We start from the raw sequence: 72,089 nt of genomic DNA, 5'->3' as shown, positions 1-72,089 counted from the left end.
TTTACCTTAAAATTTGGAACTTCTTAATCTTACATGCTCCTAATTTGTTTGACATGTTACACTTAGGAAAAAGCTTGCATCGAAGTTACAAATGTAGAAAGAGGGAAGGATAGGCCTTTTCTTACAGCTGAGGAGGAAAACTTAGTTTTCCAACTCAACTACTCAAAAACTCTTGGAACAAAATCATACAAGTCTCATGGACGTGGCTACATGGCGAAATATCCAACACGAAGAGCTCTACTGAAACAAAAAGAAGAAGATGCAGCTCGTGCTGAATTGGATGCCCAAGAAGAAAGAATGCAGCACCAAGAAGAGGTTCGAGAACTAAAAGAACAGCTTGCAAATGAAGTTTCAGCAAGGCAAAAAGATAAGGAAGAAAGTAAGAAACAAATGGATGAAATGAGGGTAGAATTCCGTCAGCTTTTGCAACAGGTATCCCCTTTGAAACATGTTTCAACTATTGTTTTAGCTCCGTATTCCTCTAATTTCCCTTGCCTTCTGTCCTGCACAGGCTATGTCTGGAACCATGATCCCCACACAGGTTTCAAATGGACCTACTAACCAGAACTTCATCACACCACCACGCTTAGAGGCTGATGCTGTACAGGTAATCTGTTGTATGATCCCGACACATGCTTCCAAATGAAATGCATTTTGTTTACACCAAAGTTTCTTTGTGGCAGACTGCTGAACCACAAAGCGTAATGACTACAGAAAAGGAAGTTGTTGCACCTCACACCATAAAAGCAAAGAGTACTTCAGCTAGGAATATTTTTACAAAAACTAATGCTGCTGCTGGATCAACGATGAGTTTTGTTAGTTCCGATCAGCTATTGAGGACTCGTAATCAGTTAAAGAATCAGCAGGTATGAATAATGTTTTGATTTGAATCCTCATAACTTGATCTGCACGTGATGTTTACCATGTCATTGCTAGATTTTTTCCTATGCCTTCTGTTGTGTATGCCCTCTAGTAAAGAAACAAGTGATGTTTACCATGTCTATTTAATAAACTTTGCCATTCCAATTTCTTTACTGACTACAGTTGTTTTGCACTTGACATTTAAGATGATTCAGTAACTGATCGCTATTGCTTTTGTTTAACATGTGGGGATAAATAAACTACATTTGACAACTCTAGTGTCCCATTGGATTCTCACAGAATTTATTTATAGATTGAATTGTTAAACATTTTTTCCTAGCAGTGACAAGACACAGTTGTTCTCCTTCTAGGGTTGATCTCAATTTCTCTTGTTCTATGATTGCTAATTACTCCTTTAATTTAATCATATATGTTTTCATGAATCGCAGAGAAACTCGGACAGCCAAAACAATTAGAGAAAGCTTCTATGGCTTAATGTTGATGGCCGGCCACAACAAGAATGACAAGTTACAAAGATGCTTATTTGTGGTTGTGTAGCTGATTGTCGATGGAGCAACCAGCGAACTCATTATTAGATCGATTTATTATATGCTAAACAATGTTGTGAACTAAGTTAAATATGGTTTCTTTATTTTGTTAGTTGTAGTCATGTTCTTTAAAGCACAATTCTGGTCATTGTGTGTTACTTTGGTTTGAGACAAAATTTGAATTAATGAATGTATCAGTTGGTTATATGTGATGTGCATGCTGAGAAAATAATCTAAAAACTGCTATTCAAATTCCCCTCGTTGCGATAGAATAATAGGCAACCATTGATTTTGGTTGCAATATGCATTATTGCGACGAACTTTATGTGTTGCATTACCATATCATCTATTGACACCAACAATTGTTTGTTGCATGTGCCCTCTATTACCACCAACACAAATTTGTTGCAACTTCCATATATTACCTCGAATACTAGTTTGTTGCATTATCATATCATCTATCGCCACCAACAATTGTTTGTTGCATGTGGCCTCTATTACCACCAACACAAATTCGTTGCAACTTCCATATATTACCTCGAATACTAGTTTGTTGCATTATGATATCATCTATCGCCACCAACAATTGTTTGTTGCATGTGGCCTCTATTACCACCAACACAAATTCGTTGCAACCTACATATATTACCTCGAAGACTAGTTCGTTGCATTACCATATCATCTATCGCAACCATATCTGATACGTTGCAAAAGCACTTTGATGCAATGGATCACACTTTGCAGTAATATGACCATATGGCCACGTAATTTTGGAGTGGCAATACTTTTCTATTGCAACACTTTCGTTCGTGGCAATCATGAAATATTGCAGCCAAGTGTTTCGTGGCTATAGAACCTTAGGCAACCAATCTAATCGTTGCAATATTTGTTCTTGCAACCAAGTATTGGTTGCAGTAGGCTTTTTTTTACATTGCAATAGCAAAATCTGTTGCAACACCACATCTTCAGTGGTTGCCTGAGGCTATTGCACCGTTCCAACTGCAACCATCTATCGACCACCAGACTTAGATGCAATTGATTCCAGTTGCAACCAAAATAGCCATATTGCAACCAAATATAGGCGTTGGCCAAGGCCTGATTCCTAGTAGTGTTACTTACTTTTTTGTCTCTGGCCACCCCTTAGGAGTAGGAGTAGAGTAGATCTCGGCGAGTTCTTTAGCGAGCAGGGCTGCATCGGTCCGGCCAACCTCCGGCTTGTCTGTAAGTACCGTCATGGCTCATACTTCTATTCGTACGGCTGCATTGATCCGGTCGACCTCCACTGCGGCTCTGGTATAAGCTAGTTATTGACTCTTGTTTAGTTCAAGTACGGTTGCATCGATCCGATCGACCTCCACTGCTCAAACTAGATTAAGGTCAAGTTATTGGTTCTATATAAGGGCGGCGTTCCTTCGGATAGATTCATTAAGTTACCGATATTGCTTATTGCTTCCATTATCTATTTAATTACAGCAATATCACTTTGTCCGATTGGGATTGATCTAGATCGGCCTTATATCCTATTTAACCCATTGTTTGTTAATCTAAACTGATCTAATTTGTACCTTAAACGATAAGTTATGTTTTATCGGCTATTTTATATCAATAGTGTGTGGTTAAGGCATGTTTTGTCTTGAATAGATCTGTTGGCTAATGAAAACCGTTCCATGGCCCGTTATCACGGCCTGTGAGATTCTGCCTCACACTCCACTATTAGCACCGTGGAGTGGGGATCGTTATTTGGTAGATCTATTCCTGATAGGGCATGACCTTAACTGTGCGCTATGCCTAAATTGACAGTTTTAGCCGATATCGAGTGCTTTCACATACGAAGTTAGCATCACGCGACTGTTGAAGTAGAGATAGGTTGAAAGATTTGTTAGCCCCATGATGTTATTATTGTATTACGGCCTGCATGATTCTGCCTCATACCCCACTGATATTAGTAATAAGTTAGGGTTGTCAAATCTATTGTTGTTTCTATGGCCTACATGATTCTGCCTCATGCCCCACTGGTCATAGTAGTAGATAAGATATAATATGTTCATTAGATTTATCTTTATTAAATGGTTAAATGATGATGAGCTGCTTCTTTTATATAAAAAGGGATTCGGTTACATGCAGTCATTGGCTCAGCATAAACTAATTATTGTTGACATCTTATTGCCATTGATTAATATTTGTCTAAATAACGATATTCATTCTGAATGATAACCAATTTTCCTTCCATAACCCTATGAGCTTTAACTGATTTATTCTTATGAGTATGCTGGAGTCGACTATTTAGTCGATTTCCTTCCATATCGGCTCTCAAAGCCGCACATTCGGTACTGTCTGGCAACACCGGCATGTTTCGCCTTAAATTACTGATTAGCTTTCTCTCCTTGTCAATTGTAGGGTCAAATTGACTGGCACATCTTGGGAGGATTGCGCAGGATCGACCATCCCTGTGTTGAAGCCAGGCGGATCTACAACTCCATCGAGCAGACCCATCCGGCTTGCTCGTGTGCCCTCGGCACGGGACAAAATTTCTGTGTCAACACACGTTCTTAGCACGCCCGGTGGGACCCCACAATCGTCATGGCAGTTTACAACAACAATGACATCCTTATGGTACACTACGAAGACTTACCTGATGGAGATAGAGATGTCATCGGCAAAGCTATAGAAGAATTTCAGAACAAGTGTTTGTTGTCCTACACCAAAACACGTGACAATGTAATTGTTTAGAAATATCCACTACCAAGAGTTCTACTACATGGATAGACAGATGTAGATGAAGCTGGAGACAGACGTTTCTTCACGAAAGCGGTAAACAAATCTGTTCGTGATGCCATATCAAGCCATAATTAAGCTTTCTTGGACACATTCTACAACGCCATGAAAGAGGTGTTTCATGGGTTTCTAGTTGATTAGGATGGGCCGGCTTATTATAACATTCTACATCCGTCGACCCAAGGGACTAATCAAGTCAGTACCAGCCATCAAGAAGCAGTGCCAGCTAGTAATGATGATGTCTAGGCAGTTCAAAGTTCATCTGAACAAGCTCAAGGTGTTACTACAAATCAGATATAGTATAATCCTAGACCTTCAGTGTAGCATGTGCAATAGCCGGTAGGACAAGGTTAGAACCAGGTGATTAATTTTGGTATATCAGGCCACATACCATCGTCGGCTCAAAAAAATAGCACCATCAATACAAAGGATCCGTAGAGATATAGATCCTCATGTCTATAATCAGAGACTTCAAGCAGCAAACCAACAAAGGACCCAACAGATAGAGATTCCACAAGGGTATCATTATGGCACAGATCATAACACCCTTCACATGATTCCAAATCTAGGGTATCAAGGCACACAGGATTTTAATCCACAGATAGGTCAACACATGCAGAGAAATCCAAATTCACATGCTAACGAGTTGTTGCTAAAGGTGACCGAGATATTGAAGAATCAATTCTGTCTAAAGCCAAAAGGGCTAACCTTCTCGTACAAACGCCCATATCTAGAATGGTATCATTTGGTCACTCTTCCTACAAATTACAGGCTCCTAGAGTTTGCTAAGTTCACTGGCTAAGATAGCACAAGCACAATAGAGCATGTCCGTCGGTATCTTACATAGTTAGGCGAAGCATCCATTGAAGAGGCCCATCAAGTTCATTTCTGCTCCTTGTCCTTGTCAGGGCCAGCCTTCACTTGGTTTTCATCACTGCCAGTCAACTCCATTGCCAACTAGGCTGACCTAGAAAAGAAATTTCATATATATTTTATACTAGGACTGGAGAAAAGAAGATTACCGATTTGATAACTATAAGACAGAAGACTAACGAATCGGGCACTAAGTTTCTTCAGAGGTTCCAAGAGACTAGGAATTTGTGCTTCTCATTAAACTTGGTTGATGATCAGCTAGCTGCTTTGGCCATTCAAGGAATGCTGCCAACATGGAAAGAAAAGCTGCTAGGACAAGAATTTGACAACTTGGGTCAATTGGCTCAATGAGTGGCAGCGCTCAATAGCCAATTTCAGAGTATGCGCAGAGATACTCGATTCCAGAAGAGTACCACAATGGCCAAAGCTTATAATCCATATTCAGTCGATGATGGCTGTGAAGATGAGGAAGAAGAGGTTGTCGTGGCTGAATGGAATTGGGACAAAAAGACTGTAATGGTACCAAATCCTTGGGGAAGAGGAGTCGAGGAGAGCTATGACTTTGATGTCACAAAATTAGACAAGCTCTTTGATTTCTTGCTTGAGAAGGGACAAATCAAGTTGCCCGATAATCATGTTATGTTGCCCCCTGATCAGTTGAAGAATAAGAAGTTCTGCAAGTTCCATAACGCTACTTCTCATTCCACTAATGAATGTAGAATTTTCCGGAAGCATATACAGAGGGCTATTCAGCAAGGAAGACTCAAATTTTATACACCTCAAAAAATGAAAGTTGATGATAATCCTTTCCCAGGAGATCAAAACATGGTCGATGCTAGGCTGCTCAGAGGAAAGTCTAAGGTCCTAACATAAACCAAATCAAGAGAAGCTGGAATAGTCAATCCTGAGAGGCAAATATCGGCCGACGAATACAGGGAAATTAAAAGACGTCACGACAAGCAAAAGAACCGATATGAGCAGGGAGAAACGTCAAAAGAAGGAGCGACAAAGCCATGAGTTACATCTCGAATTCTGTTGAATAAATGGCAGTGGCAGAAGGAAAAGGATTATCAACGTTGGTTAGAAGAGCAAGAATACCAGCATCAATAGGAAAAAGAGAGGTATGAAAGAAAGCAAGCTAAATTGCATTGGAATTCTCCTTTCTTCAGACATTGCTGGAACAAAGATTTGAAGTTGCCTACTAGGAATAGCTATCTAGAGTGTAGTGATCAGTATTGGGAGTTTAGGCAATCTTAAGCCAACCAGCGGTCTGTCCATACTCAAGATGCATATCATCATAGTAACATGGATCGGCACTTAAAAAATAGAAGTATTCATAATTGGCTTGGAAAAAGAGTTGTTGATCAAGACTGGGCTGATTATGAAGAATAAGGCAACGAGAGAAAATATGTTTGGTAGGAAGGCCAATGGTGTTCAGGAGGTTTGACAAGAAGCTAGAAGAGAAGGGTGCAACGCCTAAGGAATAGAGAGTTGGAACAGGCTCAGGCATCTAGTAAACCTCAAGCATGGTGTGCTAAGCAAACAGCCGATAAAGGGCAACCATTGGCTAATAATCAAATGGTTTTCCTGTTGCCATCAGAGTTTAGAGCTTCGGTAGATCAAGAAGTTTACCTAGATTTTGATAAATTGGAGTATGAAGAGATAGTTGCCAAGCTGATAGTTATACAACAGGCTATATTAGATAAACCAGTCGAGCCTCGGTACTTAAAGGCTTTATATATGAAATGTTTTGTTGATGGGAAGCCGATGAACAAGATGTTGGTGGACGGAGGTGCTTCTATCAATCTCATGCCTTACACCACTTTTTGCAAACTTGGTAAGGGACCAGGAGATCTGATTAAGACTAACATAATGCTTAAGGACTTTGGGGGTAATATGTCTAAGACCCAGGGGGCAATGAACGCCGAACTAACAATCGGGAGTAAGACTCTGCTCACCACATTCTTCGTCATCGATGGAAAAGGGTCGTACAGTTTGCTCCTCTATCGTGATTGGATTCATGCGAGCTGTTGTGTACCATCGACCATGCATCTGTGTTTGATTCAATGGCATGGAGATGATATCGAGCTAGTTCACGCTGATGAGTTTGTAAATATCGCAACAGTCGATCTAGTCTTTTGGGAGGTAGCAGACTTCGAATGCTTCTCTGGCAAGTTATGGGAAGGAGGCTTCATTAGAATCAACAATGAAAGCCAACAGCCGATGCAAGTAATCAGCTCTAAGAGTTTGTTTTAGTTAGTAATCATGGCTTCGCATTGGCCGTTGGATTAAGGGAAATAAACATTGGTTCTGAGTATAGGTTGAGGCCGACGTATATGAACGCTAAATGGAATCCTAAGTGCGAGTCAGAATTGATAGATTTCTTAAAGAAAGTTTTGTTTCGCTTAATGAGATGCTTGGCCTAGATTGATCGATCGTTTAACCTTTGGTCTGAAAAAGTTCTGGCACAACTTGTCAATAGCGATTGATGAAAATATTTGAAGGGATATTATGCTAGCATTTGATCAACACTTAATAGCCGATTCATTTAGTCATTGGCCTTAATAGCCGGTACCAGAGAAGGTATCGTCTCTAGTTTAAAAAATCTTTGAAGACATAAAAGCCGATACAATATGTATCGCCTCCAGAGCAAAAAATAAAAACAAAGACATTCATGACACATACAGGGGCGTTGCACTAAGACAATCATGGAAAAGCAAAAGATTTCATTCATTTGTTCACCCTAAATACAATCTAATCGAAGACCTTGTTCACCACATCCTAAACGGATGTGATGTCCACTATAGCCTCCGCTGCAATGATGAATTCTTCGAGCAGGTCCTCATGTTCCTCAGGGCCATCGTCCATTGGGAAACCGGTCTCCATGGCGTTGAGCTCGTACCCGGTCTAGACTTGCACCGTGGTCAGCGCCACTGATGCGCCATGACGAATGCCGTGGAGGGTGATCTTCTGAACGTTTGCCAGTATATCTTGGAGACAAGCATTGATGAGGGAACCCCGAGCATTGGCGGCATTCGTGGCTGCATTCGCCGCCAGTTAGAGAGACTCCAACTGCACTATCAAGGCTAGCAATCATAGGAATAGAAACACTATCAAGATAAAGGCAGTAGAAATCAGAGTGGAGGCGTTTCTGGAATTCATCTTACCCACCACTGAAAGGTCCTTGTTTGGTTTTGGTAATTGAATGACAACTTAGGTGGACTAATTGTGTTTATGTGAGATACACAGGTGATTAGTCCACAGGTACATGTGTGTGAGCAACATATGCCATGAAGGTGAAAATGGCTTGGAGATGTTGCAAAGCTCACACATGTGATGATGAAGGAGCTTAAATGCACATGAGACATGACATTGAGTCATGTGATCAAGGTGGAGAAGATCAAGACAAGACTTGGCTTGATGGACCGGTTGCAAGCGCGAAGGGCAAGTCGAAGGCTTTGGAGTGATGGACCGCGTGGCGGTGAAGCTTGAGCAAGACTTGGCGCCGATGGACGATGGCAACGGTGAAGAGCAAGTAGAGTCAAGATCGATGAACCAATATGATCATGTGATGATATGAAGTGGATCATATCATTGTTGATCATGTTGGTGCATGTGTTGCATCGACATTGAAGGAGATGGAATGGAATGCGCAAGGCAAAGGTATAACCTAGGGCATTTCATTTCACCGGTCATAGGTGTGTAGAGAAGTTTATGACCGGGTTTAGGATAGATGGCCGTACTATCAAGAGGGGCAAACTTGTTTGCATATCGGTCATCTAGTGCCACTCGAGTGATCTAACTTTGCATTGTCGCTAGGATCGAGTGGCGTGGCAAGTTGAGTGGCTAACATCCTTTGGGAAATGATTGTGAAAATGCTAACACACATACACATGGTGGTGTACACTTGGTGGTGTTGGCACATTTACAAAGGAGGTGGTGTTTGCAGGGGTGAGATGGGTTTGGGAAATGATTGTGAAAATGCTAACACACATACACATCGGCGCTTTCGGGAAAATGGAATGTCTATTTTCTATTGTGCCGGATGCAAATTCTTGTGGTTAGCACACTTGGAGCAAGGGTGAAGAAGTTAGAAGTGAAAACGAGTTGGTCGCGAAGATGCCAGCATCGGTCAACTGACCGGACGCTGGATCTGAATGCACCGGATGCTGGAAGGCTGCGTCCGGTCAGGCTGACGTACGGTGACGCAGTAGCTGGAGAGTGACCGGACGCTGGCTGTGTCCGATCGCGTTCGACCGGACGCGTCCGGTCATGCTCGGGAGCTTACTGGAAACGACCGGATGCTGGGGGTTCAGCGTCCAGTCAGTTGAGTGCTGCTGCGTCCGGTCAGGTCAAGTGACCGTTGGAACCGGGACACGTGGTCGTCTGTGGGCGACCGGACGCTGAGGTCCAGCGTCCGGTCAACACGACCGGAGCGTCCGGTCGTCCCGACCGTTGCCCAGTGAAGGGGTAACGGCTAGTTTAGCCCCTGGGGCTATAAATAGAAGTGGCCTTCGGCCATGGCTGGTGCTGAGCACCTTGGGGGACTTTGTGTCCATGCTTGTGAGTGCTTGGGAGCCCTCCATCACACATATACTTGATAGTGATCATTCGATTGTGTGAGTGAGCGATTCTAGTGCGATTGCATCGTGAGGTTGCATCGAGTGGCACTAGGTGATCGAGTTGCAAGCCGGTGGTGCTTGTTACTCTTGGAGGTTGCCACCTCCTAGACGGCTTGGTGGTGGTCTCCGTCGAAGCGCGCAAGAAGCTTGTGTGGCGCTCCGGAGAAGTGCTTGTGAGGGGCATTGTGCTCGCCCCGTGGGAGCCGTGAAGAGCAACTCTAGTAAAGCGTGTCATTGAGCTACCCTCACTCAAGGGGTAGGTTCTTGCGGCGCCCGACGTGCGGGCTTAGCGGGTGATGCTAATTAGCCGCCGAACCACCAAGTGAGCGGTCAACACAACGGGGACTAGCGTGTTGGCAAACACGTGAACCTCGGGAGAAAAATCATCGTGTCAACTTTGTTCTTCTCGTTGGTTTGCATCCCCATTACACAAGCTTGCAATTACTTTTATACATATTAAGCTTGTGTAGTTGCTCTTGTAATTAGATAGCTTGTGTAGCTTGCTAATTACCTTCTTGCTTGTGTAGCATAGAAGTAGCTCCCTTGCGTGGCTAATTTGGTTTTAGTAACCTTGTTAGTCACATTGCTTAGTTTGTGTAACTAAGTATTTGCGCTCTCTAATTAGGCATTGGTTGCCTTGTTATTGAGCATTGCTAGTGAGCTTAGTTAGCTTTGTGCTTTTGCTTACTAGCATGTGTAGGAGCTCCCTTGTTGTTTAAAGTACTAGTGGCATAGGTTTGTATGACCTTGCTCCTAGAATTGTTTAGGAGAGCTCTAGCTAGCCCGGCACCTTAGTTGCATAATTAGTATCTTTGCAAGGTGCTAGTGAACATATATAATGGGGTATAGTCTTGGCTACACCGATAGTTTTAATTCCGCATTTATATCGGTTAGCCGACGCGATTAAGTTTTAGAAAAGACTATTCACCCCCCCCCCCCCTCTAGTCGCCATCTCGACCCTTCAACCACCATGACATCAGACTCAGCCATATGTGCTCGAACGGCACTGGCCTCCTCCTTGGCCACTTGAAGGGCCACTTGGAAGACCCCAAGATGGATCTCAAGCTGGTCGTTTTTCCAAATTATCTCGAAATAGCGGTCCTCGGCCACCCTCCACTCTCAGAAGAAATGCTGGGCATCGTCGCCGTTATACGAGTTGGAAGAATCTGACAACGAAGGCAGCATGGAAGATACAGCATCAGAGGGCTCGCCAGCCCTAGGAAGAGGACAGAAACTGTCATTCAAAACAAATCTATAGACAAATCAGAACAGTTCGTCGTCACAAGCAGAAGATGTCGATCTCACCTCATGCGTTGGAGGCGCTGATTCACCGGCATGTTCCCCTCCGGAACCTCCTTTGCCGCGTGCTTGCCATAGTTCTCCTCATTGGCCATGAAGTTGATTAGATCTACAAGAAGGGAGGAAGACCGCTACAGAGTATGTAGGGGCGAAAGAGTGCAAAGGAATAGGAGCAGTTGCAAGTGTAGATGTGTTCAAGGCTGGAGCCCTTGGTCGGTATTTGAAGCCATGGAGTGAAGAGGTGGATGTCTCGGGACATGCAAAAGGCAACCACAATTAATAGAAGATGAAGCACCACCTCACTAATACCAAAGAAAATACAGCGTCGGGCGACTAAGGACAAAAGATCAAAGGGTTCTCTTAATAATAAAGGTCATGTTTTCAGACTTAATTGGATTAAGGATGGGAGTCTAGAATCAGCTATTTTCAAATCGGCTCTTTAGCCAAAACGAAGAAAAACACAGCGAGACAACAGAAAGTATGGTTGTTATTGGTTCTACACAAAACATATGTTGGTACATGAATTAGAAGTCTAGAACATCCTGGATCACTTTCAACACTTCTAGCCGAATAGCATCAGCTTCTACAATCTATTGCTTATCTTCTTTGGCTGATCCAGGAATGCCCTCGAGGCTGCTTTAGATGGCTCTGCCTTGTCTAACCTTGGCCAGTAGTTCCTGTTTCTTTTGTTGAATGGCATCAGGTATTTGAGCTAGGGTGGACTTACGACGATCAATGGCAGCCTTCATGTTTTCCTGCTCCTTCTCAAGCTCGATACGCCTGGCTTCCAGTTGAGACAATTCTTGGTCAATACTGAGGGAGGAGTTCTTCAAGTGATCAATTGACTGTGATAGTTCTTTAGCCTCTTGCCTATTAGAGTTCCCCTTGGCCAATAAAGTTTCACGATCAAACAGATTCCTCTGAGCCTGTTTCACCTTCAGGACCTGATCTTCAAAGATAGAAAAAGGAGACAAGACTTTGGAGAAAGCTGGGGATGGATTACCCTTGATGGCTAAGAAGACTCTATGCATTGGATCAGTGTCTTGGACCAAATTGACTATATTCTTCTCAAACATTGGCAAAACATCTCTTAGCTGATTTTTGGTCTCTTCTAGCAAGGTTTCCTTAGAGGAAGTGGCTGATGAACTGATTTCATCTTCATCAAAATACTCCTCATTATTTAAAGAGTAACTCAGGACTGGAAGATTAAGTACCTGCGTATAAGGAAATCTTGATTAGGAGGTTTGAATCAGTTTATAACAAATAAATGGCAAAGAGGATACAATACCTTCTCTGTAGTAGCCTCTATCTGAAAAGAAGGAACAACTGATGATGCACCAATAGCATCTGGTTGAATCAGCTCTGAGCTTTCAACATTGGTATCTACAATGTCAAATTTTAGTTCATAATTATTGCAGAAGAATAAAGGGGACGTTTAACTTCCTTACCATCGGTTGCATGCAGAGCTGGGGAATCAATAGGATCACCTTCGACGCCGATAGGATCATAAGTGGACTGCTAAGCTCCTGCTCTTGCGTGGGTGTTTCCTCAGAAAGTATCTAGCATGGTAAGAAGCTAGATGATCCACGCAAGGGTGTAGCTCCCCCTTGATCCACGCAAGGATCAAGTGCTCTCTATGGGTTGATTCTTCGACACTCCGTCGCGGTGAATCACCCACAACCGCTCACAACTTGAGTTGGGCCATCCATAAGCTTTGTCAGATGATCATCAAACTCCCAATCACCACCAAGTCGTCTAGGTGATGGCGATCACCAAGAGTAACAAGCAAGAACTCTTACTTGACCACAACAAGCCTAATGAGAAGGGTGGATGCACACTTGCTACTCTCTTTTCACTAATGAGGCCTTAATCTTGGATTCTCAAATCTCAATCACCTCACTAGGCTCTTGCTCTCCTTAGCACTCTTAAGGGTGTTTCTTAGCTGTTAAAATGGGCAAGAGACCTCCCTTGGATGAATAGAGGAAGTATTTATACCCCCTCATTCAAAACGAACCGTTAGGAGGTGGAAACACCACTCTGTAGGGTGATCAGATGCTCCGATCAAGGTGATCGGACGCTCCGGTCAGTTCTCCCCACCATAGAGCCGTTAAGTTGTGATCGGACTCTGACCAGCGTCCGGTCAGCACTGACTGGACGCGTCCGGTCACGAAAACTACTCTTTGGACCCTAACTGATGTTGACTAGACGCTGGCACTCAGAGTCCGGTCGCTTTGCTGTTTAGCGTCTTGTTAGTAATTGGAACCTGACCAGCGTTCGGTCAGCACTGACCGAACGCATCCGATCAGGATTCTCCCTCTATGGAACCTTACTGGAGTTGACCGGACTCTGGCACCCAGCGTCCGGTCACTTTTCACTCAGTGTCCGGTCGCATCCAGACGACTTCACTTGATCAAATGAACTGATCGGACACTACTGCCAGTGTCCGGTCACATCGGGACCAGCGTCCGGTCAACATTTGACCCTCCATTCACTTCCAACTCAAAATCATATGTGAATGAAGTTTTCTCCAATTGATCTAAGGGCTACTTCGGAGCTACCTAGTGCTAGATTTGACAAGTGTGCACCACACCTAACCCACTAGACTCATCTAGGTCAAGCTACTAGTCCATACCCCCCTTAATATTACGGCCAAAGGAAAAACAAAGTCCTAAACTACTCTAAGTGTCTCTTCAACACCAAACGATACTTAGAAGTAGTCCATCCTTAACCTTGTCATCTATCCTTTGAAAACCGAAACGATTTTCATTATAGGGGCATAACAACCATGATTGCCCAATCAATTGTCATTACCATGACCTAACTTAATTGCATCTGCAAAACATATGTTAGTCATAGTAATCTCATATTGTCATTAATCACCGAAACCCAACTAGAGGCCTAGATGCTTTTAGTAGAATTTATGAATATTGAATTATTGTTCATAATAGCATATAGTAGTATTTACATATAGATTTGAAAGATATAACACAGTTAAGGTGGATAATTTAGATACAAATTAAAAGATATTACTTTCTATATTATCTTTTATAATAGCATATGCGGATAACTTAAATTTAAACTTAGAGGTTATGTTTGCATTATCTTTCATATCAGCGGGAGTGTGTAATTTATAAAAAAGTATTAGAAGGTTACTTTAAATTATTTTTCATAATGATAGAGGTGGTTAATTTAGATACAAATTTATGGACTTATTTGAATTATCTTACATAATGGCATAGGTGGACAATTTGGATTCAAATTAGTGGGGTTATTGTGAGTTATCTTTTATAATGACAATGGTGAGTAATTTGAATACAAATTTAGGGGTTACTTTATAGATTTTTTTCATAATGGTAGAGGTGGGAATCTTTTATAAAACAGAATACATCCAATGGTTATTATTGGTAATGGTGATTAGAATATACAAATCAAATGTCTAATGTTTGTGATTACTGTGATAATTTCTAAGATTTTTTTTTTCTCAGTCAATCTAGTGAGAATGAACATGGAGGCCTCCGTGGTTATTTCTTCGCTGCTGGGGCACCAAGTTGAGCAACCAAACATAGGCCTGCTGGTCATCTGGTCAATCCAGTACATGTCTAGGTCGCAGCCGGTCACACTGAATGTTGCAGAGGTGTCAAATGAGAAGGACCTCCTAGGGGTTTCCAGGGACATGTTGTACACGCATACACCGGAGTTCATGGGGATGGCACGCCACATGGAGACCAAGTCGAAGTCCTGATACCAGCCGGCGATGTTAACTTCGATGCTTTCGACTAGGGTTCAAAATTTTGGCAAAATTTCACGAAATTCGATAATTTCCACTACGTAAAAAATGATTTTTAGCAATGGTTCGTTTTTTTTGTAGGGGCGGCTGGTGATGGAGCCACCCCTACAGTGGCATGCTCGGGTGCCCAGACACCAGCCGCCCCTACAAATGGAACAGCAGGGGTGGCTGGTGTTACGAGCCGCCCCTACAAATGGGGTCTAATTTGTAGGGGCGGCTCAATCACCAACCGCCCCTGGAAATTATATTTGTAGGGGCGGCTGGTGATTGAGCCGCCCCTACAAATGGCCCCGTATTTATAGCACCGATTTGTAGGGGCGGCTCAATCACCAGCCGCCTCTACAAATGCCCCCCATATAAAACAGATGCAGCACCTTCTTCCTCCTCGGGTCACTCACTCCAACCCGTAAAAAAAGGTGGGGAGGCCTTGGGCACCTCCCAAAAATTGCTCTACTATGGGGGGAAGGTTTTGGTCTCAAATCCTTTGGTGGAGAGATTGTAGAAGGTAAGAAAATGCTATTCCATACTTTTTTTAAGTTTTAATGGTTGGTTAGTGAGTAATTAGAGTTTTGTTTTTCTCTCTCTTCTATGGTGCTTGAGCTATTTATGAAGCAAATTAGAACCAACTTTTGAATGTACTAGGGTAAATTAGGGAGGGGAACAAGATCATACCCTTATTTGGTCCATGTTTCTTGATTTTATTGAACAATTAGTTAGTTTTATGGATGTTTCATGTGCATGTGGATCTAGATCTAGGGTTTGGTTTTTTTATTAATTTCATTTTTGTAAATTTATGTTTGATGAAATTGGACTAGGGTTTGGATGAAAGATATTGGGTAAAATATAATTGTTGCTAATTGTTGTCTTTGAAATTATTTATTGTAATTAATAAATATGTATTTTAATTATTTATGGATAAATGGGTCGTTAATTAATTTTCTTTTACCATGGTGTGTTTGTATGCTTCATATAATTATATTAGATTTATATTCATATATATCTAAAGTATAAACAATTATTCTCAAGTAATTATTAATTTGTTTTATTTTTATATATATCTGAATAAGTACTCCTTTAATGTTTGTTTTGTTGTTGTTGTAAAAGATAGAGTACAGGAACTCTTGGATGTATGGTTCGTTAAGGTTTAAGGCAGGTTTCCGTGAAGAGGTGGATAAATTTATTGAAGCCGCAAAGAAGCATGCAACGACATTGAAAGAGAATAAGGATACAATTATTTGCCCATGTAAAGATTGCAAAAACCGTATGGCATGGACAGATGTGACTATTATCAGATCACATTTGATTATGCGAGGATTTGTTGAGGACTACACAGTGTGGATTCATCATGGTGAAATGGTTATTGTTAACGACGAGGATGAAGAGGAATACGATGACGAAACCATAGAATCCCTGTGCCAATATTCAACAGAGCTTGATGCATGAATGGATTTTGAGTTTGGCAATGAACAAGGTGGTGATGCTGGTGGTTGGGATGGTAATGACGAAGGTGGTGCCAATAATGATGGTGGAGCATGTGTCGGGGATGAAGATGATTTGGAGGACATGATTCGAGCCCTTAGGCCAGAGATTTTACTAAATAGCCCGAAAGGTCTAGAAAATTTGGAAATGGTGATAAAAGCATCGAAGAAGACTGTGTATGGTGTTGAAAAGGGTTGTCCGATACATTGGATATTGCTACGTTTTGTGCTTGAGCTGCTCATCCTGAAGGCTAAGTATGGCTGGTCAGACTGTAGTTTCAATGATCTATTGCATCTCTTGTCATGGGTGCTGCCACAACTAAACTCAGTTCCCACCAACACATACCAAGCGAAGAAGGTCATAAGTCTATTGACAATGGGGGTTGAAAAAATCCATGCATGCCCCAACCACTATATACTTTTTCGTGGCGAAACGTTCAAGTCACTAGATAAACGTTCAAGTTCGAACGAGATTTTCAACCATTAAATGATTTCAGCTGAAAAAGTGATGAATACCAAAGTTGTATAACTCATCAAGATCTACAACTTTTATTTTGATCATTTCTTCATCTGACAAAGTGATAGTAAATATTGTTCACAAATCAACATGTTTCTCATATAGTTCATGAAACTATGAGTCATATGTGAATTTATGAACAATGTTTACTAATACTTTGTCACATGAAGAAGTGACCAAAATAAAAGTTGTAGATAGTGAGGAGTTCAACAACTTTTATGTTTACGACTTTTATTGTTGAAATCATTTAAGGTATCAAAATCTTGTTTGAAGTTGTCATTTAGTGAAATTCAAAATTTCAACTATTAAAATTTGGTCAAATGAAAATATGATCAAAATAAAAGTTGTACATATTGATGAGTTCTACAACTTTGGTATTCATAAGTTTTTCATCTGAAATCATTTACTCTTTCAAAATATTGTTTCAAGTCCAAATTGTTTGAATTTCAAAATTTGAATCGTTCAAACAAAGTCACATGACAGGATGACCAAAATAAAAGTTGTACATGTTGATGAGTTATACAACTTTTATGTTTACAACATTTTCATTTTATTTCATTTAATGTTATAAAATTGTAGTCGAAGTTTTAAAATTTAAATTTTTAATTTTTGTTTTTTTGGTTTTCTATATTGTTTTGACTACAATTGTTTATATATATATATATTTCTTCATATATATAATAATACAAAATATTATATTTGTGCATATACACAATTATTTTTATATTACTTTGTGTTTTTATGATATAAAAAATACAGAATTAATAATTTAAAAAAAAAAGAAATGCATTTGTAGGGACGGCTGGATCAGGAACCGCCCCTAGAAATGCATTTGTAGGGGCGGCTGGATCAGGAACCGCCCCTAGAAATGTATTTATAGGGGCGGCTAGATCAGGAACTGCCCCTAGAAATCGTCTCGAGTATAAATTGAAGGGCTCACGGGTGTTAGCCTGTTGGGCGTTGTCTTCTTCCTCCGACGCCGTCAGGCTGCCCCATCTCCGCACCCGCGCGCCCTCCCCGCTCCCGCGCGCCTGCTCCCCGCCCTAGAGTTTCCGATCGGCCGGCGGTGTCCCGATGCCGCCCGCGCCCCCTCCCCACACCTGTGCGCCCCCTCTCCGCACCCGCGCGCCCCATCTCTACACCCATGCTCCCCCTTCCCGCACCCGCGCGCCTGCTCCCCGCCCTAGGGTTTTTGACCGGCCGGCGGCGCTAGGGTTTCCGACTTGCCAGCGGCGCGAAGACGAGGGCCACATCCCCACGCTCGGCCATGACCACGGTGCGACTCCGCCGCCTAGGTACAGCCGCGGTACTGGAGGAGAGCGGCCGTGGTACTAGAGGAGAGCGGCTCGGCCAATAGCTAAATAATCTTGCCAAGGTATGTCTCCTGCTACCCACCTCTGTAGTTTCGCCATGGTCTACTGAATCCATGCCACTGTCTGGTCCAATTTGGTTGTATATATTTTGTTTTGTAGCTTTGCCTCTATCAAAACTGATGGTTTGATATGTGTATATACTTGATTTACTGGTTGACAAACTGAACTAACAGTTTCTACTTGTAGTCAATCATGTGTATATTTTTATTATGTGTATATACTTGCTTTACTGGTTAACAAAGATAGATAATGCACACTAGCTTAATTATCTATGAATTACTGTGGGAGACCTACACTTGCCAAAGAACTGAAGAAACTGTCACTTGACATGAGCCACAAAACAGGAACCCGCTTTGATTTCCACAAGTACTTCTGATGGAAAAAAGAATTAGTCCTGATTTCTTTAGTACTAGAATATACAGAAAAAATAAATCACAAATTTTGCATAGAAGCAAACTAATCCTCCTCACAATATGTCCTGTGCTTTCAGACAGCCATTGGTTACTGCAGATATACACATATAGATCATAGCTATTCATTATATGCTAAGCATACAAGAGACTGAGGCCAACAATCTGAATGCATATCATTCAATTAATTGGTCATGTTTACTTGATTACTAACGTGCAAAAGGTGGCGGGGGAAGGAGGCTAGGCTAGCATTCGACCTACGCGCGCGCATGCAGTCGCCGGAAGAAAAGATTGGTGATTGGGGGGCATTGGCCGATCGATACAGGTGTGAGCGTGACCATACATGGTTGGTTATCTTTCTAACTTTCTTGACCAATGACCGTGCATGCAAATCCCACAAGCCAAAAAGCCTTGTCTTTCCCGTTCTCACTGATTGATGGATTGAACCAACAAGTTAGTTCCAGTCCATGGTAGACTGGTGGTGTGTGGTAGTATTTACTTTAAGCCTTTAGGAGCTCTTTCTGTTCCTCTTGTTTTTTGTTGACCTTATGTAGTAGAGCAGAGAATAAAGTTTGGTGAGAAAGCAGCAGCCGTGAATTGCATACTGCGTGCATTGACCTTCCATCATTCCATGGGGTTTTGAACTCTCCAGTCTACCAGTATGTCGTAACCTTACGCGTGAAGAATAGTATCGTATCAGAGCCAGACAGACAAGCCTGACGGGTCCTTATCCAAGTTGTTGTGCATGATCGGGTCTCTCCCATCATCCCTTTTTTGCTGGCGCCGGGTAAAGCTCGCAGCCCTTGGTTGATAAGGACAAGGGAGGCCTTTCGCTCGCTGCTTTGCTTTGCTTTGGTTCTCACCAACAATCTGAATGCAAACTGATCCTCCTCACAATATGTCCTGTGCTTTCAGACAGCCATTGGTTACTGCAGATATACACGTATAGATCATAGCTATTCATTGTATGCTAAGCATACAAGAGACTGAGGCCAACAATCTGAATGCATATCATTCAATTAACTGGTCGTGTTTAGTTGATTGAATGCATATCATTCAATCAACTGTTGAAGCAACTAGCATGCTGGGACTGATATGAATTAGGTTAGACAGTTTGGAGGCAGATATGAAACACTATGTCATATGAAAATATACCAAGAATCAGTACTTGTTATTATTAACTAATAATCACATACAGTTTACCATGAGTTAATGTACAATACATCTACTATATATATTATATTTAAAGCTAGAATAAACAAAACTTAGTCGTAGAGAACAACGAATCTATGGACTTGATTAATCAAGAGAAAAATGACTTGTTCAAGAAAAAGCAAATGGTGGAAACTGTCTGGTTTCCTGGAATCGAGTCAAAATGCCACTACAATATGGAGGGCTTGGTATTCATGATCTGGAGTATTTAGGAGATGTCCATATATAAGCTAGTGTGCATTATCTATCCGGTGAGTGTGCTGATGCTTTCTTCCAGCTCTTTGCACTGTTTTTTTTCCTTCAATGGCTCAATCAGCAGCAGTGACCTCTCATTATCATGGCCAGTGAGCTCTTTGCACTCTTTGTATATGAGTGTTGCGGCAAGTTGCAGTGGCTAGTGTTTTGGATCAGTTGCATTTGTCAAATCAAATTGTTGTAGTGTGCTTAAAACCCAATTCTACCAATGTTTAATTGAAAACCCATTGCACAGCATCTGATTTCATGATTTGTAGTAGCTAGCTGAGTTTAGTGTGTTTTCATTTCCTGTGCAATGTCATTTTCATGATACAACAATCTACCTTTATAATTTGTTCCATGCTTAGCTGTTGTGTTTTTTTGTAGCTGTTTGTTTCTTATATTAGTCTCTTTTTAGCTTGAACTACATGGATGCTTGGCCCGTTGGTGGATGGTTAGCTGTAGGTTAGTTTCATATCAATGTTTGAGTGGTTAGTAATTGAGCCTTTCAGTTTTAAATATTTGAGAAGTTGTACTGCTAGCTACTCCTACTCCTACTAGCTGGCTGCTACTGCTATACTACTATCCTACTGTACTACTCTCTACTATACTACTGCTATACTACTATCCTACTGTACTACTATCCTATTGTACTACTCTCTACTGTACTGAACTACTACTACTCTACTTGCTACTGCTAGCTACTCCTACTCCTACTAGCTGGCTGCTACTCTACTCTCTTCCCTTGCTGCTGGCTGCTACTCTACTACTATACTATCCTCCTGCTCTTCTCCTACTACTGTACCACTCCTCTTCTACTACTACTCTCCTCTACTCCACTCTACTCCTCTCCTCTCCTAAGCAGTTGTTGCTTTTTTTGATACTTCTACTACTTCTACTACTTCTACTACTTCCTTACTACTACTGTTTACTACTTCTACTTCTATCTTCTATCAACTACTTGTACTTCTGTCAACTACTTATACTACTTCCCTACTACTACTGTCTACTACTTCTGATTGTTCGATCTATCTATCAGGTTCAGAAGATATTAAGCATATGATGTTAAGTCAGTATGGCAGCTATTGCTTTTTTTGGGAAGCAGCACCTGCTTTTTTTGTCAAATCTCCCCTCTCCTCTATTTTTGCCACCTTTCCTATCCTCTATGTTTGGGAAGCAGTAGCTGCTTTTTTACACCTTTTTCTCTCTATGTTTGTTAAGCAGCTATTGCTTTTTTGACAAATCTCCCCTCTCCTCTCCTCTCCTTTGTTTTGCCGATGATGAAATTGTCCAAGTCCATACATTATATGGAATATGAGCTGATGATCAAGAACTTGTGAGGAACTTAGCATCATTAGCAGCCGCCCCTACATTACCTTCTTCTCTCTTCTCTGTTATGATGCCTTGATGCTCCAAGTTCAAGATCAGATGATGTTTGACATGTTTCTAAGGCCTCTACCACTGCTACTTCTCGTTTTTTATATATTGTTGTTTTATTGGACTACTTTGGTTTATAGACCTTTTTGATTTCTTATACCTTCTCACGTACCTAAAGCACACTCTTTACATCTATTAGAACAAAGCGCGAAATAATGTCGCGGACACCAGACAATGCAGCCCGATGCCCCGAGCATGATGAGTAGCCAGCCCTTGAGGAGCAAGCACTAGAGGACCAGCTTACTTAGGAACAGTTCAATAAGGAGGTACAAAATGATCTAGAAGTGATGCTTACTCAGGAGCAGTGTGATGAGGAGGAAGGCCCCGAAGGAGAGGCTGCTGAAGGCGAAGAAGAAGAGGATGATGTTGATGATGACTTAGAAGAGGGATATGTAAGTCCCGAGGATCCTTTCCCACGTGAAGCCAGAAGGAGGCCAACGGAGAAAGATTTGGACAAGGACTTTGACCCGAACGAGGAGGTAAGGAGAAAGCCTTAGCTTGTAAATTTTACTAAAGCTTTGGCTGTGTTACCTCTGCTAACACTTTGACCTATCGTATATACAGGTCCCTCCTGAAACTCAGAAAAGACAACATCGACGTCCGCGACATCTCGCTGGACAAGACGGAGTAGAGGAAAGGAGAGCAGAGGCAACAGCCAAAGAGACGGATCATGATGCCTCTGCTCCACAACCTGAAGACACGACCACGACTACCAAGCCTAAGGAAATGAGGGGATAGAAAAGGAAATCTATATCCAGATAAGGCATGCTATGTGATAACGGAGGTCGGGCCAGCAGGGGAGGTCCTTGAGCCGAAGGAATTAAGAGGACGATTCCGTAATGCGATCAGGGCCCTAGTAAGAGATAACTTAAACCCAGCAATCCCTAACTGGAAAGAGGTACCAGAGAACAAAAAGAATGAACTATGGGATAGGCACCTGAGGGTCAATTTTAGATTTCTGGAGGGTAAGCACGAACTGGTAAAAAAAATGCTTTCAAGATGATGGGAGAGGTATTCCGACGTTGGAGGTCAGAGCTCAACACGAAGTATATCCAAAAGGGGTTAACTCCCTTCAAAGAGTTCAGCAAAATAACTACTAGTTAATGGGAGGAGCTCGTGGCTCAGAAGACTTCACCGGAGGCATTGGAGCTCAGTGCCCGTAACACTGAGCTGGCGAAGAGGAACAAACACCACCATCATCTAGGCCCCGGTGGCTACTATGCCAAGGAAGAGCAGTTTAGGAAGATGGATGAAGAGGTCATAGCTGCTGGGAATATCGATGTGACGAATCTGAAGGTACGCTCAAGGAACTAGATATATGCAAGGAGTACAAAAACATCCGGCAATAATCTTAAGTTTGATAAGCCGGAGACCTAAGAGGCAGTATCAAGGATACTGAAATATGCTGAAGACAAGGAGAAGGGCTCCTTCAATCCTTCTAGAGAGAGGGACGAGCTTAGCCTTGGCTTGGGAAACAAGGAGCACACAGGCCGCACCAGGGGGCTAGGGAAAAGGATGACCTGGAAGCAAGGATTCGAAGAGGATAGGCACATGTATAAGAAACATGGCCGAGACCGGGAGACTAGTCTTGAGCTCCAAGTGAAGGCTCTAGTTGCGAAGGCGCTGGAGGAGCAAGGACTGTCTACAGAGCCACGGATGTTAGTGACGCCACCGGGAGAACTGGCATTAGTTGGCAGCCCTCCGAAAGTTCCTAGCAGCCAAGGTTCCACTGCAGCCTCAACCCCCGTCGATCGCATACGGGAACCAACTAGTTGCACCTTGGTGTTTCTAAGCGGCCGACAGAACACTGTGATGGAGGTGGCAACGGGTGTGGCACATCCTCCTGGTGGCTTACACCACAATAATAAGATACCGCCGGACTACACTAGGGTCGAGGTGCATACCGTGAAGCCCGAGTTCATGCAGTGGAGGATAGACTATGCAACTCCCGAGGGGCTGGTGTTACTCAGAGACGTTATTGGGCAGTTCATCCTCTGGCACAAATGGGACATTATATTGACTGCTTCTTCGCCGCCTCTCCCTCTTCCAAATTTGGAGCGAGTTGTTGAGGTTGGGGAGATATTTTCACCATCTCGTGACCACCACATACCTAAGATACCACATTCTTCCCTACCTCCTAGCGAGCATGTGCCTGATGAGATGCCACAACCTTCTCCAGCTCGTACCAAGCAAGTGCATGATGAGATGCCACAGTCTTCTCAACAAGCACAGCCGATACATGAACAACGAGTGCCTCCTGAAGAAGGTGATGCACAAGAAGACGAGGACGTGCCTGAATGGGAACTTCAAAAGAAGATTCCAATCAACATAAGGCCAGTTTTTGTTCCGGTGAAAGACGTCTCGTCGGTGTCCAAGTGGTATTCACATGACCAGTTCAAGCCTGAGAACCAAGTTAAACAAGTCCTAGAACGGGGTTCTGAGGAGGCCGTAACTAGCAAACTCCACCAAATTGCAAAGCAGTATTCAAATGTTGATGACATCAAATGGTCAAAGGATTGTCCGAAAACATATGAAAGAGGCAAGCCCTTTATACCAAACCAAGACATCCGGCGCCTACCACTTGGAATGAGAAGGTTCTATGATTGGTACTTGCGTGTTCTTCCAACGAGCATAGATCTCGTACAAGCATGCTTCCCCATCGGCACATTTGGAAGCCCAGCCGGGAAAATTATCTTTGACTTCAATGACATACACACATGCTTTCACCTGGGAGAGATGGAGATGAATCTAATTCGCACGTGGTGCTTGTAAGTCCTTGTCCTCCCGATATGATATGAATGTAATCTTTGAATTTTGTTGTAACTAACCAACACCGTGATTTGTAGAATGCAAGTGCACATTGTCAAACAAATGCCAAGTCTGAAAGCCGGGTATGTAGACCCTCAAGCTATAGCCCAACCAAATTTTAATTACCCTAAATAGTGGACACTGGATGCCAAAGAGCTAGCTGTTGCAAAGACTCTTCGGGAGAAAGAGCGCATCCGTACGGCGAAACTAAAGGAAGAGTCCCTTAAGGTTGTGGCATACATTGCTCTAGCTTTCAAAAATCTACAACAACACTCTACTATATGGCTACCATACAACTTCGAGTAAGTTCAACTATATACTTAAAGCTTTGTTCGATATATTTTATTCGATGCAAAAGAGCTTATCTAGTTCTATGATTAAATCCATGCAGCAACCACTGGATTTGTATAGCCGTCGATGTCGGGCATGGCATGGGTCTTTGATTCAATAGACAAGGACCCGGCGACATACAAAGACTTCATATTGATTCTCAAGACGTATACATATTGACAATCCTTATTAGCTTATATGTTTATATACATACTTGTAACGTTCACTTATGGATGCTAATAAGTTGTATTTGCTAAAATAATTCGAACAGGGCATTCAGGTTCTATGTCACTCATCATCACGGAAGGCATGATCCAGCGAGGAAGAAAAAGCTAGCTATAAAAACACTATGTGCGGTAAGTGTAACTTACTTCTTCAGTACTCCGCTACATGGCTGTCAAAAGCATTACCTAATATTTTCATATGCAAAACACATAGTGCCCCAAGCAGAGGCCTAGGAGTGTACATTGTGGATACTATATATGTTCTATAATGAGTAACACCAGTGTCTACAAGAGACACCCCTTAAGGGTAAGTTTGAACCTCTTCATCAGTAGTATAAAAACTTCGTACATGGTATGAAATATTAAACCAAAACTTGTTCTCTTGTAGTGGAGAGAAGAGAAAGAAATGAAAAAAGACCCATACAAGGATGACCAACTCTTAGAGCTCGTCGGCGACCTTTGCAACTTCATATTGGACCAGATTGTACACGTCAAAGGCGCCTACCATGACCGAGAGTCTGACTTAGGTACAAATCCTCAGTACCAACACCTTCGTGAGACTGAAAGACTAGCTCTAGGATGTTGATAACAATGTTTATGGAATTTATATATTAAATGATGGATTGTATATATCCTTACGAATTGGACTTGTGATTGTAGTTTATATAATACTATTGTGCTGGTAGTCGTGTTCGGAACGTTGGTCGCGGGGCGTTCGGCAACGCGAACGCTGTTCGGAACGTTGGTCGCGGAGCGTTCGGCAACGCAAACGCTGGATGGAATACGCGGAAACAAACAATTCTGGTCGAATTTGAATTATAAATTTGAATTTTTTTGCGGAAAAACGTACTGTAGGGGCGGTTCTAGATTGAACCGCCCCTACAAACAGGTATTATAGAGACGGCTGGCACTACAGCCGCCCCAACAAATAGGGGCGGTTGGTGATTGAGCCGCCCCTACAAATAGATTTGTAGGAGCGGTTCGTCATGCCAGCCGCCCCTACAAATCGATTTGTAGGGGCGGCTCAATCACCAACCGCCCCTACAAATAGATTTGTAGGGGCGGCCTGAGAACCGCCCCTACAAATGCATGATTTGTAGAGACGGTTCGGTAGGGGCGGCTGGCCAAACCGCCCCTACAAAGGGTTACCAGCCGCCCCTAAAAATGCTTTGTGTAGTAGTGTTCGGTGGTGGCCGAAAGAAAAATCCGAAATTTTGTAATACACTAATACATGTGTTATATAACTTTAGACTCAATTTTTTATTGTTTATATTGCATATTTTTATATTCAATAGATGTGTAGTCAAAAATCATACTAATATTTGTTTAGATTTAAATGTTTTTTTAGAAAAAGCATACTTCATGTGCTAGTCTCTAAAAAAATTGCCGAAATTTCAGACGAATTTTGTGAAATTCGGTAGGTTTGGTGGTGGCCGAAATTTTTACAAAACCGAAATTGAAAACCCTGCTTTCGACCACCTCGGTGATGCCGTCTCGCAAGAAGAGCTTCGGGGGCCGATTGGCGTCGTCGTTGAAATCGGGCCCCTGGGAGCAATCTGCTCCGACGCCGAATGGGTAGGCGAACGTCAGATTGCCGCAGCTCGTCGTCGGGCAGCCGTCCAACGACGTCCTGTTTCCTCCAGCCATGATGCTTCCGGCCGGAGGCTGCTAGCACGGTGGTCGACGACGTCTCTACTGGAGACCAAACAATCACCAGAGAGAATAATAGTGCCGGACAAAGCATCATTGGCAAGGTTATCATGATAGTCTAAGCTCTCACCCTCGCCAAACTTGATCTCGCTCAGTTTTTTTCTTTTTCTTTTTTTTTTTTGTGTGTGTGAACCTAGCAGTAGTGCAAGTGCATGGCGGAATGAGACCATGGCAAAAATGAAGTCCACATAATGCTTGCCCGTCCGTCACTCCGAGCTTTGCCACCAGCTGCAATTTTGGACGTCTTTGCAAGCTGCATATGCCCTGGTCAAGGTCAAAACTTATTCACACGTATATATGTGGAAAAAAAAATAAACGGCTAGGAGACCCTGCCGACATGCCGGCTAGGAGTCTTCCTTACTGCCGGCTTGCCTAAAAAAACACTGAATTTCTTTTTTTTAATAACACTACTAAAAAGAATTTTAAAGACAACCTGTGGATATATACAGACACCGTCTGTATAAAAAATAAACCTTTGGGAGACCCAAAGGTTCATGCTGCGTACCAGACTAGAGTCACGAGGTGTTGTGCAAGCGAAAACCATGGGATTAGCGCCCTCAAACATGACAGGAATATAGTAGCTAGACTAGAGATATCTTGTAATATGGAGAGTGACCATTTGGCTCCCCAATAAATATGATGCTTGTAACAGTCATAAAAATGGAGGAATACAACACTAGCCTTTAAATCTTTTTACTTCAAGTTATCATAGTTTTCTCCTAACGAGGGTTTGAGAAGGAACCGATATTCTCGATATATAGTTGGCATTGTCCGCGGTTCGTACTTTTCAATCAACAACGATGGCAAGAAAAACAACATCAAGGACACCTCCGGGTGACCCACAACACTCAAAATAATAACACCCAGAGTGATCCTTCAAATAATGTAACCATTTTGCTAGCTACTGCACCAAACCAAATCAATGACCCAACCACACATGTCCCACCCATCAACCCCTTTGAGGAGTTCACCTTTAAGCGACAACCACCAGCCGCTAACAACACGGTGCAACCTTCAGATTAGGCAACATGAGGCATTCAAACGACACTCTTCAGACACAACGCGATAGAGGAGTTATCATTCGATGAAGAGACATAGTTAGGAAGCTTGTATGATCAACTACGCGAGAAGAGAAGAAGGGTTGATCAATTACACATTCCAAGAATGCCGATACATTTAGACACAAACCACTTGAGCAACGGGGTGCAAAATGGTCTAGATGGTCTTCGAAGCATCGGAGGGTCATGAGCCCTTCATGAAGTTGCTTCACCTCAACTCGATGACCCCATGTGCCTCCCCGAGTCCTCCCCTGGGTTTTGAGGCCCAAAATCAAAAACCACTCTTCCCTTATTTTTTAGGCTGAGAACACCAAACCCTCCTAGGCCATGTGGTTGTATGCAACCCTCTGATGTGGACGTGTGTCCTTCATGTCCTTGGCCCGGCGGTCCACCAAGTGCTTGTGATGTGTTGCCTTGACTTTGTCGAACCCGAACCTTGACAACTTTTGTCAATGTTGTCTTCATCACCATCTCCATGTTTGCTGTTGCTCTTCGTCGTGTCATGTGCTAGCCAAACTTGGTCCATCCTCCAGACCCTTGGTCACTTGATGCAAGTATTCGTGTTTACTCTCCACCGTCCGTGGTCCATCAACCCGAACTCCTCGCTTGACCTTCTCCATTGTTGTCGACCACCTTAATGCACTTAACCTTGCACATTCACAAGCCAAGAGATATGTTGCACAATACATACGAACTCGACATCTTAGTTGGAATCACGCTAGAATCAACTCAACCAAAGCTCGATCATCTCACCTTGACAATAACTTATCATCCTTGACATGGACAAATATCCACCATATCATCTCATAAGCTGAATTGTTCAATTAATTGAGCTCTAGGTGCAGACTAAATTAGCAGCACACACCGCATCTTCCTTTTGTAACTTAGTGAACCTCGAACATTCTCTTCTATTATCAGGCACGTCCCCTCTCTGTAGATAAATAGAAGATGGGGAAAAACATGTCAGATCATGCCTTTGAGGAGGGTGACATTTGATATGTATATAAGCAAGGTGGTTTGGGTTACAAGAATACAACGTGTGTATATGACACTTATCCATAAAATTCTTTATACCCTTTCACAGTCACGGCAGGAGGACTTCAAGTTTGTAAACAACTGTACGTGCAGTTCTTTTAGTCATAATGCCCGCAAACTAGTGAGAGGACAGGCCATGAAGAACGTGAACTAGTCCCACAGTGACCTACTTGCGGACAAACTGTATATCAATCTCTCTGTGTTTGGTGGCGATGATGGACAGGCCTTTCTTGGTTTCGTAATGTCTAATGTCATCATTAATGATCATGTGTTTAGTTGTGTTGCAGATAGCAAGACAAGCCAACAATGTTGCACGAGGACGAGCAACTGCAACTATAAGATGCTGAAACCCAACTGACAAATCATTGGAAGGTGAGTTCAGTTAGTCATTTAACGAACATGTCGGTTAGACAGTTGCATAATTTGCACGCCATTTATTTCAGTTGAGATATGTCTATCTGTATTTCAGTTCAGCACTCGTGCAAATGCACGGCCATCAATATTCAAAACGCAAGTCTGATTTGGGACAACTAATTTGTCCATCAACTTGATATGAGATTACTAATTTATGCGTCAACTGATTTTTGGTATTGAGAAGTGAAGAATTTACCAACAACTTCAATGTATAGGCAGCGTGTGGTGTTGCAGACAACAGAGGCATGCCAGCAATGCTACATGCGGAGATGCAGGTGCAACTGTCGTCTGTCGATTGACAGACTGTTTGAAGGTGAAGTCAGCTAGCTAGTCACTCAATATGGCACATGTCGGATTGCATTTTCTTCTATTTCAGGATTTCCAGCCTTGATTTTTTAGAACCTGCTAGTGCATATGATTTGCTCAAACACCACATACTATCAAGTTCACTTATTGGTGTTTGTTGCACTGAACATAACCTATGATTACGCCTCATCATAGAAGTTGCTCGCTCCATTACTGAGAACACAGGGAAGATGGTGGTGTTAGAATGGATGGTGTACCTCTCTGTAACCGTAGATCCGGGAAGGCTCCTCGCCTTTCTCTGTTGAGGCGCATCGGCAAGCGTGGACGCCGATGCCACGGTGTAGTAGACGTCGTAGTGGCGAGGAAGTGATGTCCAATGGCCCAGTGTAGACCTGCAGGGGCGACGGCGGTGTGGTAGGACATCCCGTCGCTGGCGACACTTCTTTAGGATTGGATTCAGGTTTTTTGTAGGTGGGTATGGCAGCTCCGTTGAACCTCGCTATCCGAGCCTTGATCCCCACCTTCCTTTTATGTGTGCTGTGCGACAGGGGCCCACCAACCGTATTAGGGTTGGGCTCCCCCGATCAGGGAGCAGAGACAAGGGCCCAATAGGCCGTTGGGCCTATTGGTGGAGATCAACTAACATTCTCCCCCTTGATCTCATTCCATCTTTCACTTTCATATCATTTATTTTTGTTCATTCCATTATAGATTAGCGCATAGAGCATGTCTCATCGTCACGGTCCATTGCCGATAGACTTAACAGCTACAATACACTACTCTGTTCTGAAATAGATACTTATCTTTGGGCCTTCTTTTGTCCAGGAATTTTAGGTTTTCCCTTAAACCCATGCTAGCTACATGTTCTCTGAACATGTTGGGTGGTAAGCCTTTTGTAAGCGGATCCGCGAGCATCTTTTATGTACTTATATGCTCAAGACTTATGACTTGATCTCGGACTTTATCTATCACAACATAATACCCTATGTCAATGTGTTTGGCAGCACCACTTGACTTATGTTGTGAGCATACTGTACTGCCAGATTATAATCGCAGTATAACTTAAGTGGTCTATAGATGTCGTCAACCACCTTCAAACCGGGTATGAACTTCTTTAGTCAGTTCACCTGCCCGTTGCCTCATAACACGCTACAAACTGTCATACATTGTGGACGATATAGTGACAGTTTGCTTTGAGCTTTTCCATGAAGTAGCTCCCCTTTGCGAGATGATAGAAAATCCACGTCTGGATATATATTCACTCTCGCATAATCAGAATCTGAATATCCCACTATGTGGAGTCAATCAGATCTTCTATACGTCATCATGAGGCCTTTCATTCCTTGCAAATAATGCAAGACTTTCTTTATCAATTTTAGTATTCTGTTCCAGAATTGCTCTAGAATCTGCCAAGTAAAAACCCAGTAACAAATGCCAAGTCAGGGCGCGTACATACTTGAGCATGTTGCAAGCTTCCGACAGCTGAAGCGTATGGAACCACTTTCATTTGATTGAGCTCATATTGGTTCCTGGGGCATTGAAAATCCCCATATCTGTCGCCCTTGACTATATGAGCAGGTGAGGGACTATATTTGTGCATACTGAATTTCTTTAAGATTCTTTCTATGTATGCCTTTTGTGACAGTCCTAATACCCATTTTCTTCTATCTCGGTGAATCTCGATCCCTAGAACGAACGAGGCTTCACCAAGATCTTTCATATCAAATTTTGAGGACAAAAACTTCTTTGTCTCCAGTTGTAGACTGACATCACTACTAGTAAGTAAGATATCATCTACATACAGGACAAGGAAGATAAACTTCCCATTCTTAAACTTTGTATTGACACAATTGTCCTCTACATTCTCTTTAAAACCCAAAATTCTTTATTGTCTGATCAAACGTCAAGTACCACTGTCTTGAAGCTTGTTTTAATCCATAAATGGATTTCTTTAGGCGGCATCCCATTCGTTCTTTTCCTTCCATGACAAAACCTTTCGGTTGTGCCATGTAAATATTTTCCTCCAAGTCTCTGTTGAGAAATGCCGTCTTTACATCCATATGATGTAATTCTTAATCGTAATGTGCCACTAATGTCATTATGATTCTGAAGGAAACTTTACATGAAACTGGAGAAAATGTCTCATTGTAATCAATCCCTTCTCTTTGCATATAGCCTGTTGCCACAAGTCGCGCTTTATATTTCTCTATATTCCCTTGAGAGTCAAGTTTTGTTTTGTAGACCCATTTACAGCATACTGTTTGGGCTCCTTTAGGAATTATTTCCAAATCCCAAACTTTATTGGCATTCATCGATTTCATTTCATCTTCCATGGCCTCAAGCCACTTTGATGAATGATCACTTTTCATGGCTTCTTCAAATGAGGTGGAATCAACCTCCATTTGAAATTCCTTAGTGTTGTACACTTCATAATCAGCAGGAATAGCTGATTTTCTAACTCTTTGAGACTTTCTAGGAGCCTTCACTTTTGGCACATCTTCTGTTTGAGGCTGTTGTTGCTCCCCCTCATGTGTGGCAATAGGTTCTATATGATCCTGAAGAACAGGTTTCTCATCGTCATTCATTGTTGCCACAGGTGGGATAACAACAGTTGCTGGCACCACAGTATCTAGCACTGTCGGTGCAGCTACAGCAGGTAGTGAGAAAAATGGCTCATGAATCATTGGAGTGGGCGCTTACGCCCGCTTCACTTCAAGATCAATTTCTGGAGCTACCATGCTCCCCCCTCATCAATTCATCCTCTAGGAAGACAGCGTGTCTCGTTTCCACAAACTTTGTATGTCTCTCTGGACAGTGGAAAACGAAAACCTTTTGACTTTTCTGGGTAGCCAAACAAATGACAACTTACTGTTTTGGGATATAACTTCCCAATGTTTGGGTTAAATACTTTAGCCTCATTAGGGCTCCCCCCCACACACACAAGTGGTTTAGTGAGGGTACTCTTTCTATCCACAACTCATACGACGTTTTGGGCACCGACTTTCTTGATACTTTAATGAGAATATGAATGGCCGTTTTCAACGCCTCCATCCACAGACTCAACTATAAGGTGGAGTAACTTATCATACTGCCCACCATATCCATCAGGGTGCGATTGATTCTTTTAGCTACTCTATTCTGCTAAGGTTCATCCGGTGTAGAATACTGGGCTACTATGCCATTCTTTTAGGGTATGTCGACCGTAGTACTCCCCTACGGTCAGACCTGACTATCTTAATCTTTAATATCTTAAATTTATCCAATACATCTTTTCTTTCTTTGATTGGATAAATATAACAATATAGCTATAATGGGAGTAATCATCAGTGAATGTTATGAACGAATCATAACCATCCACACTCTTTATAGGAAAGCTGATCACAGATGTCTGTGTGAATAATCTGTAAAATTCATGCGCTTCGTTTGTCATCTTTCTTTACATACTTTCTTTTTATGCATTCTCTGCATTGTTCTTAATCTGAGAGCTCTAATGGAGGAAGAATATCACTCTTAACTAGTCTTTCTATTCTCCCCCTCGAAATATGGCCTAAACGATAGTGCCATAATTTCGACAGCGCATCGTGAGCTCTCTTATGCCACCATTTCTAGAGTAACACTCTGTCACCAGCTACTTTATCAGCTGGGTAGCATATATCTTTGAAGAGCCAGTGAACTGACTCTTTATTCTATCGAGGTACTCGGTGACTGTGTCACGCTCTGGGATTGAGTCCACAATTGTAGGCTCAATCATGTTCTTTATCACAGCCCTATGCTCAAAAGTCATAGGACTTCTTTTGGGATTCAAAATACCTCTCTTTAGTTGCCCAAGCGACATCATTCTCTTTTGTCTCCCTCACCGGTGCCAGGAAAAAGAAAAATAGAAACTGGACTCGTGTTCTTCCTGTGTCGGCCCAAACCGGTCAAAACCGGCTCGGCCCATCTGTCCACGCGCGCACAGGCCGCACCCAGGCCGCAACCTAGGCCTGGGCCGGCAAAGTGCCACGGCGCGCTCGCGCCCACCTGGGCCGGCGATGGCCCGATCAATCTCGGCCGTCCGCGCTGATCCGATGGTCGAGCGTCGATTTTGGGCGGTATAAAAACTCGCCGACGCCGGGTTCCTCAGAAACCCTAGTTCATTTTCCCCTTCCCACTCTCTCTCTCTTCGCTCTCTCAGCCGCAGCGGCTCCCCTCTTCACTTCTCCTCAGCGCAAGGACAGGAGCCATCGAGAGCGAGACGGTGAGCGAGCGGACGGTGGAGCGAGGTAGCCATGGCGCTGTCGCCGGCCCCCTCGTCGGCGCGCGTGCTCCCCGACGGGTGAGCATGCTGCCGTCGAGCGGCCTGGCCGCGGCTCCCCCTTGGCCGAGCCCGGCGAACAGCCCGCCCCCGGCTCAGCCCTTCTTCTCCCGCGCCGGCGAATGGCCATCCCGACGCACGGTGAGGTTTGTCCCGTCCCCTTTTCCTTTCCCTTTCTCCGATTTGGATTGATCTCTATTTTCCAAACCGGAGGTGGGGATTAGGGTTAGGGTTTCTTTGATTCCTTTTCTTTCTTTTGATTCGACCGATTCGGTTTTCCTCTTTGGAGTTCATCCGAATCAGGATCTAGGGTTAGGGTTCGTGTGCTGACCCCTGTTCTTTTTCTCTTCTTTGGATTTTTCTTTTCTTTGATTTCTTTTCTTTTTGGATTTGATTCCGATTGGGATGGGGATGAAATTGGGGTTAGGTCTTAGGGTTCGGCCAAATCCGAACCCACTCTTCTTCTTCTCCGAGCTTTCTACGCGGGTTAGGGTTAGGGTTCTTGAGATCCTTTTCCCCTTTCTCTTCTCTGATCCGAACACGGATCTTTTATGTTCTTGCCGTGCGCCGGTGAGAACGGCGGTGCGGCATCTCTTCCCCGCGCGGTGGCGATGGTGACCGGGGTTCCAGTGACGTCTGCCACCCTCGGTCCCTTTTCGCTTTGCTTTTACCTGGTTAGGGTTAGGGTTACACAGAGGCAACCTGGCTCTGATACCATTGTTAGAATGGATGGTGTACCTCTCTGTAACCGTAGATCTGGGAAGGCTCCTCGCCTTTCTCTGTTGAGGCGCATCGGCAAGCGTGGACGCTGATGCCGCGGTGTAGTAGACGTCGTAGTGGCGAGGAGGTGATGTCCAGTGGCCCGGTGTAGACCTGCAGGGGCGACGACGGTGCGGTAGGACATCCCGTCGCTGGCAGCACTTCTTTAGGATCGGATTCGGGTTTTCTGTAGGTGGGTATGGCAGCTCCGTTGAACCTCGCTATCCGAGCCTTGATCCCCACCTTCCTTTTATGTGTGCTGTGCGATAAGGGCCCATCAACCGTATTAGGGTTAGGCTTCCCCGATCAGGGAGCAGAGACAAGAGCCCAATAGGCTGTTGGGCGGTGGAGATCAACCAACAGGTGGCTGAGGTGCCTTGCCAATTCCTGACTATAAATACAGTGCATCAGAAGGCTGAGCACAAACAATGCATAGATCACCTTCCTTTATCGTCCATTCCTCACAAAAATGGCGTGCCATCAAAGGTCTACAAGTCTTCCTTCTTTGCCTCACTCCACTGAATCCAACGTGGAGCAAGAGCTGCAGACCCTGAAAGCTCGCATCTCGTCGCCTTCTGCGACCATTGACACCACGTGCGATGGTCTAAGGCAGCTTGGCGACCTCTACGGATGCGTAGAGGAGATGCTGTGCTTGCCCAGCAACCAAGCCTTGACGCGGCAAAGGAAGATGGCGGAGGAAGAACTCGACAGGTCTCTCGTGCTGATCGATCTCTGCAGCGCCATGCAAGAGAGCTTGGCGGAGCTGAAGACGAGCGTCCAGGAGCTGCGCCTGGTGCTCAGGAGAGGAGACGACGCAGCTGTCCAGCTCAAAATCGATTCCTTCGTCCGTCTGGCGAAGAAGGCACACAAGCCTCTGAAGAAGACGACCAGCAAGGCTACTGCTGAAGGTTGCAGAGTGGTCAGACTAATGGCAGAAGCCAGAGAGATGGCTGTCTATCTGCTTGAATCCATGTCGCGGCTCTTGCCGGAGCAAGTTGGCAGTCCAAACGCGAGCAAATGGTCCCTTGTGTCCAAGAGGTTCCAGAAAAGAAAGGTTGTGTGCGAGGAGCGGCAGTTGGGGGCGCTTGAGCGCAACATGGGAGACCTTGGAGATGGTGTGGGTATTCTGTTCAGGAGATTGATTCAGAGCAGGGTTGCTCTTCTGAACATTCTTAGCTCATAGATGCTTCTGATGATGCACACGTTCCCAATTTGTATCTGAACTCAAATAAAATGTAGATAAACCAGATTGTTGAAGACGGTTTTGGTCGTACTAGTACCTTTTTGCCGCATCATTGATGTTCTGTGCATGCCTCTTGTCCATGTGTTCAGCTAAAATATGACTAGGAGAACGGAAGATTGGACTCGAAAATCAAATGCGGTAAAAAGAGTTAAATTTGGATAATTTTGCAAACATCCAGGAAAAACTGGTTCAGGATCGTTTTGGAACCGGACTGAGCCGGTTTTAGCAGTCCGAGGCCAAATCAAGATTTTCCTGTTGGAACTCATTGTGATCTACTGTGAAACTTATTAATTGCGGGCGGAATAGGTTTTACTAGATAACATCCGTCTATGTATATGAGAGAATCGTAACATCACCCGTCTATGTATACGAGAGAATCATGGTCGATTAAGTGATCCATCTATCCGGTCGATCATAATCAGTCTATTACATTTTTCAATTTTTTTTTCTATGTCAACCTCTTCCAACCACCTTGCTGTTCACCATATCTCTCGACGAGATTTGTCAACGTTCTAGGTGGCCTTGCTGACCCTAGGGCACTTCCGTTGTGCTCCTTCCTGATGGGTCTTCCTAGGAGACGTTTATGGGTCTTTCGGGCGAAGAACGAGCGTGTGGCCTCACTCACAGCGTGTGGCCTCACTCACTTGCTAATTGGCCTCGCCGTTTGTACCTCCCTCCGCTGCGTATCTCAGTCATGTGCGACCTAGGTGATGATGCCCTTGCTGGTGTGTGGGCGGATTTAGCGTCTACGCACTTTTTTGTGACTTCACTAGGGACGAAAGCAAATCAATTCACTACAAAAGTCTGGGATGTTGGAGATTCAAGGACATCATCAAACCTTCAGTTGATCGACTTCTTCAAGAGATTCACATGATGTTGGAGAAGAGGGTGAAGGCCTGGGATGTTGTCGATCTAGGGTATGCTCTATTGCCCTAGCATGCTTCGAGGTGTATCGGCTGGGAGCTATCAAGAATATCAAGGACGTCAAATTTGATCCCCTTCATGCTACATCTTCATCTGAGGTAAAAACTGGTCAACATCCCCTGGGTCTGGTATGACACATGATGAATGCGCTAAGATGCTTGTTGAACATACTATATTTGTTGAAATCCAATGCAAGTGCTACAAAATCTTAGCAAATTTATTGATATCCATAATAAAAGGGAGGAAAAGATATATTGATGCATCTATTAGTGGATCGGCGCCGGTTGCTAGCCAACCTCAATATATGATGTTGTTCGGTTTTTTTCGAGAGACAGACGAACTATGCATCGGCTAGCTAACCAATCCAAATTGGCCAATTCGGCCGGCGGCTGCAGCCGCTAAGACCAATTTAGGGGGTTACTATTATTTTACCGATGGTGAAGGCCAATTTAGGGGGTTACTACTACTTTACCGATGGTTACCTACACGCAGCCATCGGTTTCCACCACACGAGCCGATACCAATACAACAGTATCGTATGTGTCTTTTGATCATAATACGATGTTGCCAAACCCTCCTAAACACTGTTAAGAAGTTAGCAAGCTAATGCATGTGCAAATACTTCACAAATCAGCTATTCAGACCCATGAGATGAATCTATATGCCGATGTAAGGAGGAATTGAAAAACATTATTACCAGAATGTATTGCCATGCAAAAACAAGATGTTACTATTGTTGTCCCAGGTACTGGACAATAAAAAACACCAAGATTGATTTGTGAAATCGACCTTGTTTAGGTGGATCAAAGACCCTCATGCACCTTCAAGCCAAAGCATCCATAGGTTAGAACTTGGAGGACCAATAAGATTAAGATTTCTAGCAAAGAGGTGAAGTCACAATCTACTTTTGATCGACTTATATATGAACAAATACATCAAGCAAAGGGACAATCTGATGAATCAATCTATAAAAAAGATGTCTGGTCGCTTCCTGTTTACACCAAAATTTGTGAAGAGGATCGCGGGAACTCGAAGCTTCCAAGATGGTGTTATCAAGGAATCGATTGTGTAAGGATCGATATCAGCTAATTCAGACGCAGTACTGGAATCGGCTCTCTTCGGATGACGTCAGTAGAAAACGTCAACGAGCTATGGTTGGCGTTAGGGAAAATATGTCAGACTCTACAAAAAGGGAAAGATTAGGGTCCAAGTTATCTTAAGTTAGGAATATTTTCTCTTATACCAAAGATTGTAACGAGTCGTACTTGAGTAGGATTCGTGTTTAGGTTCTGGGTATAAATATTGGACCCTGGCTATTGTAAGAAGAACCAATCAATCAATACTAATTACTTTTTTCGGCTTCACGCTAACCTTAGGAGTAGGAGTGCTGTAAATCTCAATGAGTTCTTTAACAAGTAGGGCTGCATCGATCCGGTCGACCTCTGGCTTGTCTATAAGTACCATCATGGCTTATACTTCTGTTTGTAAGGCTGCATTGGTCCGGTCAACCTCTTACGAGCTCTAGTATAAGCTAGTTATCGACTCTTATGTAGTTCAGGTACTGCTGCATCAGTTAAGTTCGACCTCCACTGCTCAAATTAGATTAAGGTCAAGTTATCGGCTCTACCTAAGGGTGGCGTCCTTTAGGTAGATTCATTAAGTTACCGGTCTTGCTGATGTTCTTGTTGTCATTAGTTTTTAGCAATATCAACCTGCTCGATCGAGATTGATCTAGATCGGCCTCACATCCTTTTAGTACATCGTTTATTTTGCTATATTGTGTTAATTTTCACTTCAAACGATGGATTATATTTTATCAGTCGTTCTACTTCGATCTTGATCGTGCATAGTACGCGGTCAAGGCATGACTAATCTTGAGAAGGTTTACTGGCTAGTTGAATCTGGTCTATAGCTTGCTATTATGGCTGTAATGATCCGGTCGATCTCCACTGGTAGCACTTTACATCGGAGCATGCTGGCTGGTAGATTTGCTTTCGTTCAGGCATGACCTTGGCTATTTGCTATGCCCGCTTCGGCTAAAGAACCGATCGCCCATACTTTAACGCTTATAGTGTGTCTTCATGATTCCGTTAAATATGAATAGATCTGTTTATTTTAAAGGTTTGATTTGTTGTTTTTATCATGGCTGCCATCGATCCGGCCGAAACCCACTGTTAAGGATAACAGGTTAGGTTTGATGAGTTTATAGATCTGTCCATATTGAATAGTCGATTGTTCACATGTTGTAATCCATTTTCTACCTGAATCGGCTATTTTAGCTGATTCGCCTGTGCTTTCAAAGATATGGCACGCTTTCATGAGCCTATTGAAGTATGGTCGGTTCTATGGACTTTGTGGTTCTAGATTATCATCATCATCATAGCTGCATCGATCCGGTCGAACCTCACTATTGGCGGTGATAGATTAGATCTAGACGGTTCGTAGGTCTGTCTATATCAAACAGTCGATTGTTCGCGTGGCATATCCCTTTTCACCGGATTCATTGGCTCTACACCACGTATCGATCAAAATCTAATTTAGCCAGTGATGTATCTTTGACGCATACATGCTAATAGCTCACGAGAAAGGATTATTAAAACTAGGTGTATTGTATTCATTACTATAAAATCAATCATGACCCATGAGATTTACAGTCCTAAACAGCCGATTTCTTCTCGTATCGCTTGTTTTAGTCGATTTTCCCGTCTGGCTGCTCCTGAAGTGGCACACTTGGAATTGTCTGGGCAAAGCCGGCATGTTCCACCCTAAATTACTGATAAAATTTCTCTCCTTGTCAATTGCATGTCAAATTGACTGGCACGCCCTTGTGAATTCGAAGGATCGACTGCTCCTGCGTTGAAGTCAGGCAGATCTTCAGATCGTTCCGGCTTGCTGCGTGTCCACCCGGCACGGTACCATGTTTTCGCGCCGACACTTCCGAAGCAAGTTTATGTGCCTAAAAAGAAGGTTTCCCGCTGCTCCCAATGAGGTCACCAAGTAAGCATCTATTACAATTGGCTCCATGGAGGTGTGGGTCAATAAAATTGAAAATCCTCGATCCAATAAGAAAAAAAAGTGAATATTGGTGCTACTAAAAATAATGATGAATCCGAGAGCAGCATGCCATACTCCAAATACTTCCAACCAAAGTGATGCCATTCGGGTTTGACAAAGGTGCAATGGCACAATCTCCAATGCAGCTGTTGTAAGAAAAGTAAGCAAGATGCCTAGAGCTACTTGACAGCCGATATACACATATTGCCCATAGAACAAAATGGTCAATGTATACATCGCTCTTATACACTAAGGCCCCGTTTAGTTCCCCCAAAATCCAAAATTTTTTGCGCAGTACCCGTCACATCGAATCTTGCGGCACATGCATATAGTACTAAATGTAGACGAAAAAAAAACTAATTGCACAGTTGAGTGAGAAATTGCGAGACGAAACTTTCGAACCTAATTAGTCCATAATTAGACACTAATTACCAAATACAAACGAAAGTGCTACAGTACCCAAAACCCAAAAATTTTCGGATCTAAACGGGGCCTAAAAATAGCTGATGAGCTTGACATCGTCTTTTTCGCTATCATGTGTTTTTAAACTCGCATATGCTTCATTTAAAAACTGAGGGGGCATATGTTGACGTCTAAAATATGACCTGGAAAATAGAAGATGAACCGGAAAATCAAATGTTTTAAAAGGAGTTAAATTTAAAAGTATTTCTAGGTATGGTTCATTAACAAGCCACCACTAGAAATGTATTTTTAGGGACGATTCTTAAAAGCAGTCCGACCCTAGAAACACATTTCCAGGGGTGGCTATCTTAGGCCAACTTCCCATGAGAATCCATTTTTAGGGTTGGTTGTCTTGACCCAACCGTATGTGTCAAGAAGTAGTTTCTTAAGCATCCCCTTTGGAAATCAGATTTTTCGGGGGCTGGATGTCTGTAAGGAAACCACCTCCTAGAAATGCATTTCTGGAGCGGCTATAACCCAGATATTGTAAATTTAAAAGTCATATCTTTACGATTGATGGTATAGTATCTGTTTTAAAAACTGTCCCTAAAAACCGTTTGAACCGACCCTAAAAATTGTTTCTGTAGCGGTGTTTATACAACACCCATGCATGTGAGGATCCTGAGACTCAAATAATAACATGGGGTCACGGATCACTTGTTATTCCTCAGATATTTGAACATAACCATGAACTCCTTGAGTTTAGAGACACAATAATGGTTCAAACGCTTGCATACATGCATATATATACCATCTTTCAGTGAGTACATATATACGAATTTAAACACACATCCACACTGTTATTAATAAAGAAAAAAATAACACAGATCCACACATCAAAGCATTCAACAGATAGGTGAGGCTGAGGAAACTGGATTTCAGGGGTAGAGCTCGATGATTGATCGAACACCTAAAACTGGTATAATCTTGTAGTCACTGAAACCAGCTTCAAAGATGATATTCCTCCATTCTTGCTCATCTCTCTCAGTGCCATTGACAATCATGAAGAAGAGATCAGACATGACCTGTGTCTCTCTATTCTTAAGATTTGGAGGCCCTGCGCCAACCACGGTATCTACTATGATCACCTTGCCGCCTGTATCTCGTGGTGGTATAGCTTTCTTGCAGTTCTTTAATATCGTGACACACTCAGAGTCACCCCAATCGTGCATAATCCACTGATGAAATAAGAAATCAAGAGGCAGTGTTATTCCTGGTTAGTGGTTCCTTAACATTAAATCAGAGATACTAGACTACTAGTACCTACCTCCAATACTTCCTATATATGTTCTGGATGAAGTATGAACTATCAATTTCTGTTTCTAGTACTGTTTCTAGAAGTCATGCCACTCAAGGTAGAAGATATATATACCTTGAGGAAGACAGCATTCGCTGGTGGAATGGCCTGAAACATGTCGCCAGCAACGAAACTGAGCCCGGCGCAAGCGGGAGCGGTGGCGACGACGTGTGGAAGATCCAGCACGGTGCACTCTATGTCAGGGAACGCCACAGAGATGGCCTGCGCCGCCGCACCATGGCCTCCGCCAACGTCGACCAGGGAGCTTATCCCCTGGAAGACGCCGCCGCACTCCTTGATGGCGATGTCCATGAGGAAGCGGGTGTCCGCGACCATGCCAGCGTTGAAGAGATGGCTTATGGACGGGTCGTGGCCGAAGACGTCCCACACGTTCTTCCCATGGGACAACTCGAAGAGGGGCAGGTCTGTGGCCGGCAGCTCGTGCTCGAACCACGTGCCAAGATCAAGGAACGGGGACACGAAGGTGTTGTTAAGGATCAGGCTCAGTGTTGGAGTCAGGTTCTGTGATGAGCCGACAAGGAGTCGAGACGCCGGAGTGAGGCCGTAGACGTGGTCACCACCGTCGTCGTCAGACGAGTTCTTGGCGATGCTGAAGATGCCGGCGACTGTGAGGACGCGCATGAGCCTGCGCAGGTTTGGTGTCTTGGACGGGTGCAGCGCAGCCTTGGTGGCTATCTGGGTGAGGGTGGCAGTGCCGCCATGGCAATGGATGGCATCGGCGATGCCAAGCTGCAAGGCGGACTTGAACGCCATGGACTTGATGAAGGCAAATGTGATGTGCCAGAGCTCGAGCTGAGCGTCGAGCAAGGCCTGCTGATCGGTGCTGTGTTGCTCCGTGATGGACCCCATGGCGTAATGGTGTCGGTTGTTTTGTTATTAGCTTGTTATAGCTATGTTGGATATATAGGAGAACGTGTAGGCTACTAGGCTAGCTACATCTCTATATATAGGCTTACCGTTTATGTTTGACAGTAGCGTAGAACTGTACTTTTGCCTTGATCTCTATTCCTAGTACAAAACATCTACGTACCACCTGAATTGAGACAAGAAGTGGATTACAAGTCTGTCCACTTTTCGCTTTTCCATAACTGGTGAGCAAGATATGGCAAGTGGTGGCCAATCTGTGTCATCTCAACACCTAATAAACCGTACCATGAAAACCAGCTTAAGATGTCACACTCAGCAGGTATTTCTTACTTCGGCATGTGAAGTCATGTTCTTGGTTCAATGTGTTGGTGTTCTAGTTTTGTGTTTTCGTTGACACGTTTCATTCGAATTGATTCGCTTTTGTTAGCCCGTGAATCCCATTTTCTTTCCCATTCCTAGTCGTTCCAATTTCAGTTTCAATTTGTAGGGGCACCTATTTTGTTGCTAGAGGCGGCTGAATTACCAGCTGTCTTTATATAGCCCACCACCAGCTCCAACCAAATCAGTTGTTGCTTGAAATACATTTTCAGAGGCGAGCCGTCGACCGCCTCTAAAGTAATAATTTCAGAGACGAGTCTAATTTAGAGTTGCTCTATAAACCATCTAAAATATGTGTAGTAGCCCCCTTTTTCCTCGGGAAAGAATTGTGTAGCCTCAGGAGAAACCAAGGGGCCGGCGCTTCAACTTTCCAAAAATTGCAAATTTATGAGGACGGTTTTGCTCTTGATTTCTTTGAAGGATGAGACTATAGAAGGTAAGTGCATGCCATTTCTAACACCTTTTTAAAGGTTTAGCACTAGATTACTTGATTAATTAGGCTCTCCTTTTCTCTCTCTTTGCATGCGTGAGGCAACTATAAATGAAATTGGATAAAACCTTTGAAGGCCTTAGGTTCAATTTTGTTGGGAAAATAAGATCCTAACCTTGTTTAGTGGCCATGTCTTGATTTTTACGGTCTATTATTTAGTTTTTTCTGAATAGTGATTGTTTGGATCCATGATTAGATCTAGATCTAGAATTACTTTGTTAGTCAATCAATTGGTTTAGATTGTTTTTGAAAGAAATTAAGTTTGCATCCGGCAAATTCTCAATATTGACAAAGTCACCGCAGATGAGGTGCTATTAAGGCTTTCTTTAACCACTAGGATCTTCAATGTGTTGATTACATAGAGTAAAAATTAATGTGTTGTTTCTACAGTAAATTATAAAAAGTGAAAATCAGAGAGGGCTCATCCTGACCGATCTTTTTTATTTCGCCTATATACTTTATCTAGCAGCAGCAGGCATGACACGAATCGATCAACGTACTCAGAACCACGTGCTTAGTAAACTATGACAAAATCTGTCCATTTTTCGCTTTTCCATACCTGGCAAGTGGGAAAGCTAGATACGGTCACCGGTGGCCCATCCGTATCACCTCAGCTAACACATACCATGGAAATCAGCTTAAGAAGTCACACTCGTCAGGTATTTCTTCCTTCGCTTAGTCGGACCTGTGGATCATCAGATTGACGTCGCAAATCGCACCAGTGAACTAACCAAACCGATCAGTGGTTTCCCATCAACTCACGTGTAAATCGAGAAAGCAACATGAATGAATGTCCCCTGTTCTGACCAAGAGTCAAGAACAACCGGACATATCACAGCAGAGCTCCCTGCCCCCTCTTGCTTGGATGCCGCATCATGGCATTTTCACAGTTCAGCTATTGGCCAGAATTCGGTCAGGATCTCGTCCTTTCCGGCTCTGCACCCATTTTGCACATGGGCGTGCACCTTTCCGGTTTCTGGATTTTGTCTTAGATCTTTGGCAGTAGATACGGTTCAGACTTCAGAGACATCAGGAACGTGTAACTCGAGAAAGCAACTCCTGTCCGGCTGTCACTACTCTATATGAAATGTCACTACATATATGGCTTTCTTGAATAAGCGAATGAGGGGCAATTCATACTTCAGATCAGTATCTAAAAATTTTGGAGTTTAGAACCATTGCAGAAAGCATTCACCTTTACATTTACATTTTATGCAACTGTATCTCTGGAGCAGAAAATCGACTAGCGCAGGTAAGATGCATGTCCAGCTTAAAAACACAACGCAAACAGCAGTACAGCACACAGAAACATAATTTTGGCTAGACTTTTCATAGCAGAGTAGCAGCACCACTTGATGCAGCATGATACATCTTAGGTTCGGGTTGCAGGCACAGGAACGTCTTCAGTGTTAAAACGTGACAGTAGTTAAAAGACAATCTAGCTGTCAGTCCTGAACATCAACAAAAGGTTACAGCTACGCTTCAGAAGCCGGAGCGTGATTGCCGCTGGTTAGTTCTGAATTCTGATCCCACTTGCTACTACATATTGCTTCAGGCCGTGACCTTTACAGGACGGGCCATAGCTAAACCTTTCACAAGTTCAGAGAAATCACCAATGCACCTACAGTTCCAGCTCCCGAATGAAGTGCTCCAACATCGTCGTTTGCGCGATGACAAGGCCAAACTGCTTGGGTGCGGGAGCTTTCTGAATTTGGGCAGGGCTTCGTATGATCACAGTGGTCGGTCTCGGTGCAAAAGCCATGGACAGCGCTTGGCAACAGTTGTCTCCTTGACGTTGTGATACCCTTCGAAACAGGCATTTCTTGGACCAGGGTGGCAGGGTGTCACTTTGCACCCATGTGATGCACAAACTTTTTGTTACCGTGCGGCACCTGTTTTCCCAGTACCCATCCTGCGCTTGAACACTCCCCACAGATAGTGTTTCCCTTGGAACGCTACAAAAGACAAGGTTTGATAAGTAAACTGAAAATATTAGCCATAGAACAAAGTAAAACTGCCAGAGCTCTAAGCTACAAGAATTCAATAGCAAGAAAGTAAATAACTTTTTAAGTGCACTTGGACAGTAGAAGCAATATAATGCAAAATTGTACCGAGGCACATTGCCATCAAAGTTCATGGTTGCAAATTTAAAACAGGAGCACTGCCATATCGTATCTATATATGGCCATGCAGCCCGAGCCTGTCGGCCCGGCCCAAGGCCCGTTTTTTGGCCAGGCCGAAGCCCGGGCCGACGGCTAGCGGGCCTGGGCTGGCACGGCCCGGAGGAGAAGGTCGTGCCTGGGCCTTACCCCAGGCACGTGGGCCAGCACGGCACGGCCCGCTCCTCAAGCAGAGGCCCGCAGGCAGCCCGGCCTACCCCCTCCCCGCGCCCCCACATATATAAGCGGGGAGCATCGGCTTGAGCCGCCCCTGCTCGCCCAGTCGCCTCGCCCACTCTGCAGTCCGCTCCCAACCGGGAACCGGCCAACCCTAACCCTAATCCCCACTTGCTCGCCGCGGCGCAGCCGCTCCCCGCTCGCCCAGTCGCCTCGCCCGCTCCGCAGTCCGCTCCGGCACTCCCGACCCTAATCCTAATCCCCACTCTCCCAATGCGGCGGCGCGGCACAATCTCTGCTCTCTCTATCTCGCCCGAATCGGCCGCATCCACGATTTGGTGAATCTGAGCTCTCTCTCATGATCTCATCCGTCGTCCCCGACTCCGATGACCTCGATCCACCTATCTGACCCTGTCTCCACTATCCTCCCTTCTCCCTCTCTCCTCTCGACCTCTCACTCTCGGTGAACTATGTGAGTTCATGACCGTATTCCCGTCTGTCCCTCCTCCACCGTTTCTAATCGGTGTCTCTCCTCTGGGTGGCCCTCGTCATCTCCGGCACCGGGCTCCGGTTGCGCAGGTAGTCCACGAACCATAACCCTAACCCTAACCCTAGATCTGTCTTCTTGTGTCTCTAAGACTGAGCGACTACCCTGGATCTGGATCTCTATCTCTCTGACTCTCTGTTTTTCTCCTCCATGTAGGTCGGTTGCCGATGCCTCGTCCTCTTCCTATGGCATAGACCGGGCACGGTGGCCATGCGCACCGTTGAGGAACGGTGCTAGAGATCAGCCGTCCGCGGTCAAGGTCGCCATGGCGGATGACGATGATGTCATCTATCCACTCACCGACAACGATGACCTGACCGCGGCAGGGCCGGTCCCCGAGGACGATGATGACATCCGTGACGACACTGCTACGTTGTTGGGTATCGTGTCGGTAGCGGCTCTGCTCCGATCGATCTGGACGATGGCGATGGTGGTGGAGGGGCGACGCCGACGCCGTCGGCGACGGTGACAGGGACGCCGGTCGGCTCCAATAGCACAGATGGTATCTCATCTCTTAGTAAGTGTAAATCTGGTGTCTGGGTTGATTTTGATGAGATCTATGAGACTGTGAATGGCTCAAAGATTCGAACTGCTGCTATCTATAAAATGTGTAAGAGTAAATTATCTGCTAGATCTTCAGCTAGCACTGGCCATTTGATTAGGCACCAGAAATCTTGTAGGAAAAAGGTTGATCACGTTGTTAAGGTTCAGTCTAGGCTTTCTTTCAATCCTGATGGATTTGTGCATAATTGGGACTACAATTCTGTTGTTGCTCGATCTGAGTTGTGTCGGTTGATTGCTAGGCGTGACATTCCATTAGGTATAGGTGAGACGCAGGCCTAGAAGAATTACATTGTTCTTACTCATAACCTAAGGTTTCTAGATAGACCACCACTAGAGATCTTGGTAAGCTGTTTACTGAACGCCGTGATATGCTTAAGAATTTTATGTTGCCTACTGCTTCTTCTGTTGCTTTGACTTCAGACATTTGGTCTGGTAATGCTAAGGAGGACTATATTAGTGTTGTTGCTCACTATGTGAATGCTGATTGGGAGTTACAAAAAAGGGTTATTGGTCTTAGACTGATTGAGGTTAAACATTCTGGTGAAAATATTGTTGAAAGAATTACTGTTGTGGCTGAGGAGTATTGTCTGATTGACAAGATTTTCTCTGTCACTCTAGATAATGCTTTTTCTAATACTAAGGCTATGAACACTTTGACACCTCTATTTGCTGGTTACTTGGGTCCTGATCCTTTGGATCCTTAGTAACCATAAGTACAGTCTTGTACATCAATGTTGTGCTTGTCATATCATTAATCTCATTGTAAAATATGGATTAAAGAGGTTGAAACCTTACATAGAAGATTTTAGAACTGCAATTAACTTCTTAAATTCCTCTAATCAAAGAATTGCATTGTTCAAGGAATACTGTAATGCTAAGGGTGTTAGACCTAGAAAGTTTGGCTTAGATATGGATATTAGATGGAATTCTACTTACATGATGCTTAAACATTTGCTTCCATACAAGAATGTCTTTTCTGTGTTTATTAATTCCCATTATGGTTCACAATTGTTGACTACAAATTATTGGTATTTTGCTGAGAAGTTATTGGAGTTCCTGGAACTCTTCTATGACTCCACTGTTGTTCTGTCTGGTGTTTATTATCCTACAAGTCCACTTGTTCTGCATCATATCCTAGAGATTGCTTCTCATTTGCATGCATGTGAAAAAGATCAAAAGCTGAGAGCTATTGTATATCTATGAAGCTTAAATTCTTTAAATATTGGCAGGACAACCTCTGTTATATTCATATGTATTCATTCTTGATCCTAGAGCTAAGATGAGAGGTTTCTTTAATGTGCTGCAATTACTTAGTGAATACACTGGTTCTGAGTACAGTTCATACTATGCTGATGTCAAAACTGAATTGTATAAACTGTTTAACAAATATGAGAGCAAGTTTGGTGCAGCTAGGTCTTAAAGGGTTGCACAACCAACACATCATACAGGTAAGAAAAAGCAGGCATGAGAAAGAATATTTGACCGTGGATCAGGTGTTGTTGGTCCTTCTCCTCTCCCTGCCACTTCATCTTCATCTACTTCTGTTGTTTGTGAGCTCTCAGCTTACTTAGACAGTGATAATGTTACTTCTTATGAGGATGATTTTGACCTACTTCTATGGTGGCGTGACCATAAGCTAACCTTTCCAATCCTGTCTATAATGGCTAGAGATATCATATCAGTTCCTGTATCTACTGTCTCTTCGGAGTCTTGTTTCAGTTTGATAGGTAGGATAATTGAGGAATGGTGGCGGCACTTGTCACCAGAGACTATGGAGATGCTGACCTGCATAAAGAACTGGGAGTTAGGAGAAAAAAGGGAACATCATGTTGTTGACAACTAAGAGCTGGAAGACTCATTCCAGAACTTGTACCTTGATGAAGATGAAGCTATTGGTGGTGCTCCTGGTACTTAGTGAGGTTGAGACTTGACTCTTGAGAGTTGTGTGTGATCTGTGACTATGAAAGAGTGAGTGTGACTGTGAAAGACTTGTCTATCATTTGAACAATGGTTTGTAAGACTTAATTAAGAGCTGACTGCACTCTTTTTCCTTTCTAGGGTTTCTCACAATGGTGAGTTTTACCTAGAAAGGTTTTTAACGAGGCAGCATTACACTAAACAGCTCATTTTGGTTATTTCTGTTATCTGTTGACTTTGGAGTTTGGAGTTTGATATCTCCGTTGGAATGTGAATGTATCGGATATTTGGACTTTGATTCTGTGAATGCATGAAACTGTGATCTGTGAATGTATTGGACATTTCGAGTTTTCAACATTGATTCATTTTGATTATGTGAATGCAAGGGTAAGGGCCGTGGGCTAGCATGGCCCGTAATTCTGGTCGTGCTTCATGGGCCGGCATGGCACGAAAAACGGCCCATAGTGCCATGCCTGGGCCGAAGGCCAGGCCTGTGGCCCTAAGAGGCACGGCCCGGGAGGCCCAGCGTGCCGTGCTGGCCCGACCCCTATCGGGCCGTGCTTTCATGGGCCCGTGCCTCAGGAGAAAGCAAGGGGCTGCCGCTTCAAAAAAGGGGGGGACCCAATGCAGAGAGCTCCCGCTCTGTGCGGGGTCTGGAGAAAGGTGTTAGTGGCAAGCCTTACCCTCACCTGTGCAATGCGAGGAGACCGCGACTCGAACCCGGAACCTTCCGGTCACAGGCGGTAAGACTCTACCGCTTGCACCAAGCCCGCCCTTCAAGGGTCGGTGCTTCAACTTTCCAAAAAATGCAAATTTATGAGGACAGTTTTGCTTTTGATTTCTTTGAAGGATGAGACTATAGAAGGTAAGTATATGCCATTTCTAACACCTTTTTAAAGGTTTAGCACTAGATTACTTGATTAATTAGGTTCTCCTTTTCTCTGTCTTTGCATGCTTGAGGCAACTGTAAATGAAATTGGATAAAACCTTTGAAGGTCTTAGGTTCAATTTAGTTGGGAAATGAGATCCTAACCTTGTTTAGTGGCCATGTCTTGATTTTTACGGTCTATTATTTAGTTTTTTCTGAATAGTGATTGTTTGGATCCATGATTAGATCTAGATCTAGAATTATTTTGTTAGTCAATCAATTGGTTTAGTTTGTTTTTGAAAGAAATTAAGTTTGCATCCGGCAAATTCTCAATATTGACGAAGTCACCGCAGATGAGGTGCTATTAAGGCTTTCTTTAACCACTAGGCTCTTTAATGTGTTGAGTACATAGAGTAAAAATTACTGTGTTGTTTCTAGAGTAAATTATAAAAAGTGAAAACCAGAGAGGGCTCATCCTGACCGATCTTTTTTATTTCGCCTATATACTTTCTCTAGCAGCAGCAGGCATGACACGAATCGATCAACGTACTCAGAACCACGTGCTTAGTAAACTATGACAAAATCTGTCCATTTTTCGCTTTTCCATACCTGGCAAGTGGAAAAGCTAGATACGGTCACCGGTGGCCCATTCGTATCACCTCAGCTAACACATACCATGGAAATCAGCTTAAGAAGTCACACTCCTCAGGTATTTCTTCCTTCGCTTAGTCGGACCTGTGGATCATCAGATTGACGTCGCAAATCGCACCAGTGAACTAACCAAACCGATCAGTGGTTTCCCATCAACTCACGTGTAAATCGAGAAAGCAACATGAATGAATGTCCCCTGTTCTGACCAAGAGTCAAGAACAACCGGACATATCACAGCAGAGCTCCCTGCCCCCTCTTGCTTGGATGCCGCATCATGGCATTTTCACAGTTCAGCTATTGGCCAGAATTCGGTCAGGATCTCGTCCTTTCCGGCTCTGCACCCATTTTGCACATGGGCGTGCGACCTTTCCGGTTTCTGGATTTTGTCTTAGATCTATTATGGCTATATGGACTTTGGTTTCTAATGACTTCATCTGTATCTATTATGTATGGTTTTCTAATTGTTATGTATTCGTTATCGAATCATGTAAGATATGTGATGGCGGAATATCGAATGTAAAGTATTAGATAATAACTTCTATTCAAATGTACTAATAAAGTATATAAAAAAATAGGAAAATGAAGGTCACTACCAGTTGAATCCACTGACCCGATAGCGACCTTCGTGCAACCACTGTCAGCTTGACCCGGCATGACTCCCACTCTATCATAGTCATATCAAGGCTAGGTTCGGCAGTGAAATCTTCTTATTACTCTGGGCTCATATCAGCGGGTCCAGAAACCGGCTGTGATAGGATAACACCATCATTGCCCTCTGCCGAATCTGATTTGAACAGTGATGTTGGGTTTAGATGTGACAGTGTTCCATGGATATTAGGTAGTGATAGTTCCATATTCTATACACATTTTCAGTATTATATGAGGAAATAGTCCATCCGTCTAAAAAAGAATGTCACTGTAATGCACATCGCGAGGAGTTAATGCAACATGTTTTCCCAATGTACATAGATTAAAAATAAAAAAGATCCACGTGTTTGATTGGGAAACCGGGGGGGGGGGGGGTGTCTTATGATTGATGCGTCCGACAAGGGCAAGTATTGTATTAGGTGGCGTTTGATTCTGTGACTAAAATTTAAGAGATATGTCGGGAGGATATTGCATGGCGTGTTCGGATACTAATAAAAAAAACAAATTACATAATCCGTCAGTACTTCACGAGATGAATTTTTAAGTCTAATTAATCCGGCATTAGCGCATGTTTACTGTAGCACCACATTGTCAAATCATGGAATAATTAGGCTTAAAAGATTCGTCTCGTAAATTAGTCGCAAACTATGCAATTAGTTTCATAATTAGTTTATATTTAATACTCCATACATGTGTCCAAACATTTGATGGGACAACGACTAAAATTTAGGAGGGGCAACCAGATAACCCCTTAGTCTGCACTAGGGTCTGTTTCAGACAATGTGCAAGATGCTGACACTGAGAGGCAAACAACCGTGGGCGGCACACACAAAGTGGATCCATTATTCCACAGAAGCGGCACTGCAGCAGCAGTTCCTCTGCAGTTGCCCTGAAGTTGAGTCACCGGCGGTAGGTGACAGGTCCCCGTTCCACTTTTTTATCGGATGCTCAGACAAGTAGCTTACGGAGAGTGCAGAGCTTCCAGTCCATCAACAGCTCAAGAAGACTAGTTAGTGTCAGTCATGACATCACACTCATCAGCATTAGCAGCAGGACTAGTGTGTCTCAGTGCGGTGGTGGTCGTGGTGGCGATGTCGTCGTGGCTCGCCGCCGCCTCCGCCGCCGGAGAGGGTAGTATTGGTGGTGCGGACTGTGAAACATCATGCGGCGGTGTAGACATCCCTTTCCCGTATCACCTCAGCTAACACATACCATGGAACTCAGCTTAAGAAGTCACACTCGTCAGGTGTTTCTTCCTTCGCTTAGTCGGACCTATGGATCATCAGATTGACGTCGCAAATCGCACCAGTGAACTAACCAAACCAATCAGTGGTTTCCCATCAACTCACGTGTAAATCGAGAAAGCAACATGAATGAATGTCCCCTGTTCTGACCAAGAGTCAAGAACAACCGGACATATCACAGCAGAGCTCCCTGCCCCCTCTTGCTTGGATGACGCATCATGGCATTTTCACAGTTCAGCTATTGGCCAGAATTCGGTCAGGATCTCGTCCTTTCCGGCTCTGCGCCCATTTTGCACATGGGCGTGCACCTTTCCGGTTTCTGGATTTTGTCTTAGATCTTTGGCAGTAGATACGGTTCAGACTTCAGAGACATCAGGAACGTGTAACTCGAGAAAGTGACTCCTGTCCGGCTGTCACTACTCCCTGGAGCTGGAGGCAGTGCACCGACTGGATTGCGTTGGACGCGACACGTCCAAGTCTTATTTAATAAATACTCTATATGAAATGTCACTACATATATGGCTTTCTTGAATAAGCGAATGAGGGGCAATTCATACTTCAGATCAGTATCTAAAAATTTTGGAGTTTAGAATCATTGCAGAAAGCATTCACCTTTACATTTACATTTTATGCAACTGTATCTCTGGAGCAGAAAATCTACTAGCGCAGGTAAGATGCATGTCCAGCTTAAAAACACAACGCAAACAGCAGTACAGCTCACAGAAACATAATTTTGGCTAGACTTTTCATAGCAGAGTAGCAGCACCACTTGATGCAGCATGATACATCTTAGGTTAGGGTTGCAGGCACAGGAACGTCTTCAGTGTTAAAACGTGACTGTAGTTAAAAGACAATCTAGCTGTCAGTCCTGAACATCAACAAAAGGTTACAGCTACGCTTCAGAAGCCGGAGCGTGATTGCCGCTGGTTAGATCTGAATTCTGATCCCACTTGCTACTACATTGCTTCAGGCCGTGACCTTTACAGGACGGGCCTTAGCTAAACCTTTCACACGTTCAGAGAAACCACCAATGCACCTACAGTTCCAGCTCCCGAATGAAGTGCTCCAACATCGTCGTTTGCGCGATGACAAGGCCAAACAGCTTGGGTGCGGGAGCTTTCTGAATTTGGGCAGGGCTTCGTATGATCACAGTGGTCGGTCTCGGTGCAAAAACCATGGACAGCGCTTGGCAACAGTTGTCTCCTTGACGTTGTGATACCCTTCGAAACAGGCATTTCTTGGACCAGGGTGGCAGGGTGTCACTTTGCACCCATGTGATGCACAAACTTTTTGTTACCGTGCGGCACCTGTTTTCCCAGTACCCATCCTGCGCTTGAACACTCCCCACAGATAGTGTTTCCCTTGGAACGCTACAAAAGACAAGGTTTGATAAGTAAACTGAAAATATTAGCCATAGAACAAAGTAAAACTGCCAGAGCTCTAAGCTACAAGAATTCAATAGCAAGAAAGTAAATAACTTTTTAAGTGCACTTGGACAGTAGAAGCAATATAATGCAAAATTGTACCGAGGCACATTGCCATCAAAGTTCATGGTTGCAAATTTAAAACAGGAGCACTGCCATATCGTATCTATATATGGCCTTGCATCCCGAGCCTGTCGGCCCGGCCCAAGGCCCGTTTTTTGGCCAGGCCGAAGCCCGGCCCGACGGCTAGCGGGCTTGGGCTGGCACGGCCCGGAGGAGAAGGCCGTGTCTGGGCCTTACCCCAGGCACGTGGGCCAGCACGGCACGGCCCGCTCCTCAAGCATAGGCCCGCAGGCAGCCCGGCCTGCCCCCTCCCCGCGCCCCCGCATATATAAGCGGGGAGCGTCGGCTTGAGCCGCCCCCGCTCGCCCAGTCGCCTCGCCCGCTCTGCAGTCCGCTCCCAACCGGGAACCGGCCAACCCTAACCCTAATCCCCACTTGCTCGCCGTGGCACAGCCGCTCCCCGCTCGCACAGTCGCCTCGCCCGCTCCGCAGTCCGCTCCGGCGCTCCCGACCCTAACCCTAATCCCCACTCTCCCGATGCGATGGCGCGGCGCAATCTCTGCTCTCTCTCTCTCTCTCACTCGCCCGAATTGGCCGTATCCACGATCTGGTGAATCTAAGCTCTCTCTCATGATCTCATCCGTCGTCCCCGACTCCGGTGACCTCGATCCACCTATCTGACCCTATCTCCACTATCCTCCCTTCTCCCTCTCTCCTCTCGACCTCTCACTCTCGGTGAACTATGTGAGTTCATGACCGTGTTCCTGTCCGTCCCTCCTCTGCCGTTCACTGTCGTTTCTAATCGGTGTCTCTCCTCTGGGTGGCCCTCGTCATCTCCGGCACCGGGCTCCGGTTGCGCAGGTAGTCCACGAACCATAACCCTAACCCTAGATCTGTCTTCTTGTGTCTCTAAGACTGAGTGTGGGGGTATTAACCCCTATACCCTTACGGCTAAGCTTGGGCTAGCCCGGATCGATGGGTTCGGCCCACCCGAAAGACGACGTGCGGCCTAGTTAACCTGATCGGAGTCCCGCACAAGGAATCAAGACGGATTTGGCGACCAAGCAGGATCCTGGTCGGTTAGAATAGGAATCCTTATCCGGCCACATATGGCAATTGTAACTGACTAGGATTAGTTTTCAGATCTGTAACCCTGCCCCCCGGACTATATAAGGCGGGCAGGGGACCCCTCTAAAAAACATCTCTCATTGACATACAGCAATACAAATCAGACGCAGGACGTAGGTATTACGCCTTCTTGGCGGCCGAACCTGGATAAAACCTCGTGTCTGTCTTGCGTCACCGTCTTGTTTGGGGCTTGCGTATCTGTCTGCCGATAATCTACTACCTTGGGCATACCCCTAGGTAGACTGCCGACCATATTTCGTCGACAGTGGCGCGCCAGGTAGGGGGTGTGCGTACTGCTCTCCAGGCAAACAAGACGGTCATCATCTTCGGCTCCATGGCTACGCCCAACGGCCTCACGTTCACCGTCGGCCAGATCACCTGGACTACCGGCGCCGACGACTCCGTCGCCAAGGCCACGGAGGAGGCGTGGATCCAACCTGCGCCGACGACTACTTCACCTGCATCGGTTACGGCTCCGACCACGGTGAACACGGCTCCGACCACGGTGAACACGCCTCCGACCACGGTGAACACGGCTCCGACCACGATGAATCTGGCTCCGACCACGGAACATCTGGCTCCGACCACGCCTACAGCCACGCCGACAACCCGTCATCCGCTTCCCCGCTACAGAGGAAAGCAGATCGACAACACCGACCTGCTCGACTCCATCGATCGGGTCGGCATCAAACTCGCTGAAACCCTAGCTCTGGTAAGTACGGTTCAAAGCCAACCTAATAAGCAGGAAACAACTCCCCACAACAGATCTATCCGACCAGCTCGGACCAGTCGTCCTACGCGACTTGGAACAGATCTCGTGGTCATATCTACTCCTGAGGGCCGCTTCGCTCGTCGCCGGCCAGCCTTCGCGACGAATCTTCAACTCTGCGAGTACGAAGTCCCGACGGAGAACCACCAGGTCCAGCCCTACGGCCTGCAAAACGCTGCCTCCAGCTACGCGTACAATCTACGACACCGCTCGGATCTGTGTCCTGTACACCGATCTCAGCCGAAGCCATGCCACATCGTCAATATGGTCCGGATTGAAGATTATCAAGAAGGATCCGTCCACACGGTCCGAGAGGGCGACTCCAGCTCCTCATCCAGCATCACATCCAATGCATCAGTCCACACCGAGCTTCAGCGTCACGAAGATGAAGGCGCCAAATACGATCTGGACCTACCAGACCACGCCCCGGGTTTCCCCCAATTTCCGTCTTTCCCGCCAAGACGGGGGGATTTGATCCATGTTGTCAGCAATGACGAGCCGCCAGCAGTTTGTGAAACAGAACAAGAAAAGACTGCACGCGAAGCACGCAATATTGACCGGTTTAATCGCTGGCAAATCGAAGCTGAAGCAGACCAGGAGGCACGACGCATAAGGGTCCAACCACGTGACCTCAACAATGCTTTCGACAGGGTGGGGGACAAACAAGTCTTCAAGACCCCAAGCGCCAACGTAGCCGTCGCCATGGCGACAATGCAATGGCTGCCCAACACTCCCGAGACCCAAGCAGTCCGTGATGACATACAAGCTTATCTGACGGCTGCTATGGCTCAGACCGCAGAGATGAATCAAGCCCGGGCTCCATCCGTTTCAGTTGAATCAAGCCACAGCCGCCAATACTCAAGTCGCTCACAGCCGCTCAACCGACGCGGCTCGCACAACAACGACCCGTCGGACAACCGTCAAGGTGGAAACGGTGGTCATGATGGCGGTCGGGACAAAATCCGCCGCCGGGAGGATAACCGCCACGACGTTCGAGGTGACAACCGCCGAGATAACCGCGACGATCGCCGTGATAACCACGGTCGCAGGGCTAATCCAGATGGCAATCGAGATCGCCGCGATGGCAATAACGATCTCCGCCATTACCTCGGTGGACGTGATCTGCGTGCTCGCATCAACCAGAGAGCCAACGATCGTGCATCCCATGAAAGCTATCGCCGTATGGAGTATGACACCGCCCACGGTCCGCCGGGTCTGAAGCAGTTCACTCCACACCTTCGCCAAGTCATATGGCCCAAGAATTTTAAGCTCGAGAAACTTCAGAAGTACGACGGCAAGGAAAACCCCGAATTATGGGTCATGCTCTACGAAACTGCGTGCCGATCAGCCATGGCCGACTGAGCACGTCATGTCTAACTACTTCCCAGTCGCTGTTGGTCATGCAGGTCACCAATGGCTGGTTAGCTTGCCGCCAAACTATTTTGACTCTTGGCAGGAGCTCAAGCAGGCCTTCATCGACAATTTCATCGCTACTTGTGAACAACCCGGCAACAAGTACGATCTGCAACGGATCCGAGATCGGAAAGACGAACCACTGCGCGAGTACGTTCGGCGTTTCTCGGAGATGCGCATCAAGGTCCCGTCAATCTCCGACAACGAAGCAATCGAGGCTTTCGTCACCGGCCTCCGCTTCCACGACGCCCTAAGAGACAAGCTCCTCCGGAAGAGACCTGAATCAGTCACAGCGCTTTTGGCCACCGCTAAGAAATACGCGGACGCTGACGACGCTAAAAAGATAATCGTTGAAGAAGCAGCAAGGGTTCCACGCTCCGACCACCCTCCAAACCGCGACGATTACCGCGGCAATCGTGGTCGGAACGACAATTTTGACCGCCGCAACCAGCGCAACGACTTCCGCGACCACCGTGACCAACATAATCAGCGGCGCAACCGCCGTGACGATTACAGGAGCAAGCGTGCTCGGGAAGACGATGGCGAGGTCAATACCGTGAAAAAGGGCGGCGGACGTCGTAACTACGAGGACGACTACGCCAAAGCATTGAAGGGGCCCTGCCAGCTCCATCCTAAGTCGAACCACACCATGGAGAATTGTCGCGTCCTCAAGACTATCTACACACGTCAACAGGCTCCGGATACGTCCGACAAGCCTAACGATGCGGGGGAACAGCGCAACGAGGACAACGACGACGACGATGCAGACCCTCGTCATAAATACGTCAAGCCGACTGATCGCGTGCACACCATCATCGGCGGCAAGGTGTCCATTGAGACCAAACGAGAACGCAAGCTGCTCGCCCGCGCTTGCTTGAACGTGGCAAACACCGACAACCTTCTCACCGATCCGCGGCTCCCTCCGTGGTCTCACCGAGAAATCTACTTCAGCAGGAAGGACCAATGGGCCGCCATACCCGAGCCAGGGCGTTTTCCCCTGGTCCTCGATCCTTGTATCAACAAGGTTCAGTTCGACAGGGTACTGATCGACGGCGGCAGCTCCATTGACATACTGTTCAAGAACAGCCTGCCCGCTCTGAAAATTGCCCAGGTGGACCTGAAGCCGTATGAGGCACAGTTCTGGGGCATTCTCCCCAGACAGAGCTCCACACCTCTTGGGCAGATCACGCTACCTGTGCAATTTGGGACTCCGGACCACTTCCGCACCGACTACGTCAACTTCGTGGTCGCTGACTTCGACGGCACCTACCATGCTATTCTTGGTCGACCGTCGCTCACCAAGTTCATGGCCATACCTCATTACAGGTATCTGGTGCTCAAGATGCCTACTGAGAAAGGAGTTTTAACCCTCAGGGGCAACGTATACGCAGCTTATACCTGCGAGGACGACAGCTTCAAAATAGCAGAGGCCCACGACCTCTCCATTCGCATGGCCGAGACCATGCTCGACGCTAAGAAGACCTCGGCCGACCACCTGGAGATCCCAGAGCTCAAGGATCCGCGCAAGAACATCAGGTCCAAGGAGCACAAGACGATCCAGCTGGTCGATGGCGATCCCAGCAAAACGGCCCTCATCGGGGCCAACCTGGATCCCAAATAGGAAGACGCGCTCGTCAGGTTCTTGAGGGGCAACGTGCATGTGTTTGCATGGAAACCTTCCGACATGCCCGGCGTACCTCGAAACTTGATTGAGCACTCCTTAAATGTCAACAGCAAGGCCAAACCAATCAAGCAGAAGCTACGACGGTTCGCTCGCGACAAAAAGGAGGCGATTAGGGTAGAAGTTACACGGCTTTTGGCAGCCGGATTTATCAAAGAAGTGTATCATCCGGAATGGTTAGCCAACCCGGTTCTTGTACGCAAAAAGAATAATGAATGGAGAATGTGCGTTGATTACACTGATCTCAACAAACACTGCCCTAAGGACCCCTTCGGCTTACCTCGCATAGACGAGGTCGTAGATTCAACCACCGGTTGTGAGCTGCTGTCCTTTCTCGATTGCTACTCTGGTTATCACCAGATCACTCTCAACAAGGATGACCAGATCAAGACATCTTTCATCACGCCTTTCGGCGCCTACTGCTACATGACTATGTCGTTCGGGCTCAAAAACGCCGGGGCTACCTACCAACGAGCTATACAGGCTTGCCTCAACGATGAGATAAAAGACAGCCTCGTCGAGGCTTATGTGGACGATGTAGTTGTCAAAACCAAGGAAGCACGTACCCTTGTTGACAACCTGGAACGCACCTTTGCAGCCCTCAATACGTTCCAATGGAAATTAAACCCAAAGAAGTGTATCTTTGGCGTTCCTTCTGGCATACTGCTCGGCAACGTCGTCAGTTACGACGGCATATGCCCCAACCCGAAGAAAGTCAAAGCTGTCTTAGACATGAAGCCCCCAAAAAAGGTGAAAGATGTCCAGAAGCTTACCGGATGCATGGCCGCTCTAAGCCGTTTCATATCAAGATTAGGAGAAAAAGGGCTACCGTTCTTCAAACTGCTAAAAGCATCCGAGAAGTTTGAGTGGTCGGAGGAAGCAGACGCTGCTTTCACGCAGCTAAAAGAATACCTCACATCACCCCCGGTACTTACTGCTCCCAGAGAAGACGAAACTCTCCTACTTTACATTGCGGCAACCGATCGGGTGGTTTCCACTACAATGGTGGTCGAGCGCGACTGAGCCGGGCCACGCCTACAAGGTACAGCGGCCAATTTATTTCGTTAGTGAGGTACTCAACGAATCCAAGACCAGGTACCCACAGATTCAGAAACTGATCTACGCCATACTGATAACATCCCGAAAGTTGAGACATTACTTCGACGGATATCGGGTGGTGGTCATGACCGAGTATCCTTTGGGGGACATCATTCGCAATAAGGATGCGAATGGACGCATCGTCAAATGGGCAATGGAGCTATGCCCCTTTTCCTTGGAATTTGCAAGCCGTACTACAATCAAGTCTCAGGCACTCGTCGATTTCATCGTCGAGTGGACAGACTTAAGCACGCCTGCTTCTCCGGGGTCCGACGAATATTGGACGATGTACTTCGACGGTTCTCTCAACATTGACGGTGCGGGAGCAGGAGTTCTTTTCGTGTCACCATCCAAGGAGCAGCTACGGTACGTCCTCAGGATTCATTTCCCAGCATCTAATAACGCCGCCGAGTATGAAGCATGCCTGCATGGTCTACGCATTGCGGTTGAGCTTGGTGTTAAACGTCTCTATGTCTACGGAGATTCGGCTCTGGTCATCAACCAACTCAACAAGGACTGGGACACGACCAGTGAAAAGATGGACGCATACTGCAAATCGATAAGAAAGCTGGAAGGCAGGTTCTATGGCATCGAGTACATACACGTGGTCCGGGACAAGAACCAGGCAGCGGATGCGTTGTCAAAGTTAGGATCATCCCGAGCTAAAATCCCACATGGCGTGTTCGTCCAAGACCTGCTCACGCCTTCCATTGCAGACGAAGATTCAACGAACGACAAAGCTTCAGACCAGCAATTAGTGGCTACGGTTCTAGCAACAAGCATAACTGAGCCGCTTCCGACCACTCATGAGCCAGACTGGAGGACACCTTTCATCAAGTACTTAACAGATGGTAGCGGTTACACTGATCGAACAGAAAACGAACGACTGATGCGTCGCAGTAAGCAGTATCTGCTCGTCGATGGCAAGTTATGGCGCAAAAACGCAAAGGAGGAAATCTTGATGAAGTGTATAACCCAGGAGGAAGGTGAGCATCTCCTGGACCAAATCCACTCTGGCTCCTGTGGCAACCACGCGGCCTCAAGAACACTGGTCGGTAAGGCTTTCCGAGCAGGGTTCTATTGGCCGTCAGCAGTAGCCGACGCAGAGAAGCTAGTCCGCCGCTGTGAGGGTTGTCAGTTCTTCGCCAAGAGAATCCATGTACCAGCACATGAGATCCAGACGATTCCAGCCTCTTGGCCCTTCGCGTGCTGGGGACTGGACATGATCGGGCCTTTCAAACTAGCTCCTGGGAAGTTCACATGCGTCTTCGTGCTAATTGACAAATTCTCTAAGTGGATAGAATACATGCCTCTGGTACAAGCATCCTCAGAGAAGGCTGTCACGTTCCTCGACCAGGTCATCCACCGTTTCGGCGTACCAAATAGCATCATTACTGATCTGGGTACTCAGTTCACCGGGAACGCCTTTTGGGACTTCTGCGATGAAAGGAGCATAGTAGTAAAATACGTCTCGGTGGCGCATCCTAGGGCTAATGGACAAGTCGAGCGGGCAAATGGCATGATCTTGGACGCACTAAAGAAAAGGATATACAGAGAAAACGACAAAGCTCCCGGAAGATGGCTCAAGGAGTTACCAGCCGTGGTCTGGGGCCTCCGAACTCAGCCCAGTCGTAACACCGGCGTCTCACCATACTTTATGGTTTACGGTGCTGAGGCAGTCCTCCCACCAGATATAGCTTTCAGATCAGCACGGGTAGAGAACTTCGACGAAGGCAAGGTCAATGAAGTACGGGAGCTAGAAGTCAACAGCGCAGAGGAGAAAAGGCTTGATTCTTGCGTACGCACGGCCAAATACCTTGCTGTTTTGTGCAGGTACTACAACAAGAACGTTAAAGAGCGTTTCTTCGTGGTCGGGGACTTAGTCCTGAAGTGGAAGACGAACCAGGCTGGTGTCCACAAACTCGCAACCCCATGGGAGGGACCCTTCATGATCAAGGAGGTCACACGTCCAACGTCTTACAGGTTAGCTCACCTGGATGGCACGGACGTACCAAACTCGTGGCACATCGACAAGCTTAGACGTTTCTATGCTTAACTACTGTGATATGTACTCTACTTGTATTTTCGATTTACTTTAATAAAGCAATTATGATTTCTCCGACCACTCTAATGTGTCATTCTGAATTTTATGGCTATTCTAACTTAGCCAGTACAAGCCGACCACTACTCCTTCTACGGTTTTCGGAGCAGGCCCTGTCTCCGGTTCCTCCCAACACGTGCACGGGATCCGCTCTCTACGTTGCGGGTGATCGGCAGGTCCCCCCTGGTTTGACTTGTCTGCGTCCACGTGTGCACAGGTCATAGTACCTCACACTCCGACCACATGCCAAACTAGGGCCGCACAAACTTTTCGGGATGACGTGTCGAGCAAAACGGTACAACTAAACAGAACGTTAACACGTTCCCACTTAGTTACACCAACAATAAAATTTTCAAGCTTAAATACGCTTTGTATAAAGCAAACGAGCTTATAATGATATACAGTTACGTTATTACAAGCTTGCCTGAAGAGGCTCCAGTTTACAATAACACAACTATGTCCTCCTTCTACAGCTCTAAGCCTATTACATTGGCTGGTCGGGGCGCATGGCATTTGCTGATCGCCGCCTTTGATACCCTACTCGAGTCTTGGGGACTCTTGAGCTGGTCGAGCTGAAGGGGATGGCCCCGCCGGTGCCTGGCTGGTCGAGACCGCAGGCTTCGTTGGATGGCTTGTAGATGATGGCGTTTCCAGCTGGCTTGTCGATGGCATACCCTGTACAGGTGCTTGTCCCACCTCCACACAGGTTAATATCGCCAATTATCTTTGATGACAAGTCCAGCTGGGCCGTCCGAAGCTCTTCTGCCTTGTCTGGGTCTATCTCCTTCGGGTACCCAGCCTCCAGGCGTTTGAGATCGATCAGGGGGTAGTGAGCACGCACCATGCTTAGCACATGGGCACCCGTGTACTCACCCGCCTCCTTCACGAATTCTTGGAACCATCCCCACGCTTGTCTGCATCTCTCGACCAGTCCGAGCTGGGGCATCCTTAGCTCTTCCTCTATGAGCGCCGGATCGATAAGGTCGAGGACGGGCACAATACCAGTTGCCATTTCTTGGCACCGCTTGTTCCACGTGTCCCGCTCCTCGGTGGCCTTGAGGCATCGTGCCTTCCAGTCGTCACGCTCCTTGATCACGGCCTCTAGGTGCCTCTTGGCATTGACTTTCAAAACTGAACGCAGTACAAGACATCAAACGTGATGACATGACATGGCAAGGTGGGCAATAGAATGAGAGAGGTGATCTGGAATGCTTACTTTTCAGGTCCTCCTTCATTCTGGTAGTGTGGTCTTGGAGTTCAGACTGGCTGCGTGCCAGTTTCTCGTTGTCCTCTTTCAGGCGACTACATTCTGCGGTCACATGGCTATTTTCCCCCTGGAGGCGGGTCATTTCAGCTTCTAAACCTGCATTACAGCTATTACGGCCGAGAACACAATAGCACAAGTCTTGCACTTGCTATGATATGGTGAAAACTTACTTGTTCTCTCCCGCTCTTTGTTATTGAGCTGGCCGACCAGGTTTTGGTTCTGTGCTTCTCGCTCTGTCCTCTCCTGGTCGGCGGCTTCAAGTTGGCGCCGTAAGCGTTCCACTTCAGCCGTCAGCTCCTTATTGGTCGCCGTGATTCCTTCTATCTGGTCGAAGCACCTTTTTCGGTATCTTGCAGTTTTCATCAAGTCTTGCATACAGACAAGCTACGTCAGACAGTTCAACTACACAAAAGGGTCAAGGACTCAAGCCAAATATACCTGGACTTCTGTCACCAGACGCTTGGCCACCCGTTCGACTCTTAAGGTCTCTTCGACCTCTGGGATTTCCTCGTGCATGACCCATTCGTCGTTCCGATAGCGCGACACATATACATGTTGTCGCCTATCTTGGGGACGGCCCAGGATTTCTTCCACTTCTTCCTCTTCAGCCTCCTGTTCGGGAGACGGCGCTGGTCTGGAGTTTGCAGACTCCATGACCACCAGGGCTTTTCCACGAGCCGTCGCGTCGGCAAACATGTTCTGGGCCACTTCTGGTTGCTGCTCCTTGGCTAGATCCAGCTCCCTTGGCACCATGGTATCCGCCTCAGCAGGGTTCATGCTTGGAGCACTTGTATTCTGCTCGGTTGTCTTCTTGGCCAGCTGCTCGGGGACTGGTGTCTGGTTGTCCACCTGCTGAGGCCCAGGCGGAGTTCCTACCATGGGCTCCTCCATGGCTGGCTGCTGGGCAGTTTGTCCCGCTGTTGTTGGTGAAGACGTGCCGCACCTAGCAAGCTGGTCGGGGCTTTCGGTGGATGCCGATCTAATGCATTAGAGACAAATTCAGAAGATAATAGTATCCAATGCAAAATGCAAGCTTACATAAAAAATATAGAGACTTACAGCTTCGACTTGCAGAATGATGTGGCGAAGGAACGTCTTCTCGACCGCCCCTGCTCCGCTTGCTCGGCAGTTTCCACCGGGACTCTTTCAACCTCCGGTACAGGCGTCGGAGTATGATGCGGCATGTTTCCTTCGTCCGTCCTCTGTGTTGCAGTGGTCGGTGCTGTGACCACTGCTGGCCCAGAGGAGCCACCCTGCTCTGTTGGTCCCACCTGCCTTCTCCTCTTTCGGGGGACGAGCCGGAAGATGTCCGCATCCTCTGCTTCATCGTCCGACAGGGGGAAGATGGCTTGACGTCGTTTGCTGGCAGCCGGACGCTTGCCAGCGGCTCTGGTCGAGGCGTCCTCTACAGTCTCGAGTACCGCCCAGTGAACGTCGTCGGTCCTGGTGCTAGTCTGGGCGGCTGGGCCGGTAGCTTGCGGCCATTCTACACCGGGGGGAGGCGACACGAACACTTCTGCCCGGTCACGACCATTACACTGAGACACAAAATGGGGGCAAACAGTTATTTTCTTGCTACAACATGACTATACAGTTAAAAGGATGCGTCATTTACCCTTGGGGGAGGTCAAGCCAGCTTGAAGGCGTGTTCGATGGCGTTCAGCGCGACATAATTGGGATCGGCCAGGTTGAACAGCTCTCCAATCCTGGCCTTGATCTCCGTCTTATCGAGCGGCTCTTTCCTGGTCCTTGTTGGATCCGCGCCTCCTTGGTACTCGAAGCCAGGATGAATCCTTTTCTGGCACGACTGAATTTGTCGGCTGATGAAGTTGCCGACCACGCTCGGGCCATCAAGCCTTCCCCACGGGATCATCTCGAGCAGTTCGGCGATCTGCTCCAAGTTCTCGGGCTTCTCCGACCAGCTATTTTTCTTCTCTGGAATTAGCCCCACGTCGCACAGAGTGATGGTGTTCGGCTCTTCACGGATGTAGAACCACTTCTTGTACCACTCGTCCAATGAGGTGTTCCAGGGGCAGTGCAGGTATTGGGCCTTCATGCCGTCACGCAGGTTCAGGTAGACGCCTCCGGCGATCTTCGAGCCACCGCTCCCTTTTTTCCGAAGACAGAACAGGTGGCGAAAGAGGTCGAAATGGGGCTGGAAGCCACCATACGCCTCGCAGAGATGGATGAAGGTGGAGACGAGAAGAATCGAGTTGGGATGCAGATTGCAAATCCCAATCTCGTAGTACAAGTAGAGACCCTGAAGGAAAGGGTGCACTGGAATCCCAAAACCCCGTTTGAAGAAATCTTCGAAAACCACAATCTCACCTGGTTGTGGATCGGGGAAGCTTTCTCCTTCCGGTGCGCGCCACCCAGCGAGTGCCTTGTTGTGGAGCACCCCCATGGCGACGAGGTCTTCGATGGTCTGTTCGTTGCTCCGTGACTTCCACCACTCCTTCGCCATGATTCCGCTTTTCTTCTGGGCGTCTCTCCTCGCCATTACTTTGTCCTTTCTAGGGGGGTGGATGCGGTGGCAAGGGGATTTGGCAATGTTTATCAGAGGAATAGGGTTTGGCAAGAGGAAGACGAAGGTGGCGGCGGCGAATGACAATGGGGAACGGTGATAGTAGCTTGCCAGATCTACATTATAAATAGCGAAGAGTTCCGTCGTTTCGTCCGGCCGAGTTTCTTGGGAGACGTGCGCACGCGCAGCGGACGGTTGATCACACCACCTCGAGATCTATGCCAATAAACACGCCCCTTTGTTTACAGTGTACGCGCCTCTTCGCTGATAAAGTCAGAGGGCCCACACTGACACACCTCAATAACAGGTGTCAACCGACTGTTTGCCAGGAAAAAAAATAAAAAAATAATAAGAAGACAGAATGACGTACTATACCTATTTGCTTTTTTGACCAGACGTGTCAGATTGGACTTGGCAGAGAATAGAGAAAAATAAATACACCAAATAATAGTACAAGCAGCGCACGTGATCGTGGATTTGCCCTGACCACTACTGTGCTCGAGAACTGCCCAGACCACTACTGTGCTTGGGCACTGCCCAGACCACTATTGTGCTCGGGGACTGCCCAAGCCACTCTCGCGCTCGGGAACAACTCCGACCACGGTGACTGCCAAGACCACGGCCGTGGCCGTGCTCGGGGACTGCTCCGACCATTGCCATACTCAGGAACTGCTATGACCACCACTGTGCTCGGGGACTCTCCCGACCACTTCTTGGAGTTTTGCTCTCCTCAGCTATATGTGATTTGTACTCACATACAGTTGAGAGACATTTATTTGGACCTTGCTACAAGGCTCATACTTCGCCTTCCAGCAAGCTCAGGGACTACGTCGGAACGATGCACCTGCCGGTGTATCTTGTTTTAACTGTACGGCAATTGGATTCTTAACTTCAGTGGAATTCCTTTCTAGACCCTGGCACCACGTGACTACGTCACCTACTACCAGGCTCAGGGACTAAGTGGGCACACTTCACCTTGCGGTGAATGTGTTTGTTTAGATCGACCCTTGTGCTTTGAATGATTGTAAGGATTATTAATATGCTCGGGGACTGCTCCGACCATTGCTTGAATAATGGTTCTCCTTGGCTACATGTGATTTATACTCACATACAGTTAAGAGATACTTCTTTAGACCTTGCTACAAGGCTCATACTTCGCATTCCAGCAAGCTCGGGGACTACGTCGGTACGATGCACCTGCCGGTGCATCACGTTTTGCCTGTACGGCAATTCGGTTTTCGACTAAACTATGAACTCTTTTTAGACCCTGGCACCACGTGCCTACATCACCTACTACCAGGCTCGGGGACTAAGTGGGCACACTTCACCTTGCGGTGAATGTGTTTGTTTTTTGACCCCTACGCTTCAAGACCACTTACATTTCTTTTCAGAAATAAAAGTGGGCACACTTCTCAGGGACATAAATCTTTTTCTTTTTTCTTAAGAGCACCATACATTCTTTGGACAACCTATTTCTCCGGTGATGACGGTCGTCGGAGGTGTCAAGGATTCAAGCCTCACTTGTCGGAGAAGGTTAAAATGGCGTGTCACAGCATAATACATGATGCTTGGGGACTAGCTGTGGGGGTATTAACCCCTATACCCTTACGGCTAAGCTTGGGCTGGGCCGGATCGATGGGTTCGGCCCACCCGAAAGACGACGTGCGGCCTAGTTAACCTGATCGGAGTCCCGCACAAGGAATCAAGACGGATTTGGCGACCAAGCAGGATCTTGGTCGGTTAGAATAGGAATCCTTATCCGGCCACATATGGCAATTGTAACTGACTAGGATTAGTTTCCAGATCTGTAACCCTGCCCCCCGGACTATATAAGGCGGGCAGGGGACCCCTCTAAAAAACATCTCTCATTGACATACAGCAATACAAATCAGACGCAGGACGTAGGTATTACGCTTTCTTGGCGGCCGAACCTGGATAAAACCTCATGTCTGTCTTGCGTCACCGTCTTGTTTGGGGCTTGCGTATCTGTCTGTCGATAATCTACTACCTTGGGCACACCCCTAGGTAGACTGCCGACCATATTTCGTTGACACTGAGCGACTACCCTGGATCTGGATCTCTATCTCTCTGACTCTCTATTTTTCTCCTCCGTGTAGGTCAGTTGCCGATGCCTCATCCTCTTCCTGTGGCATAGACCGGGCACGGTGGCCACGCGCACCGTTGAGGAACGGTGCTGAAGATCAGTCGTCCGTGGTCAAGGTCGCCATGGCGGATGACGACGATGTCGTCTATCCACACCGACAACGATGACCTGACCGCGGCAGGGCCGGTCCCCAAGGATGATGATGACATCCGTGACAACACTGCTACGTTGTTGGGTATCGTGTCGGTAGCGGCTCTGCTCTGATCGATCTGGACGGTGGCGACGGTGGTGGAGGGGCGACACCGACGCCATCGGCGACGGCGATAGGGACACCGGTCGGCTCCAATTGCACAGATGGTATCTCATCTCTTAGTAAGCGTAAATCTGGTGTCTGGGTTGATTTTGATGAGATCTATGAGACTGTGAATGGCTCAAAGATTCGAACTGTTGCTATTTGTAAAATGTGTAAGAGTAAATTATTTGCTAGATCTTCAGCTGGCACTGGCCATTTGATTAGGCACCAGAAATCTTATAGGAAAAAGGTTGATCACGCTGTTAAGGTTCAGTCTAGGCTTTCTTTCAATCCTGGTGGATCTGTGCATAACTGGGACTACAATCATGTTGTTGCTCGATCTGAGTTGTGTCGGTTGATTGCTAGGCGTGACCTTCCACTAGGTATAGGTGAGACACAGGCCTGGAAGGATTACATTGTTCTTACTCATAACCCAAGGTTTCTAGACAGACCACCACTAGAGATCTTGGTAAGCTGTTTACTGAACGCTGTGATATGCTTAAGAATTTTGTGTTGCCTACTGCTTCTTCTGTTGTTTTGACTTCAGACATTTGGTCTAGTAATGCTAAGGAGGACTATATTAGTGTTGTTGCTCACTATGTGAATGCTGATTGGGAGTTAAAAAAAGGGTTATTGGTCTTAGGCTGATTGAGGTTAAACATTCTGGTGAAAATATTGTTGAAAGAATTACTGTTGTGGCTGAGGAGTATTGTCTGATTGACAAGATTTTCTCCGTTACTCTAGATAATGCTTCTTCTAATACTAAGGCTATGAACACTTTGACACCTCTATTTGCTGGTTACTTGGGTCCTGATCCTTTGGATCCTTAGTAACCGTAAGTACAGTCTTGTACATCAATGTTGTGCTTGTCATATCATTAATCTCATTGTAAAATATGGATTAAAGAGGTTGAAACATTACACAGAAGATTTTAGAACTGCAATTAACTTCTTAAATTCCTCTAATCAAAGAATTGCATTGTTCAAGGAATACTGTAATGCTAAGGGTGTTAGACCTAGAAAGTTTGGCTTTATGGATATTAGATGGAATTCTACTTACCTGATGCTTAAACACTTGCTTCCATACAAGAATGTCTTTTCTGTGTTCATTAATTCCCATTATGGTTCACAATTGTTGACTACAAATCATTGGTATTTTGCTGAGAAGTTATTGGAGTTCCTGGAACTCTTCTATGACTCCACTGTTGTTCTGTCTGGTGTTTATTATCCTACAAGTCCACTTGTTCTGCACCATATCCTAGAGATTGCTTCTCATTTGCATACATGTGAAAAAGATCAAAATCTGAGAGCTATTGTATATCCTATGAAGCTTAAATTCCTTAAATATTGGCAGGACATACCTCTATTATATTCATATGCATTCATTCTTGATCCTAGAGCTAAGATGAGAGGTTTCTTTAATGTGCTGCAATTACTTGGTGAATACACTGGTTCTAAGTACAGTTCATACTATGCTGATGTCAAAACTGAATTGTATAAACTATTTAACAAATATGAGAGCAAGTTTGGTGCAGCTAGGTCTCAAAGGGTTGCACAACCATCACATCATATAGGTAAGAAAAAGCAGGCATGAGGAAGAATATTTGACCGTGGATCAGGTGTTGTTGGTCCTTCTCCTCTCCCTGCCACTTCATCTTCATCTACTTCTGCTGTTTGTGAGCTCTCAGCTTACTTAGACAGTGACAATGTTACTTCTTATGAGGATGATTTTGACCTACTTCTGTGGTGGCGTGACCATAAGCTAACCTTTCCAATCCTGTCTATAATGGCTAGAGATATCATATCAGTTCCTGTATCTACTATCTCTTCGGAGTCTTGTTTCAGTTTGATAGGTAGGATAATTGAGGAATGGCGGCGGCGCTTGTCACCAGAGACTATGGAGATGCTGATCTGCATAAAGGACTAGGAGTTAGGAGAAAAAAGGGAACAACATGTTGTTGACAACCAAGAGCTGGAAGACTCATTCCAGAACTTGTACCTTGATGAAGATGAAGCTATTGGTGGTGCTCCTGGTACTTAGTGAGGTTGAGACTTGACTCTTGAGAGTTGTGTGTGATCTGTGACTATGAAAGAGTGAGTGTGACTGTGAAAGACTTGTCTATCATTTGAACAATGGTTTGTAAGACTTAATTAAGAGCTGACTGCACTCTTTTTCCTTTCTAGGGTTTCTCACAATGGTGAGTTTTACCTAGAAAGGTTTTTAACGAGGCAGCATTACACTAAACAGCTCATTTTGGTTATTTTTTATATCTGTTGACTTTGGAGTTTGGAGTTTGATATCTCCGTTGGAATGTGAATGTATCGGACATTTGGACTTTGATTCTGTGAATGCATGAAACTGTGATCTGTGAATGTATTGGACATTTCGAGTTTTCAACATTGATTCATTTTGATTCTGTGAATGCAAGGGTAAGGGCCGTGGGCTAGCATGGCCCGTAATTCTGGTCGTGCTTTGCGGGCCGGCACGGCACGAAAAACGGCCCATAGTGCCATGCCTGGGCCGAAGGCCAGGCCTGTGGCCCTAAGAGGCACGGCCCGGGAGGCCCGGCGTGCCGTGTCGGCCCGACCCCTATCGGGCCGTGCTTTCATGGGCCCGTGCCTTAGGAGAAAGCAAGGGGCTGCCGCTTCAAAAAAAGGGGCGTACCCAATGCAGAGAACTCCTGCTCTGTGCGGGGTCTGGGGAAGGGTGTTAGTGGCAAGCCTTACCCTCACCTGTGCAATGCGAGGAGACCGCGACTCGAACCCGGAACCTTCCGGTCACAGGCGGTAAGACTCTACCGCTTGCACCAGGCCCGCCCTTTAAGGGTCGGTGCTTCAACTTTCCTAAAATTGCAAATTTATGAGGACGGTTTTGCTCTTGATTTCTTTGAAGGATGAGACTATAGAAGGTAAGTACATGCCATTTCTAACACCTTTTTAAAGGTTTAGCACTAGATTACTTGATTAATTAGGTTCTCCTTTTCTCTCTCTTTGCATGCTTGAGGCAACTATAAATGAAATTGGATAAAACCTTTGAAGGTCTTAGGTTCAATTTAGTTGGGAAATAAGATCCTAACCTTGTTTAGTGGCCATGTCTTGATTTTTACGGTCTATTATTTAGTTTTTTCTGAATAGTGATTGTTTGGATCCATGATTAGATCTAGATCTAGAATTATTTTGTTAGTCAATCAATTGGTTTAGTTTGTTTTTTAAAGAAATTAAGTTTGCATCCGGCAAATTCTCAATATTGACTAAGTCACCGCAGATGAGGTGCTATTAAGGCTTTCTTTAACCACTAGGCTCTTCAATGTGTTGATTACATAGAGTAAAAATTAATGTGTTGTTTCTACAGTAAATTGTAAAAAGTGAAAATCAGAGAGGGCTCATCCTGACCGATCTTTTTTATTTCGCCTATATACTTTCTCTAGCAGCAGCAGGCATGACACGAATTGATCAACATACTCAGAACCACGTGCTTAGTAAACTATGACAAAATCTGTCCATTTTTCGCTTTTCCATACCTGGCAAGTGGGAAAGCTAGATACGGTCACCGGTGGCCCATCCGTATCACCTCAGCTAACACATACCATGGAAATGAGCTTAAGAAGTCACACTCGTCAGGTATTTCTTCCTTCGCTTAGTCGGACCCGTGGATCATCAGATTGACGTCGCAAATCGCACCAGTGAACTAACCAACCCGATCAGTGGTTTCCCATCAACTCACGTGTAAATCGAGAAAGCAACATGAATGAATGTCCCCTGTTCTGACCAAGAGTCAAGAACAACCGGACATATCACAGCAGAGCTCCCTGCCCCCTCTTGCTTGGATGCCGCATCATGGCATTTTCACAGTTCAGCTATTGGCCAGAATTCGGTCAGGATCTCGTCCTTTCCGGCTCTGCGCCCATTTTGCACATGGGCGTGCACCTTTCCGGTTTCTGGATTTTGTCTTAGATCTTTGGCAGTATATACGGTTCAGACTTCAGAGACATCAGGAACGTGTAACTCGAGAAAGTGACTCCTGTCCGGCTGTCACTACTCCCTGGAGCTGGAGGCAGTGCACCGACTGGATTGCGTTGGACGCGACACGTCCAAGTCTTATTTAATAAATACTCTATATGAAATGTCACTACATATATGGCTTTCTTGAATAAGCGAATGAGGGGCAATTCATACTTCAGATCAGTATCTAAAAATTTTGGAGTTTAGAATCATTGCAGAAAGCATTCACCTTTACATTTACATTTTATGCAACTGTATCTCTGGAGCAGAAAATCTACTAGCGCAGGTAAGATGCATGTCCAGCTTAAAAACACAACGCAAACAGCAGTACAGCACACGGAAACATAAT

General features: G+C 45.5%; 3 protein-coding genes and 1 pseudogene across 3 annotated transcripts; 2 read left to right on the top strand and 2 right to left on the bottom strand.

Moving 5' to 3' along the window:
• Positions 1-34,833: 34,833 nt before the first annotated feature.
• On the top strand, positions 34,834-35,547 carry LOC136485764 (uncharacterized). Its single transcript, XM_066482606.1, has one exon. The coding sequence runs from the start codon at positions 34,834-34,836 to the stop codon at positions 35,545-35,547; it is 714 nt and encodes a 237-aa protein (XP_066338703.1).
• Positions 35,548-40,781: 5,234 nt separating this feature from the next.
• Positions 40,782-42,234, bottom strand: LOC136489252 (O-methyltransferase ZRP4-like). Its single transcript, XM_066485942.1, has 2 exons — positions 41,420-42,234; positions 40,782-41,225 (listed from the first exon to the last, which is right to left on the bottom strand). The coding sequence occupies exons 1-2, from the start codon at positions 42,212-42,214 to the stop codon at positions 40,926-40,928; spliced, it is 1,095 nt and encodes a 364-aa protein (XP_066342039.1). The 5' UTR covers positions 42,215-42,234; the 3' UTR covers positions 40,782-40,925.
• A 12,590-nt stretch (positions 42,235-54,824) lies between these two features.
• LOC136488264 (zinc finger BED domain-containing protein DAYSLEEPER-like) lies at positions 54,825-69,665 on the top strand. The gene is made up of 3 exons (XM_066485259.1): positions 54,825-54,956; positions 69,093-69,312; positions 69,427-69,665. The coding sequence occupies exons 1-3, from the start codon at positions 54,825-54,827 to the stop codon at positions 69,663-69,665; spliced, it is 591 nt and encodes a 196-aa protein (XP_066341356.1).
• A 2,294-nt stretch (positions 69,666-71,959) lies between these two features.
• Positions 71,960-72,089, bottom strand: part of LOC136486391 (uncharacterized) — a 9,780-nt pseudogene continuing 9,650 nt past the window's right edge.

The sequence above is a fragment of the Miscanthus floridulus genome, chromosome 10, assembly GCF_019320115.1.
Source record: "Miscanthus floridulus cultivar M001 chromosome 10, ASM1932011v1, whole genome shotgun sequence".
Taxonomy (NCBI): domain Eukaryota; kingdom Viridiplantae; phylum Streptophyta; class Magnoliopsida; order Poales; family Poaceae; genus Miscanthus; species Miscanthus floridulus.
Note: the sequence above shows the minus strand (reverse complement) of the source record. Positions and strands in the feature narration are given on the sequence as shown.

Excerpts from the sequence above, each read along its gene's own strand:
- LOC136485764 (XM_066482606.1), top strand. The coding sequence starts at position 34,834 with ATGGCGTGCCATCAAAGGTCTACAAGTCTTCCTTCTTTGCCTCACTCC.
- LOC136489252 (XM_066485942.1), bottom strand. The coding sequence starts at position 42,214 with ATGGGGTCCATCACGGAGCAACACAGCACCGATCAGCAGGCCTTGCTC. Across the intron at positions 41,226-41,419 it reads CGAATGCTGTCTTCCTCAAG|TGGATTATGCACGATTGGGG; the intron begins GTATATATATCT and ends TTATTTCATCAG.
- LOC136488264 (XM_066485259.1), top strand. The coding sequence starts at position 54,825 with ATGGCTACGCCCAACGGCCTCACGTTCACCGTCGGCCAGATCACCTGG. Across the intron at positions 54,957-69,092 it reads CGACTACTTCACCTGCATCG|GACATACCTCTATTATATTC; the intron begins GTTACGGCTCCG and ends AAATATTGGCAG. Across the intron at positions 69,313-69,426 it reads ACAACCATCACATCATATAG|CTTACTTAGACAGTGACAAT; the intron begins GTAAGAAAAAGC and ends GTGAGCTCTCAG.